General features: G+C 38.3%; 4 protein-coding genes and 1 pseudogene across 4 annotated transcripts; 2 read left to right on the top strand and 3 right to left on the bottom strand.

Moving 5' to 3' along the window:
- Nucleotides 1-1,199: 1,199 nt before the first annotated feature.
- On the bottom strand, nucleotides 1,200-2,263 carry LOC101355922 (olfactory receptor 1009-like). Its single transcript, XM_004389177.2, has one exon. The coding sequence runs from the start codon at nucleotides 2,261-2,263 to the stop codon at nucleotides 1,322-1,324; it is 942 nt and encodes a 313-aa protein (XP_004389234.1). The 3' UTR covers nucleotides 1,200-1,321.
- An 18,465-nt stretch (nucleotides 2,264-20,728) lies between these two features.
- Nucleotides 20,729-21,669, top strand: LOC101358638 (olfactory receptor 1013-like; annotated as a pseudogene).
- A 400-nt stretch (nucleotides 21,670-22,069) lies between these two features.
- LOC101358369 (olfactory receptor 1013-like) lies at nucleotides 22,070-22,960 on the bottom strand. The gene has a single exon (XM_004389239.2). The coding sequence runs from the start codon at nucleotides 22,955-22,957 to the stop codon at nucleotides 22,070-22,072; it is 888 nt and encodes a 295-aa protein (XP_004389296.1). The 5' UTR covers nucleotides 22,958-22,960.
- An 11,957-nt stretch (nucleotides 22,961-34,917) lies between these two features.
- Nucleotides 34,918-35,844, bottom strand: LOC101358113 (olfactory receptor 9G1). The gene is given in 1 exon segment (XM_012559361.2): nucleotides 34,918-35,844. A coding segment is annotated over 1 exon segment (915 nt). The 5' UTR covers nucleotides 35,833-35,844.
- A 24,126-nt stretch (nucleotides 35,845-59,970) lies between these two features.
- Nucleotides 59,971-60,906, top strand: LOC101357854 (putative olfactory receptor 2B8; the record flags this gene model as incomplete). Its single annotated transcript, XM_004389238.2, has 1 exon — nucleotides 59,971-60,906. A coding segment is annotated over one exon (936 nt), but the record flags the coding sequence as incomplete, so codon positions are not given.
- Nucleotides 60,907-72,089: the final 11,183 nt, after the last annotated feature.

The raw sequence follows: 72,089 nt of genomic DNA, 5'->3' as shown, positions 1-72,089 counted from the left end.
GAGTTATTCCCGTAAAAATACGGTGGATCACCAGACCTTCCTTTGAGGCACCTCAGGGTGGACTCGAACCTCCTAAGAAGCCCTTAAAATTCTTAGGACATTTCTGTCTAAAATTGGACAGGACATTATAATGTCAAGTAGGAATGCTGATTCATTTCCTCAGTGAAACACTCTCCTTTTTCTCTTTTCATTCAAAGAAAAGAAGTAAAAAACAGATTGCGAGAGGTAAGACAGAGTTGGGTAGCCTTCCTGGGTCCCTAGGAGGACATTGTGACCCTGACATGTGCACTCACTGTCCATATGCAGTTGGTGGCACCTTACAGGGCTGTACACATGAAGGATGCCTGGTACTCATTATGCCCAGGATTCAGCCTCATCAAGTTGAGCTGTCTGGATGTGCTCCCTTGTGATGCTGGAAATCTACCGACATTATGAGCAAGAAGCAGATCTAGACTAAGGGTCTATATTCAAATAAAGTAGTTCTTCATTCATTCTTGGCTGGGCCATTACTAGAGTTTAGAAGGTACTGTCATACATACAATCAACTCCCAACTAAGTGAAGTTCGGGTAATCCTCTAACATCTCTCAGAAAATGGAGTACTGAGAAAATTTAGGCTTATCTCATTCTATGAGAAGCTCTTGCAGGTATGAAGTGGATTAGACATGAGCACAAATCTCTTTATTGCTGTAAATGGGCCCTTTGGATAATGTTATCTGCCATAGAGTTGAACACAGATCCATCTTCAGTCCCTAGGTACACATAGTCCTTTGCGTCAAGAGCACCTCAAAAAATCTGAATGCAAAGGCAATGGTTTCAAGTTTCAAATATTCTGTTCACTAGGTTACACATAAAAATCCCACTTTTTTTTTTTTTTTTTACAGATTCTCATTGATGGGTGTTAGGTATGACTGCAAAACCAAACATACTGCATTTTGAAACTCCAGTGCCAAGAAGTCATCAGAGAAAGAAGATTTTATTATTGGAAAAATAATAAACTAAAAATTAATAACTGAAATCAAATAGTAAAATAAAGCCTTTTAGAAAATAATTGGAATGTGAGGTGTCTGAGGGGAGAAAATTTAAAAAGACTGTAGATGTGAACTCTAATATCGGTATGTTACAGAGAAAAGGTCACATATAAGATTTAATGAAGCCACATTGATTGACTGACTAAATGAATGAATAATTGGATGGACATTGAATAAAGAGATGCCAACCAACCCCCAAACACTTGCAAGTGGTCTAGACTCTTAGGAAGCCACAGAATTAGTCTAATTGTTTTTTTAGGTTTCTCCTCCAATTTCTTTTCTAGATTGGAATTTAAGCCCTGCAAAACTTCCTCTTAGCTACAGTCCTGTGGATGGCATCTTTAACCTCCTTGTTCCTTAAGCTATAGATAAGTGGGTTCAACATGGGGATCACCGCAGTATAAAACACGGACATTACTTTATTGAGATCCAGGGAGAAACTTGCACTAGGCCGTACATAAATAAAGAAAAGAGTACCATACAGGATGGAGACAGATGTTAGGTGAGAAGAGCAGGTGGAGAAGGCTTTGCGTCTCCCATCAGCAGAGCAGATCCTCAAGATGGTGATGAGGATATAAATGTAGGAAACCAGTATAGTCAAACCACTGAAGACACCCACCACTCCTGCCACGATGAAAACTACCAACTTATTGAGCTTGACGTCAGCACACACAAGGGAAAGCAGGGGGGACATGTCACAGAAGAAATGATTGATGACGTTGGAGCCACAAAAAGGGAGGCGAAATGCATTTATTGTGTGAGTCATGGTGTTCATGAACCCAATGACATAGGGACCAACCACCAGCTGGATACAGAATCTCTGGGACATGACAACTGAATATAATAATGGGTTGCAGATGGCAACATAACGATCATAGGCCATGGATGCCAGGAGAAAACACTCAGCTGCCACGAAGAATCCAAAAAACCACTGCTGCAAAGCACAGCCCAAGAAAGAGATGGCTTTTCTCCTCACAAAGAAATCAGTGAGCATCTTGGGGCTCACTACTGAGGAGAAGCACATGTCCACAAAGGAGAGATGGCTGAGGAAAAAGTACATGGGTGTGTGGAGGTGGGAATCAATCTGTATCAGAACAATAATACTCAAGTTCCCAGTGAGATTGATGATATAGAAACTCAGAAAGAGCAGGAACAGGACGATCTGCAACTGGGGGTTGTAATTCAAGCCTGTAATAATGAACTCCGTGACCCTCGTGTAGTTTTCATTGGCCATTAACAGGTTCTGGTTTCCACTAGAAGGACAGCAAAGAAGTGACAACACATTTGGTAAATGTGACTTCCAAAATGGACACAGAGAAAACATACCAGCACCTAAGAAAGAGTTGGGAATGATGTGAGTTAGTTTACACCCTGTGGCCAATGAAGCAGAAGTGAGGTGCAAAATGGCGCACCTGAAACTATAGCATTTTAAGGCTGTGGAAATCCATCTTTACACAGAAAACAAACATAAAGCCTAGAAAAGAGAACAGGCTTGCTCAAGGTTCCATAACTAATTATCGGTAGAGATGGTTCTAGAACGGAGGAACCATCTATTAGCTAGTAATACCCACTTCAGTGAACTTTATCTAAGACCTGCAATCTACTGGACACACACCTGGTAGAGTGAGGTGGGAGAGTGAGAGTAAGGCAAAGCTGGGGAGTAAACTGACATTTATTAAGAAGTCACTCAGGTTTGGGTCATATGCCGTGCATTTCACGATTACAATCTAAGGTTAAATGTACTGTTTCCAACTGTTCTGCAGTTTACCTCCTCTGACCCTGGGAAAGTTACTTATCTTCATGTGAAATGGAAATAATAATAATAATACCTACCTTGTAGGTTGTTGTGAGGATAAAATGAGATAATTAATGCAAAGCATTCACCAGAGTTTTATCGAGCAACTACGTAAGTGCTCAAAAAATTTTAGTACTTTTATTGCATTATTTAATCCCTCTAAAAAGCCCGCAAACTAAATTTCATTATTTCCTTTTACTTACGGGGAAAATCAAGGCTCAATCAATGTTCTTAAAGCTAGTAACTGGCACTGCTGGGCTTTGAACATGTGTCTCTCAAGCTCCAAACTGACTGTCCGCTTTCCTTTTTCACACTGCAGGAAAGTTTCATGTGCCTTCACAATTATTTTGATCCCACAAATGAAATTCAACATTGATCCCAATATGAGGGCAGGACAATGCATTTTTGGCTTCCTTTACCTAGCACTGAGGTTATAGTCAATGGTCATTAATGGGAAACTCACAGGATAGTAGAAGGTAATGAACTCATATATTATGCTATGGAAACAGTGGAGGGAAGAAATCTTAAAAAGAACCCAAATTCCCCACTTATACATCCTCTATATATCCTTTTGCGACCCACTAAATGAGTGACCTTGGTCACGTCAGTTGATCTCTCTGAATCTTAGTTACTTAATTCATTAAATATGGATAAAACTCTTGTTCTTTGATCTCTGAGAACTCTCATTTACTTAGAATGAGAGGATTGATGTAGAAAGTGCTCAAAACACTAATGATTTACCTTTAAACATTTTTTTAGCACAGGAACATTGGAGTCCAGCATCATACTTAAGCTAGTCACCTTTCCTTCAATTTTCTCATTTGAAATATACATTATTTGACTTTACTGAGTCCTCCTCCAGGACCAGTAATACACAATTGACATTATATTTTTTGCTTCAGGGAAGTTAGAGACAGATGGGGTGGACAGTCTAACTGTTCACCCATTCTATTTTCCTCTTGCTTAATCCCCTTCGACAGCCTCTAATAACACACTGTATCCCAGTCTTCCACTAGACAATTGTCTGAATCTCCTCAATCCTTCCGGTCATTCTTGGGTTTTACTCCTGCTCAAGCCAGCCTTCTACCCCTCTATGCACATTTTAGTTTCTCAGTTTCTCTGCTTTATTCCAGTGCTTAGAATAGAAAACAATGCTCCATATAGGTCAAACAACTCGGAATGGGTGACACAGCTCTTTTGTTCAGGACACTAGCATACCATCAACATAACCTACAATTGCCTTCCCTTAGCGAATATATCACTCAGCTTAGACAGTGATCTGCGTTGAACTTCAGTGCTATCTTTTCCCCTTATCCTGCTGCTCAAGAGTCACTCTCCTATTTTATGTGATTATAGTTTGATCCAGCTGGAGAACCTTAATTTATCTCCACTTAAATTGTATCTTCTTAGATCTTGCTGAATTTTCCAGCAACGATGAGGATTATGCTGGTCCTGGTTGCTCATCAAATACCTAATTTATTTTAATTCCACTTAAAACAATTCATGTCTTCTTAAAATGGTTAAAAATCAGATAGTGAAAAGAGCAGAACATGACTGAAATGTTCTCAACTTACATTCTAATGGGTTCCCTCTTCTTTAAAGGTGGCAAGAAGAACTCAGGTACAAATGAACTACGTTTCTCAGGTTTCATCCCTCCCCTTTACATGGCTACCTTCACATGCAGAATGGGCCAGAATCATATGATTTTAGTCTCTATCTTATCCCCCCAAAATATGGAAGACTCCACTGTAAAACATATTCAGTCTTTGCAATCAGTAAAAGTTCCTTGAACTAGTTGCATCAGTTTTGCTTTGTTGTTGTTATCAAAGATGCCCTGTCCCTAAGGTGTACCAACCATATCTTGGGAATGAGGCCTCTGAGGAAAGGTGCAATTAAATTTTGCATCATACCCTAAGTAAGTCAAATGAGATCTCTTTTTTGGATAACTTTGTGTTTGTTTCTAACTGGATATAGTCTCCACATTCTCTTTAGTTACAGGCTAAGCAAACAACCTCCAGCGGAATCCTTTGTAAACTGAAGCAGTGCAGGAGACGGAGAGCCGCTGGACGAAGTTAGTTCTTCCTGCTCCTCTTTCTTTTGCGTTACTATTCTTGGAGAAAAAGCAGCTAAGGTGGAAAATGGATTTTTCTTAGCTATAGCACTTACCACATGTTGCCAAAGAAAGTAATTTTCCTGGGACCTTGTCCAAAATATGTAGAGTTTAGAATTCGTAAGCAAGGACCAGAAGAAGACAGCTCCTGATGTTGTATTAAGTAATTAAACTTTGTTGTTGTTGTTGCTAGGTGCCATCCAGTCGGTTTGGACTCATAGAGACCCTATGCACAATATAGAACGAAACACTGCCCGCTCCTGCGCCATCCTCACAATCGTTGTTATGCTTGAGCCCTTTGTTGCAGCCACTGTGTTAATCCATCTCACTGAGGGTCTTTCTTTTTCTCGCTGACCCTCTACTTTACCAAGCATGATGTCCTTCTCCAGGGACTGGTCCCTCCTGATAACATACCCAAAGTATGTGAGATGAAGTCTTGCCATCCTTGCATCTAAGGAGCATTTGGGCTGTACTTCTTCCAAGACTTTAGCAGGAGATTATATCTGAAGTGTTAAGACTATGCAAAGGAGCAAATTTCTTGTTGTCAGAAAAATAATGGAAACAGAAATAAAACAGAATGCTTTAAAGCTGTTTCACCTCCAAAACAAATAGCATCATACTGGTGAAAGACAATTAAAAGGGAAACCTAAATTTTGTTTCCAACCTGAGTAAGGGCAGACTACAAGCCCTTTAGCATGCTACACAGCTTCCATGGTCTAGACGGTTTTGGTTTGTGTTTTGTTTGGTTTTTAATTACTTCCTATGCTGGTATATACTTTAAATCTATTTTTTCCATTGACCCTTAATTTTATATTGACTTTATATATAAAAGCATGTTTTATTTCTCCCCTGAAAACCCTTCAGGCATTGTGCCTTTATTTTATTATCAATATTACTAAGAAGATGAGGAATTGTTTGATTTTCTCCCTGCTTTTGCAAAGTAGGTTTTGACTGTCTTGACACCTAAAGAATTATTTCATTAACCTCACTGTTGAAAAACTGCTTCTAAGATTTGTCTAGGTGTGGGCTTCTTCTTATTGATGCTGTCCAAAGCATACAGAACACTTTAGATCTAAATATTTGACTCTTTTTAGCTCAGAAAATATTTTATACTTTGAATATTCCTTCTGTGTGAATTGCTCTGACTTATTCTAAAAATTCAAATAATAAACGTTTTGGGAATATCCCGTTTTTCAAAAGTTCGCTTTTGCCTCTTCGCTTTTACAAAAGACCTATATTAGTATCTGTTTTTCATAACCAAAGAAAATCTAAAGAAGATTTTTGATTTTCCAGAAAAAGGTGAAAAGTGGAAATAGCGTTCAGCATTTGTTTTGCAGACAGCCTTTAAAGAGGCAGCACCCACCCAAGCAGAGAGAGTGACGTCGCCAAACTCTTTTTATCATATCATTCCTGCTTTTACTATACGTTAGTGTTATTTTAGGTTTTATGTGTTATTTGGTATCATTTGATAGGTTATTTTTTTGGGTCTGGGAATGCTCCAATATTTTTTTCCCGTATAAATTAATGTAATTGCTTCTTTTCTTTAGACCAGTTCGGCTTACGAAATTTTTCATAGGAACAGGCTACTCTCGGTTAGCGGGTGAAACCTGTATTCTGTTTTGCATATCGTTATGTTTCTTCTCATTTAATCATGTTTTCCTTTTTCTTTGCATTTTGAAAGAGCTTTTCAAACTAGTGCTATCAAACATGAATTTGATCTTCTACGTGTTACTTCTCTCCTCCTTAAAGCCTCTTAACATGGCTTGTCCGTTACTCACAGTCAGTTTGCCATACTGTGGTGGCTTCCATGTTGCTATGATGCTGGAAGCATTATATTTCACCAGCAGGATCATTCATGGTGGCCAAGTTTAAGTGCAGCTTCTAGGCTGAGACAGACAAGGAAGAAAGGCCTGCCAATCTTTTTCCAAAAATTAGTCAATGAAAAACACAATGAATCACAACAGAATATTGTCTGATATAGTGCTGAAAGATGAGCCCCCTAGGTTGGAAGGCACTAAAATACACAGTGGCTGCAGCAATGGACTCGAGCATACCAGCCATCCTGAAGACAGTACAGGGCCGGGCAGAGTTTCATCCTGTTGTGCATGGCTCAGCCATGAGTAGGAGCTGATTGGACAGCAACTGACAACATGTGGCTTTTAACTCTGCTGTTGCCTTGTAGTTTCCTTAGAATCCTGCTTAATGCTTAAATCTCTCCGATCTCATCATTTTTTAAGAGTGTCGTCTCTTCTCTTCTATGATGTTCCGTTTTTTTTCCACAAACACTTCTGAGATTCTCCTAGAAAATCCAAGTCACTTTTTAATTTTTTTCTGTTTCTTTTGGTACTTTATTTGAAACTTATGTGATTTCTTTAGGTCATTTGGATGATAATCTTTTTCTATTCTACGACAGTGTGAGTTCATAGGTTCAATACTGCTAAAGATTTTTATTTGTATTTTCTTAGACAAAGGGTATTCTATCTCTAGCAAGCATTTGCCATATTAGATAGGGTTTGTTGAGTGCCTTTGACCTTATTTACTATCTTCCTGATGGTTGATCAGAACCCTTTTCTTGAAGAAAAAATTAATGTTTGTTACATGAGAATAATATTTACATTTTCTATATTTTGGAATTTTATTTACTGATTTAAATTAAAAGCTAATATTTTAATTCTTCCTGTTGTACTTATCACAATTAACCTTTTAAAATGTTATGTAAAATTGTTTTGAATTGTTCTTTAGAATATGTGTTTTTAAGATTTCCTTTGAAAGTTCACTTTCTGATGCCATAAAGATCTAACGTCTTCTTTAATTACTTTATGTTAGAGATTTAATTTTCCAGATATTTCTTATCTAGCCATAATGAGACACTTACTTTTGATTGAAGCTACAATATCAAATTCACAATACTAACCCATTTGTCAAAGAAAAGACAGATAATTAGATTTACCTTAAAAATTATTTTCTTAAATTTTTTTTCCCTCTACCTGAACAACTTATATGGGCAGGTAAAAGTTACGAAATGGAAGAAAGGAACAAACCTCACCACAGAACACCTTACCACAGAACATTCCCTTGGCTTAGAAAAAGATTTGAACATTCTTAGGTGAAGTCAAGGGTAAAATTTTTTAAAATATTATTTTGTTAGTTTTATTATAATAATATCATATTTATCTTGAAAACTGTTTCAAACTCAAATGATTAATAGTTAAATCCAAAATGTCTCACACAGTTACAGATCTCTTACTTTACCAACCATCAGTACTGAATTTGAGAGCTAATAAAATAAAAGAAATAGAAAAATAATATAAATTAACAAACTGACAACATATCTTATAATATTGAAATAACGCTAATTGAGAAGATTCCTATCTCAAAAATGCTTCCTTACAGACTTAGGAACCTGTAGACATTACTAACAGTCAACAGTTAGAATCTCAGATGATAAATGTTTAGGAGAATAGTATGTTCTGCAAATATTCCCCAAAGCAAATTAATGAGGATAAATTCTCCATAGTGATAAGTGAATATGTAATAGACATCACTACTCCTTACCAATTTCCTATACCTTCTACATCTCGGCATTACAGAGGATTGCCTTTTCTCACTCCCTTGGATTTAGGCAATGCCATATAACCTACCTGGTGATGCAGTGGTTAAGAACTACAACTGCTAACCAAAATGTTGGCAGTTCGAATCCACCAGTGACTCCTTGGAAACTTCCAGTAGGTTTGGTTTTGGAGCCCTGGTGGTGCAGTGGTTAATAGCTACAGCTGCTTACCAAAAGGTCAGCAGTTCAAATCCATCAGCTGCTCCTTGGAAACCCTATGGGGCAGTTCTACTCTGTGCTATAGGGTCCCTGTGAGTTGGAATTAACTTGACAGCAATAGGTTTTGTTTTTGGTTTTACATAACCTACAATAACCTTAGAAATTTGGACAGAAGTGGCATGTGTCACTGCTGGTGGAAGCAAATAAGAGCCCCTACACTCTTTCCCCTCTTACCCTCAGTAGGAAAATTCCAGAGGGTGGAGCCTTCAACTTCCTGAAGTCTGCAGACATAGAATCCACCAAATGAAACAGAAGTGTACCTTGAATAAGAAATTCATTGATTTATTGTTTAAGGCACTGAGATTTAGGGGTTACTAGTCGTTATGGAATAACCTAGTTTATTCTAACAGATACTGATACTTTGAAAATATTCTGTAAACATTACATAAATCAGAACTGATGGGAAAATATAAAGCCTTTACATCAAAAGTCCATTTTGAAAACACTGATATTAAAGGAATATATTGTTTTAATTACAAGGAAGCTCTGACATGTAAAAGTACGCTGATATTTTATTACAGGTCTGAATAAATGTGCAAAGAGCATCTAAGATTTTAACTTTTAGGGTTCCTCAATGAAATGTCCTGGGAAAATCATCCTGCTATAAAACTAACAATTTAAAATCTTCACTCAAATGTTCATAATTCCCAAACAGCCTATAGTGTCGCAATATTACGTATGAGCTTTCAATCAAAAAACATCAAACATTTGATAAAACAAGAGTCAATGGTTTCATGGAGGAGGTGATGTTTCCAATGTGCTGTGAAGGTAGGATGTGGATATCTGGCAATGGTGGGAAAAATACCAGATGGAGATAAGAGTAAGAACAGGGTGTAATGACAGGACAAAGAAGAGGTCTGATTTATATGGGATACAGGGAATGTGAAGTACAGCGGTAAGGGGTATGAATGGAAAAGTAGATGGAGTCAGGTCATGGCCCAATTAATATGAGGATTTAGGAGTTGTAGGAAGAGATGAAGGATAGACATACTGGACTTGCAGCGTTCTCAAGAGGTGACTTTGTGTAGGATGGTTAGGAATGAAGAATGACTGGAGATGAGGGGAACTAGTAGGGGCTACTGCAATATCAAAGGTGAGAATGACGGTGGCGATTAAACAATAATGACAAAGAGCACTTACTGAGCTCTTGCTATGTTCCAGGCACATAATATGCATTATCTCATTTATTTCCCCTCTGTAAGCACTATTATTAAACCCCCTTTTACATTTGAGGGTACTGAAATGTAAGAGTTTTTAAGTAACTTGCCCAAGACCAAGAAATGTTGGAACTGGAAATGGCCTTAGGGATTATCTGAGCAGAGCCCTTTCTTTGGTAGCTGAGGGAACCAACAACTAGAGTGGGGAAATGATTTGCTGAAGGTCACAGAGCTAGTTAGAAGCACATTCAGGCCTAGAACATGGTCCTCCCGATGTCTACGGCAGTTACTTCTACTGTACTTGATACCAGCTGATAAAAAAAGAAAGAAAGAAAGGGTGGAAGGCAGGGAGGAGAGGAAGGGAGGGAGGAAGAAAGGAAAGAATGAGCAAAAAAAAGGCTCAAATAGCCAGGACTCTGGAAAGGGAATATTAACCATTTTATGTTTAACTCACAACTCCTCCCATAGGACCTTCCATTTAAAAAGAGAAAAACAAAAACAGACAACGTGGTCTTGTGGAAATTTAGACACCTTGATAGGATAGTAAGGGAGTTTTTTTTTTTTTTTTTTTTTTTAAAGGAGTTCAGTATTTCCTGGTACTTTGTGATGAAGCCAAAAAAGGAAAGAAATAGCTCTGATAACTTCAGGAAATAATGACACTTCTTTTCCTCTATTTTGTTCTCTTTTATAACACACTTTTTTAAAGTAACTTCCCTGGACCTTTTCTCTCAGCGATAGTTGATTGATATAAACATTTGAATGGATATAGCTATATAAATTAATGTATATATTACACTTGTTTTTTTTATGTGTGTAAGCTGTATAAATATATATGACACAATAATGGTGCAAATATAATAGGGCAAACATTTTACTAGCTTGTAGCCAATGAACAAAGATCTGAAATGATGAAGTTACAATAGTTTGATATTACAATGCTAAAGTTTAAGATAAAGATGAGAGAGTTGCAACAAAAGGTATGTGGAATTTTATTATCTCCCTTTTACAAATCATGAAAAATAATTTACTGTATATATTTTGAAACGCTTATATTATTTATTGTTAACTGTTATGCTTTTGTATTGAAAAATAATATATATTCGTGATAAACATTGCAATAAGATTTGCAAGCAGTATATGATAAGAACTCAGCTATCATCAGAGACCAGACCTCCAGCTTCCCTAGCTAAAGCAATTTATTAATAGTTCTTTGTGTTTCAATCCAAAAGACTTTTATCTGTCTACAAAGATATATATGAATATATCATTAAATATACCAACCCAAAAAATCAAACACATTGCAGTAGAGTAGATTTTGACTCATAGTGACCCTATAGGACAGGGTAGAAATGCTTCATCGGTTTTCTAAGGCTATAATCTCAAGCTGAAAGAACTGGAAAAAAAAAAAAGAATTCAATTCTCGAGTTGCATTATTGAAGGATTCTACCAGGAAAATATTGAATGACGAAGGAAGCATCAAAAGAAGATGGGAGGAATACACAGAGTCACTATATCAGAAAGAATTGGTCGAAGTTCAACCACTTCAGCAGGTAGCATATGATCAAGAACTGATCGTACTGAAGGAAGAAGTCCAAGCTGCATTGAAGGGATTGGCAAAAACAAGGCTCCAAGAATTGACAGAATACCAACTGAGATGTTTCAACAAACGGATGCAGCACTGGAGGTGCTCACTCATCTATGCCAAGAAATTCGGAGGAGAGCTTCCTGGCCAAAGGACTGGAAGAGATTCATATTTGTGCCCATTCCAAAGAAAGGTGATCTAACAAAATGTGGAATTTATGGATATTATGGATATCACTAATATCACACGCAAGTAGAATTTTGCTGAAGATCATTCAAACATGGTTGCAGCAGCGCATTGACAGGGAACTACCAGATATCAGGCTGGCTTCAGAAACGGGCTTGGAAAGAGGGATAGCATTGCTGATGTCAGATGGATCTTGGCTGAAAGCAGAGAATCCCAGAAAGATGTTTACCTGTGTTTTATTGACTGTGCAAAGGCATTCAACTCTGTTAACCCTAACAAATTATGGGTAACACTTTGAAGAATGAGAATTCCAGAACACTTAATTGTGCTCATGTGGAATTTCTGCATAGATCAAGAGGTATTTGATTGAACAGAACAAGGGGATAGTGTGTGGTTTAAAGTCAGGAAAGGTGTGCATCAAGGTTGTATCTTTTCACCATACTTATTCAATCTGTATGCTGAGTAAATAATCTGAGAAGCTGAACTATATGAAGAAGAAAGGGGCATAAAGATTGGAGGAAGATGCATTAACAACCCGTATTATGTAGACGACACAACCTTGCTTGCTGAAAGTGAAGAGGACTTGAAGCACTTACTGATGAAGATCAAAGACTACAGCCTTCAGTGTGGATTCTACCTCAATATAAAGAAAACAAAAATCCTCACAACTGGACCAACAAGCAACATTATGATAAACTGAGAAATGTTTGAAGTTGTCAATGATTTCATTTTACTTGTACTTGGATCCACAATCAACGTCCATGGAAGCAGCAGTCAAGAAATCAAACGACATAGTGCATTGGGCAAATCTGCTGCCAAAGACCTATTTAAAATGTTAAAAAACGAAGATGTCACTTTGAGGACTAAGGTGTGTCTGTCCCAACCCATGGTATTTTCTATAGCCTCATACGCATTTGAAAGCTGGACAATGAATAAGGAAGACCAAAGAAGAATTGGTGCCTTTGAATTGTGGTATTGGTGAAAAATATTGAATATACCATGGACTGCCAGAAGAATGAACAAATCTGCCTTGGAAAAAGTACAGCCTGAATACTCCTTAGAAATAAGGATTTTGAGACTTCATCTCACGTACCTTGTACATATTATCAGGAGGGAGCAGTCCCTGGAGAAGGACATCATGCTTGGTGTCATGGTTTGAATTATGTCCCCCCAATAATGTGTGTATCAGTTTGGCTGGGCCATGATTCCCAGAATTGTGTGGTTGGCCTCCATTTTGTGATGTAATTTTATGTTAAAGAGGATTAGGGTGGGATTGTAACACCACCCTTACCCAGGTCACATCTCTGATCCAATGTAAAGGGAATTTCCCTAGGGTGTGGCCTGCACCACCTTTTACCTTACAAGAGATAAAAGGAAAGAGAAGCAAGCAGAGAATTGGGGACCTCATACCACCAAGAAAGCAGTGCCAGGAGCAGAGGGTGTCTTTTGGACCCGGGGTCTCTGTGCGGAGAAGCTCCTAGTCTGAGGGAACACTGATGAGAAGGCCGAGACAGAGAAAGCCTTCCCCTGGAGCTGACACCCTGAATTTGGACTTTTAGCCTACTTTAAGGAAATAAACTTCTTTTTGTTAAAACCATCCACTTGTGGTATTTCTTTTACAGCAGCACTAGATAACTAAGACACTTGGTAAAGTAGAAAGGCAGCGAAAAAGAGGAAGACCCTCAGTGAGGTGGGTTGACACAGTGGCTGCAACGATGGGCTCAAGCATAACAATGGTTGTGATCATGGCACAGGACTGGCAGTGTTCCATTCTGTTGTACATAAGATTGCTATGAGTCAGAACCATTTTGACTGCACCTAGCAACAAAAACAACAATCTTTACGGAAGCAGACTGCCACATTTTTTCTCCCACAGAGCGACTGGTGGGTTCAAACTGCAGACCTTTCAGTTAGCAGCCAAGCACTTAATCACTGCATCACCAGGGCTCCATTAAATATACATACCCAGGAAAATGGAATGATGTTGTACTCTGTCTTGCTTTTTTTCAGTATTTAAAAAAAAAGCTCACTTTGAGATGATTTTGAAATAATTAACTGAACAAATATTTATCAAGTGCTACTGTGCTAGGAAGGGGCTCTGGTGGCACAATGGTGAAGCATTCGGTTGCTAACTTAACTGAAAGGTTGGTGGTCGAAACTCACACAGCGGCTCCACGGGAGAAAGATCTGGCCATCTGCTTCTGTAAAGATTACAGCCAAGAAAACTCTATGAGACAGTTCTACTCTGTCACATCGGGTTGCTGAGTCAGAATCCAATCAATGATACTATGCTAGGTGCTATACAGGGGGCTATACTTGGGCTGGGATAGAGTATACTGGTGAACAAAAATAGATATGGAGCTGGCTTTCAGGGGGCTTAGAGTTTAGGGATGTAGTCCTGCTAACTAAAAGGTCGGCAGTTCAAATCCATCAGCCACTCCCTGGAAACTCTATGGGGCAGTTCCACTCTGTCCCAAAGGGTCATTGTGAGGTGGAATGCACTCACTGGCAATGGGTTTTAGAGTTTAGGGAGAAAACAATGTTTCAATCACAAATACATACACATTTTATAGCATAGTAAGTATTACAAAGCAGGGATTTTCGGTCATGGATGCTTTGAAGGAATTGAAATTTATAAAAATATTTAGAGCAACAGAGCCTGGCTCATAGGAAGTGCTTGCTTATGGATCACTTGAATGGGTACACTAAACACGTGTCATTGCTTTTACCCACCACAAGATGCAAAAGTGCGTAGAAAAAATGATGAAAGACGCTAGCTTTCTACTCCACATCTAAACTGAACAAAAACCGAATCCTTTGCTGTCGAGTCCGTTCCGACTCATAGCGACCCTATAGTGATCAAATTCAACTCCTTTGCTACGAGATAATCTCCTTTTAACAGAGTTTTTAAATTTACATTTGTCTAAAAAGGTTATGCTGTAATAGCTTCCTTGCTATTACAATCTTTTACCTAGGACTAGGTTCCCTTCCTGAGGGTTCTTTTGTTCGCTGCCATCTAGTTGGCCCCCTAACTCATGGCAACCCCATGGATAAGAACAAAAGGCTGCCTGAGTAGCTGTGAGCCATAGGATTTTCATTGGCTGATTTTCTGAAGTAGATTGCCAGGCTTTTCTTCCTAGTTTGTCTTAGTCTAAAATCTCCACTGAAACCTATTCCGCATCACAGCGACATGCAAGCCTCCACAGAGAGATGGATGGTGGTTGTGCATGAGGTGCACTTGTGCTGAATGGAATCTGAGTCTCCAGCATGGAAGGCGAGAGTTCTACCACTGAACCACCTTGAGGGTACCTATTGCTGTGGAGTTGATTCCAACTCATAGTGGTCCTACAGGACAGAGTAGAACTGCCCTATAGGATTTCTAAGGCTGTAATCTTTACAGAAGCCGACTGCCACAAATTTATCCCAAGGAGCAGCTAGTGGGTTTGAACTTACATTTCAGTTATCAGCAGAGAACTTAACTGCCATGCCACCAGGGCTTCTTACCTTGAGGGTAGGGACTACGTTTTTCTTTGTTTTTGATTTTTTTTTTTTAACTAATGGCAATCCTAGTTGGATGGAGGACACACACACACACACACACACACACACGTTTGATTTTAAACGAATGACCAAAACTACTTTAATTGGGATAGATCATGTTATAGGTCAAGTTCTTGGGAAGTTTCATCTTTCCTCTAACTAGTGACTTCAAGATCAGTTTCCTTCCAATTTTTGATGCCCTCAGATCCAATATATGGCCACCACGGTTTGGAAAAAATTCTGTATGGAATGTTATGGCCAGAAACAGAAATGATTCCTCCTCACTTCTCCTCATATCCCATTGGCCAGAATGTAATCTCATGGCCTTGGCTTCAATACAAAGGATGCTGGGAAATGTAGTCTTCCTGTGTGCCTAGAAATACTAGATGGGCTTGGTGAGCATCTAGCCTGTTTATGCCACTTAGTAGAGGGTAAGCTCCTGGAGAGAAGGATTTTTTCTTTTTTTTAATTATAAATAAAAGAATAAATTATTGTCCCAGAATATTTGTGTGCATTGATACTATTATTTCACACTTTGAGTCATAATGACTATTATTGAAATTCTTGTGAAAACTAGTAATCCTTCATTCAGGAGGGTCTTCTCCTTTTTCTGACAATGTCTACAATAAAATATCAGTATAGACTTATTGACTCCCTTTCTTTTACAATGTTTCATACTATTTAAATATTGTTTTCCTCCTCTTTGGTTATTTTCAGAATAATAAAATTAAAAATGGTTTTAATGTTTGGCTGACAACTATTTTCAGCAACCGAGTCTAGAAGATCAAAATTCTCTGGAAATATAAACGAAATTTTTTCCACTTTCTCTTTTTTCTCTCAAATTCCTTTGGTAGAATCCATTGTAGGAAGTGTCAGCATTACTCTAAAAGCAAAAATGTGTTGCCGTCGAGTCGATTCTGACCTATAAATAGCCTAGCATTACTCTAGAAAGCTTTTATTTTGAGGAAGGCATACGTATCTGAAGCCTGTAGCCCAAAGGCTGTTAACCATGGACCCTACTAAGAATCCGAAAGAAGCTATGGGCCTTCTTGGAAACATATGCATAGTAACAGAATTCACATGTCACATTTTCAGTGGGAATCTTGGACCCCTTTCAAGCCTATCTATATACTCCCTAGTGATCAAGGGACTCAAAATTAGTAACTCCTGCTCTAGTAAAGGTAGAGAAAGCCATTCAGGTGAAAAAGAGGATGGAGGACTAAGAGCTAAAGAACATAAGACAAACAAGGCACATTGCAAGGAGAGCTGATCATTCTGCTCTACCATTAACTCTCTTCATGGTCTTGGGTGAGTTATGTCAGCTCTCACAATCACACTAGGCAATTGCTTTCATTAGACTCTAAGTAGCACAAGGACAAGGACTGTGTCTGCTTTGTTCATCTGGGCTGTGATTGGATCTAACTCTTCTTTGGGCCTGGAAGCAGAGAGGAGTATTGGGAGTTGAGACGGAGAAGGCACTGGCATCCCTTGCAAGTCAACTGTCTCAGACAAACTCATTAAAATGTTCGTTTCTTTTTATTCATTTATTTTTTTGAGCGACAGTACAACTATTTCCATGTAATATAGGAAAAAGGGCTAATTCCACAGGCAAGAAAGTTTCAAGGGTATTTGGTGATTGAAAGCTCTCATAATCAACTTCTGTATATATTACTTTCCAAATAGCTCAGATCCATCTATTTCTCACCAAATCCATTGCTATTAATCAAGTCCAAGCACCATCAGCCCCCTCTTGGGTTGCTCTAATAGTCATCTGTCTTCACATTTCTGTTTTTCACATTGGAAAGAGAGGTCTTTTTTTTTTTTAATTCAAATTTTGTTTGACCAAATCGTGCATCTGATTAAAACTTTTCAATGGCTCCCCATTGAACTTAAACTGTATTCTAAAATCTGTAACATGGACTACACAGTCCCTGTGCTGTCTGGCCCTGCTCTTTTCACCTGCCTAATTTGTTTTGATGAGTAAATATACTTATGGTCCAATGTAGGATAAAATTTACCCTAACTATAGGACTTTGGGCTAACCATTCAGTTTTCTGTCTCAATTTCACTGCTTGTAAAATGAATCAGTTTTATTAAATGGTTGTCAACATGTTTCATGATTCTTATTCTATAGTATTTTCATTATCATTGCAATTATTATTGTAATTATTATGAGCTGTAAATAATTCTTAAGCATCTACTGTCTGCAGACTATTCTCTTAGGTTAGTCCTTTCTGTTTTTTTTTTAATCTCAAATGCATACATGAAACTCACAAATCAGAAGAGTTTTCGGGTTAATTGAACCAATTATATTCATGATGATCTCTCCCCATATCCTTCCAGAAAGATAAATGAGTGTTGTAATTGGTCACTTGGCATGAGAATAGCACTTGAAGACTCTCTTTGCTTTTAGCAGCATATCCCATAGGGATGCTCGAGCTTATATGTTCTCCCAGTATTGTTACCACCAGGAAGAAGAATCTTGTGGAACGAGTAGAAGGCACTTTGTATTCTAAGGTAATGTGGGAAATTTTAGATTTCAGGTGAAATTCTAATGAAATGACTATTTATATTCATGCCAATAAGCATTGTGTTTAATTAGCCTGGGGAAAAAGGACAATAAATCACAATATGGACAAAATATTAAAAAATTATTAATGTAATAAATCCATATTATAATTATACTTCATGAAACAGAATAAGGTTTTATTTCAAATAATAATTGATGAAGAAAATTAAAGTATCCCCAAATGTCCAAATAAGAGGCCTTATTTCCTCTTTTAGTGAAGCAAGGAATTAGATGTATACTTGGGAGACGCTGTCATTTTCATAAAGCCGCTGCAGCTGCGGCACACTGCTGTCTCTACTGATATCATTCAGGGACAGCATTAGTCCTTAGAGTAGGTCACTATAGAAAACTTAAAATGGGTCAATATTTTCATAACTTCAACATGCTTCATTTTCTATATTAGGTTGTTCCTGGCATAGAAACAACCTCGAGAGAGAAGAGAGTGCAATTATATATCCCTCTGGGATAATACTGTACGTTCATCATTAATATATGATTCAAGAGGTATCTGATTAAGGTATCAAACTAAACTGCACAGAACACAGGTGCATTAAGCCTTGAGAGGAACTGAGAAATCATTAAGAGGTCAGCTCCTTTCTGCATGACCACACCAGAGGCAGCTACTTCTGAAAGAAGCTTCCTGGTGAAGCAAGATATCTGATAGATGGAAAGGAGATGTTTTGTGAGGGGAAAGCTTCTCAAATTCAGTAAGAAATGTAGCTTGCTTTAAATCCATGAAGTAATAGCAAATAAATGTAGTTCAAAAAAACTACCCTTTGTATCTACACATATAAGAATACTATTAAATATATCATGTATTATATTTCCCTCATTCTCTTCATAAGGAAGCTCTGGAGAAATGATTTTTGAAGTTAGTGTCAAGAATGGTAATGTTGCCTGGTTTTTTGATTGTGGGTTTTTTTTTTCTTTTTTTTTTTTTGGTCTTACTGACATGACTAATTGTATATGTGGGCTGTGGAAATTTTGAGTCATATTTGTGGTCCACCCAGAGCACTGAATAGGAGTTTGTGTGTGATCTTGTATAGGTTTTATCTCTGCTTCCATTTCATGTACTGTTCTTATTTTTGCTTTTCACTTCTTCTTAAAATATGGTACTTACCTATATGCTATGTCTCATTGTAAGCTACCCTGAATGCTTTTTAAGTATACTTATATTTATTTTATACTTTAATAACTGTAGAGGAGAAAAAGAGAGGCTAGAGGAGAATCGTCTCTTGAAATTTTAATTCCCAATTTGATCTTTGTAAACAAACTCAGCAATTTCCCAGCTTGTGCAAAATCTCCACAATAAGAAAGGAATACTTAAAACTCTGGAAGTCATATTATGTATATATTTGGAAATCTCGGGGATTTAAAGCAAGTATATCTGAGGGAGTATTTGAGATGAGGAAATTATGAAATTTTAGAGAATGCAATTCCCAGTTTTAACATCGTGTTTAAGGTGCTTGATAACATGTGATCTTATTTGAATCCCTAAAGTCCCACTGAACTAAGAAAGACAGGTCAGAAAGTAGAGTTCTGTAGGGAATAATTTTAATTAAACAGAGATCAAACCTATGTCTCTATTCTGGATCCTAAGCTGTTTCCAGAGGTATGTTTTTTTTTAAAACTGATCTTAGCATGGACAACTTTGAAATACGAAGGGAATTGAATGTGACTTATTCCAACCCTCTTTTGTTTGTTATGAACAGCTTCTGCTTTAATGACAATTATGGCATTAACGTGTTTTAAAAATTGAAAATTATATATTTCTACCACTCTAGTGACTTGACTTGACGGCAGCTAAGAACAACAACCACCGTGGTGGAAAGAAATTGTCTCTCATCAACTAGATTAAGTTCCTAGAGAACGTTTTTTACTTTTCCAGCTCAATTTTAAGTCCATGGCCTTGCATAATGGCCAGAGTAAGATTTTTTTCCCCTAGCATAAGAGATTTTCAAGTCATGGACCTATTAGCAAAAATTTAACATCATTTGCCAATCCAGAATCCTGACAACTGTGATTTAGCTCTCCTTTGATTGTGGTAGGTAGCAGCAGAGGTCCTCTGGGCTGTAACACAGAAGCTGAGGTGGCACTTCCCCCATTGTGGGCTATAGTCCAATCTCCTACTTCTACTTCTAAGCACTTTCAGAGGCTAGGTTCCACAACTCCCCAAAACCATTTGTTTAGCCAGTTTTTAAAAACTCTTAATTCTATAGAAAATGCAACCAACATTATGAACATAATTATCCTTCAACTAGTATCTTCACTTCTCTTTAGAGTATATTTGGGGATCATACAAGTAACTATGTCTCAAATTCCAGTTATCTAAGTAAATCTAGTCTTTTGTCCAACAATTATGGAATTTCTACTCTCTGACAAACTTTGGGCTTGGTTTTGGGGATAAAAAGATAAATGTAATATGGTTATTGCCATCAAGAACATTACAGTTTAGTGAACTTCCAAAGATATTTCAAAATTCAGCTAGAATTATAAGATGAAACTCCTCTTTGAAATTCTCTGGAAAAAGACAAAGGACTCAAAGACATGAAAAGCTATCAGAGCATTCTTTCAAACTTTCATTTTTAGGTCCTTCACATGGTCTTCAGTCACCCCTAAGTGAGATCAGAAGAGTAAGCTATTCAAAACATTCCCCAAAAGGGAGAAAACTTAGGTTAAAAACATAAGGTGATACACACTATGTTAGGTACGTAATTACTGAGCTCTTAAGACCATGTCGTAGAACTGGTTTCCAAGCTATGCAAAAAGGAGTACCACTCAGGTCAGTAGGAACACATCTCACAAAGAATAATATATGTGCATCAGTTGGTTTACATTAATTAAAATGGCAAATTATGAGGCGGGGTATGCTGATACCTTAATTCATGACTTATTAATCCTTTCACAGAAAGGGACCACTAAAGCCCAAAGGCAATGGAAGAGAAAAATTTCACCAAAGTGAAGGAGTTCATACTTACAGGGTTTACAGCTGACTCTAGGTTGCAGAGGGTGCTCTTTTTCATCTTCCTCGTTATTTATGTCATCAGTGTCTTAGGGAACATTACTCTGATTTCGCTGATCTGTGGTGATTCACAGCTCCACACACCCATGTATTTCTTCACTGGGAACCTGTCGTTCTTGGATCTCTGGTATTCTTCTGTCTATGCTCCCAAGATTCTAATGACCTGCATCTCTGAGGACAAAAGCATCTCATTTGCTGGCTGCCTAGCTCAGTTCTTCTTCTCTGCTGGACTGGCATGTAGCAAGCGTTAACTGTTAGCTGCCATGGCTTATGACCGCTAGGTGGCCATCTTCAATCCCCTGTTTTATTCCCAAGCCATGTCCCCAAGGTTACGTACCAGTCATGTTGCAGCTTCATACCTTAGTGGCTTTATTAACTCAACCATCATCACCAGTGAAACATTTACCCTGAGCTTCTGTGGCAACAATATCATTGATGATTTCTTCTGTGATCTTCCTCCACTTGTGAAGTTGGCATGTGCTGTGAAAGAGAGCTACCAGGCTGTGCTATACTTCATACTTGCCTCCAACGTCATTATGTCCACCATACTCATTCTTGCCTCCTACCTCTTCATCGTTCCTGCCATATTGAAGATCCACTCTGCCCAAGGTCACCTCAAGGCCTTCTCCACTTGTGGCTCTCACCTGACAGCATTCACCTTGTACTATGGCTCCATTCTCTTCGTTTACTCCCAGCCAAGCACTAGCTATGCCCTAGAACGAGATAAATTGGTGTCAGTATTCTATACTGTGGTGATTCCAATGTTGAACCCCTTGATCTATATAGCTTAAGAAATAAAGATGTGAAAGATGCCCTGAAGAAAATGTTAGAGCAAAGTTTTCTTAACTAAAAATACTTGGTAAGCTATGACTGTTGTTTTTTTTTTAACAGATTATTTTCATATCATTGTTATCAGACTGTAGTCTTAGAAGTAAATTAAAGAAGCCAGCAAAGAAAAAAAATAAATAATTGGTAATGCTGAAGCACCAGTTTGTATTTGTTTTTTTAAGTCATGTGCTAATGTATTTCAATGTATTTTTTTTCCACAGATGGGGCTGGGGCTTTTGGAACAACTGCTTTCTGCTATCTCAGAACAGAGTCCATTAAATTGCTGGGATTCTGAGAAGATTAAAAGAAAAGCTGATTTTTCACTTCCACTTGAAATTTGGTAAGTTCCCTGTTCATAATATTTTAATCTATAATGTGAATAATACAGCTGGTTGTTGAATCATCGTCCAGATTAGATGGATTCAATGCTTATTCCTCAGACTGTGGATCATGGGATTCAACATGGGGAAGACCACAGTATAAAACGTAGAAACCATTTTGTCCCTCTCAGGGGAATAGCTGGAGCTTGGGCGAGAGTAGATGTAGGGAATGGAGCCATAATATAAGGTGACAGAGATCAAGTGGGAGGAGCAGGTAAAGAAGGCTTTGAGGCGGCCCTGGGTGGAGCGGATCTTCAAGATGGCAGCAATGATGAAGAGGTAGGAGGCTAGTATGAGCACAATGTGGGTGATGACACTGGAAGCCATGAGGAAATACAGCACCGCCTGGTAGCTCTCTTTCACATCACATGCCAACTTCACCAGTGGTCGGACATCACAGAAAAAGTTGTCAAAGACATTGTCATCACAAAAATCTAATGTGAATGTGTTGCTGGTGAGTATTACTGCATTGACAAAACCTCCAGTATAGGAATATATAACCAAATAGATGCACTGTCTTTTTGATATGACCTGAGCATAAAGCAAGGGGTTGGAGATGGCCACATAGTGGTCATAAGCCATGGTAGCCAACAAGTAACACTCACTATATCCCAGTCCAGCAGAGAAAAAGAACTGAGCTACACAGCCAGCAAAGGAGATGCTTTTACCCTCACAGATGCGGGTCACTAGGATCTTTGGGGTGTAGACAGAGGGATACCAGAAATCCAGGAACGACAGGTTACCATTGAAAAAATACATGGGAGTGTAGAGCTGGGAGTCATTACAGATCAGCGTCTTGAGAGTGGTATTTCCCACGAGGGTCACAGAGTACACGCTAAGGAACACCACAAATAGGATCAACTGCATCACAGGGTCTGTTGTGAAGCCCACCAGAATGTACTCAGTCACAGTGTGATTGCCCTTTTCCATGGCTAAAGGAACCTCACCTACAAAAGGAGTTTAATTTCCTCAACTCATATCAAACGAAGGCATTCTATCTGTCAGGTACATGTGATGTGGTGAAGACTAAAGGTGTTAGAATGAGGAGCTCTGAGCAGGAATCCTGACTTGAGAAAGTGGTGGGAGTTCTCTGAGTCTCAATATATTCATTTCAGTAAAATGCAGTACAGCCATAGTGCTGCTGGGGGTCTAGTCATTCTTTTAAAAAAAAAAATTTTTTTTTTTTGAGCCCCAGATGCTGTTCTAGGCATAGTGTCCTTTTTTGTTATTGAGATTTTGTTCTATAGGAAGGGACAGATAATAATTTTTTTAAACAAGTATATAAAGATTTGTAGATAATCTTAAATGTTATTAAAAAGGTAAATGGGATGACAGGATAAAAACAAACAAGGAAAGGAGTTAACTGAATTTAAACACCCAGGGAAACCCTCCCTTCTCTCACTTCCCAGATTGAAATGGACAAGTTGTTCAGATCCCATGAGAGGTAGGAAGTCCTCACTGTTTACAGAATGATGACCTTCGCCTCTTCTGCAGATATGGAGAAAGTTTTCCCCTCAGCTACCCCAGAGGCACCTTTGGTACCATTATCATAAAACCCAAGAGTGAGGACCCGATTGAGAAGCCAGGTGACATTTCAGAGTGGAGATAAACGACGGCATCCATCTGATTATGTCAAGTAAATCAAATGTGATGTCATTTTGGGTCTTTCGGGGTTGAAAAGCCTGAAATTTAGCATTATTCTACAGTATCAAACATTAGCTTTTAGCATTATTCTACAGTAACAAACATTTTTTAATGCCTTCTTTATACTCCTGAAATGAAATCTATAGATCATTTAACCTACTTACAAACATATGTATGTATGTGTAAGGAAATATCCTAAGTCTAATATAAAGTTGGGTAAAAGAAAAACAGTTTATTATATAATTATGAAATAGTAATAATTATAATATAGGAATTATTTAAAGCAATGTCAATTTAAATATGTAAATACTGGAATACTTAATGTTACAGATACACACATATGTAGAATTCTTATGAATATATCCAGGATTCAAATATTAGAATTGGCATTTACATTGGTGACATGATTTTTCTTACAAGTGGAACAATTCTGGATAAAGTCCCCCTTAAAAAAAAAAAAATGACAATCTTTTCTCAATTTCGAATTCCTAAGCCAGTTGGTATATATTAAAACCTTGCAAAATACACTTAGTGTATAAGTAACATTTTTTTCCGAAATAGTGAATATTTCCTGGTAAAATTCCTAACAAAACAAATTAAAATCTATTAATTTTCACAGTCAGTGTATATCTAGAAAAAATCGTATTTATTAAAACTTGACAAAATATGCATGGTGTGTACTTTTAAAGTGGAATAGATTTCAGATTCATTATTGTAAAGAGCTTCACATGCACAAACGTTTACCAAGACTGTGTATAAGGAATGGGACATTTTTCTTTGTATTTAACTGTCCCATGAGTGTAGGACATCTTTCATCTTTGTCTCTTAGATACTAAACAGCCAGGAGGCGCTTCAATCTTTGTGACACTCAAAAATCTGAACACAGATTTCAAAAATGTTCCTTAAGGGATTTTACTACTTTGTTAACAACATCTCCACTAATTTGCAAACTGCTGTGTAACTCTTCATAACATTCTTCTAGGAACTACGTGAAAGAATAGCAGATAACTGGAGAAAATCATTGAGTGGTCAAATTCTCTGTAGTGATATAGTGCTCCATCCACCTTTTCACGGGTCCACTGTGTCACTGGGGTCAGGAGGAGATAGGAGCTCAGTAGGGTGTAAATGGATTTCCTGCGAGGCAGACAGAGTTAAGTGCTCCACTATTAGCTGAAAGGCGGGTGGTTCAAACAAACCCCGAGGCACCTCAGAAGACAGGCCTGGCCATCTGCTACTGAAAGGTAACAGCCTTGCAAACCCTGTGGAGCAGTTCTACTCTGCAGTACACAGGGCATCATGAGTTGGAATCGCCTACATGGCAACTACCAACAACAAGGGTATAAACTCCATAAGAGGAGGGATTTTTGTCTGTTTTTTTCATTACTATATCCATAGGGCCTAGAATAGTGTCTGGCGTATGACAGATACATAATCAATATTTGCTGAAGGAATTAATAAATGAATGAGCGAGTGGACCACCCTGATTCTAAAGAGAAGCAGTCAACAGAATCTCTTTTCTGAGTGGTCTTGTAATGATGTGATTTTACCCTAAAAACACCAGGAGAATTTTGCAGTACCAGCATGTATTTCCTGTCATCAGTAATTCCTGGCATTTGTGTTCTCTGGAGACACATATAAGAAGAAGCAAAGAAACCTGTCTACAAAACACTCAGCCTGACGAATTATCAGATCATTTTCCCGAAAAAGTGTGTTTGTGAAGAAGGTGGTTTTCAGGTTAGCAACAGATTGTCATTATACACCATGATGGAGGTAAAGCATATCTCAAAAATCAGAGATGGCTGGGGGTATCGTGGAAAAAACATTTGACTTTTAAGTAAATAACATAAATTCAAGTTCTGTCTTCATGACATAGACTGTGGGACCTTGGAGAAATTACTAATTAACATAGTGAAGACTCAATTTTTTTTTTCGTATTATAATGCAGAGATAATTTATCTCTCCCTAGGATTGTTATGAATACACAAAACAACAACAGGGTTGTTGAGGTAATCGACTGGACAGCAACCACCACCACCAACAGGGTTGTTGTAAAGATTAAAGGAGATAATCCATGTAAGGGCTGAGCACAGTGCCTGACAGGTGGTAAACAGTCAAGCAAACAGTGGTTCTCAAATTCAGTGCAGGTAAGAACTACTTGGACTACATCCCAGAGATTCCAGTTAAGCAAGTTATGAGTGAAACCCAGGAGCCTGCTTTCTCTCAAGCAGCCCAAGTGTTTCTGATGCAAGTTTTTTGTAGATCACTCTGAGAAATGCTGAAATGACTATCTGTTATAATATTAATGTTATTACCATTGTTATTATTTATGATTTCAGCAGTCCTGGATATATTACAATGTTGTGAATAATCGAGGATATAAGGAAAGTAAAGATTTGCACAGTGTTAAACATATAACAAGATGAGCCATGAATAGATTTCAGTGTGATGTCAATGATTTCAATCACTCTAATCATGAGTTGAGCAAACAGTTAATGTACTGCTAACTGAAAGGTTGGAGATTTGAGTCTACCCAGAGGTGCCTCAGAAGAAAGGCCTGGTAATCTACTTCTGAAAAATAAGCTATTGAAAATCCTACTGAGCACAGTTCTACTCTGACAAACATGGTGGTCACCAAAATTTGGAGCCAACTCAAGGGCCACTGGTAAAAATTTTAGAAAACTTATTTAATTTCCCCAATCCTCATTTTTCTTATCTATTAATGGGAATAATAATAAGTTCCTCTTATGGTTGTAGGAAAACTTAAAGAAGATGTTGTATATAGAGTGCTTAGTAAATGATTTGACATGTAAAACATATCTATCATATGTAAGTAATAATGATACACAGATGTAAAATAGTGTTTTTTTTTCATGTAAAATATTACATGGGTAAAATTTGTATCCAATACTTCTATTATGTTCCCTGATACATGCTCTCTCTTCTAATCTTGCATCTTTCTATTCTCTGCTCTCTCACAACCACCCTTTGCCCCACAGTCCTCTCAGTGCCCTCTGTCAGTTTGTCATACTGTGGTGACTTGAGTTTAACCATGATGCTAGAAACTATGCCACTGGTGATTCAAATACCAGCAAGATCAACCATGGTGGACAGGTTTCAGTGCAGCTTCCAGACTAAGACAGACTAGGAAGAAAGGCCTAGTGATCTGCTTTTGAAAATTAGCTGATGAAAACTTTATGGATCACAACAGGACATCATGTTTGGTGAAGATGAGGGCCAGTGAGGGCCAGGGAGCCTTTTAACGAAATGGATTGGTGCAATAGCTACTACTATGGACTTGAACATGTTGGTGATTATGAGGATACTGGAGGACCCGGCAACACTGTATTCTATTACACATAATGTCACTATGAATCAGAGTTGACTCCATGGCAACTAACAACAGCAACAACCCCTAAGTGACCTAATCGTCCATCATGAAGCCCGGTGTGGTGCTCTGTCCTTTGCTTCCCTCATCCTTCCATTCAAGTTCTCTGCTCTGAGCTCCTTTCCTTTAGAGATGGTATTCTCGTCTGTTCTGTTTCAGACCCTTTTGAGACTCTTAGGAAAGCCATATAATTACTCTCACAAGGGAAAAGACAAAACACAAGAAAACAAAAAACCCCATAACTCACCCTGGCATACAAAAACAAAATAAAGCAAACTTTTTTTGGTGTTTCCCCTAAAACCCACCTATGGTCAGCAGGTGAGAGCCTGACTTGAAGAGCTGAGTAACCTGTTATCGGAACCAGAAGATGATGCCTACCTGACAGTCTGTGCTAACCAGCTAACGTGTGTATTCTACTGCTGTGGTTGTTGTCAGGTGCCCTTGAGTTGGTTCTGACTCATTGTGACCCTACGTACAACAGAACAAAACACTGCCTGGTCCAGCGCCATTCCCACAATCGTTCTTATGCTTGAGCCCATTGTCGCAGCCACTGAGTCAATCCGTCTCTTTGATGGTCTTCTTCTTTTTTAGTTTATTTTACTAATCAGGCTGTGTTTGTATTTTAAGCTAAAACAGCATTGTCTACCCAAAATCATTAAAATACAGATTTTTCCCTTTGGAAGGAAGCCTCTGTTGCCTGGAAGTCTTCTTAAATGCACCATGTTTAGAGAAATATCAAACTGAAAGAAATTTAAACTTCTCTTTTGACTTTTAGAGCCCTACTCTCTGCTCCAGTTACTCATGAGATATTCACAAGGACTTTTGACTAAGTGAATCCTAATGGTTTTTTGTTTGCTAATTTAATTTTTGTCTCCCTTGTCCTTCCTGGTAATGCTAGTTCCCCTTTTTACGCCACCATCAGCAAGAAATAATACATCTCTTCTTGTGTCTTCAGCAGTTTCAGAGATGGCAATTGGATGTTTGTGATTTTTAAAGAAGACCTTTCCTTAGCCATTATCATGTCTTAGTATGCAAATGGTGATTGGACTGGTTGTTAGAAACGAATAAAATCTCCCATCTACCTCTGTGATTCCTCATGTCCATTCAACTAGCTCCTCACCCTCTCTGGCTTCCCATCTCCTTTCCTGATTTTAAGACATGCAATATTTCCTTGTTCTGTTCGAACGACTGCCTCTTGAACTATGTACAGGCTCCTCATGAGCACAGTTAAGTGTTCTGGGATTCCCATTCTTTGCAATGTTATCCATGATTTGTTATGATCCACACAGTCAAATGCCTTTGCATAGTCAATAAAATACAGGCAAACATCTTTCTGGTATTCTCTTTCAACCAAGATTCATCTGACATCAGCAATGATATTCTCATTCCACACCATCTTCTGAATCTGGCTTGAATTTCTGGCAGCTCCCTGTTAATGTACTGGTGCAACGGTTTTTGAATTATCTGCAGCAATATTTTACTTTTGTGTAGTATGAATGATATAGGTAGATAATTTCTGCATTCTGTTGGATCACTTTTCTTTGGAATGGACATAATAATGGATTCATTCCAGTTGATTGGCCAGGTAGCTTTCTTCCAGTTTTCTTGACACAGACGATTGAGCACATCCAGCTGCATCCATTTGTTGAAACTTCTCAGTTGGTATTCTGTCAATTCCTGGAGCCTTGTTTTTCACCAATTTCTTCAGTGTAGATTAGATATCTTCCTTCAATATCATTGGTTCTTCATCATATGCTACCTCCTGAAATGGTTGAAAGTCGACCAATTCTTTTTGGTACAATGACTCTCTGTATTCCTTCCATCTTCTTTTGATGTTTCCTGCATCGCTCAATATTTTGCCCACAGAATCCTTCAATATTGCAACTCAAGGCTTGAAATTTTTCTTCAGTTCTTTCAGCTTGAGAAGTGCTGAGTGTGTTCTTCCTTTTTGTTTTTCTTACTCCAGGTTCTTGCAAGTTTCATTATGATACTTCACTTTGTATTCTGAAGCCACTCTTTGAAATCTTCTGTTCAACTCTTTTACTACATCATTTATTCCCTTTGCTTCAGCTCCTCTTCTGAAATTCATTTTGGTCTTTTCCTTCTTTCCTATCTTTTTAACGACCTTTTGCTTTCTTCATGTATGATGTACTTGATGTCAGCACACAACGTGTCTGGTCTTCAGTCATTAGTGTACAGTGCGTCAAATCTATTCTTGATATGGTCTTTAAATTCAAGTAGGATATACCAAAGATTGTGCTTTGGCTCTCGTGGACTTGTTTTTATTTTCTTCAGCTTTAGCTAGAACTTGTATATGAGCAATTGACGGTCTGTTCCCCAGTGGGCCCCTCGCCTTTTTTGACTGATGTATATTGAGCTTCTTCAATGTCTCTTTCTACAGCAGAAGTCGATTTGATTCCTGTGTCTTTCATCTGGTGAGGTCCATATGTATAGTCACCATTAATGTGTTGAAAAAGGTATTTTCAATGAATAAGTTATTGGTCTTGCAAAATTCTGTCATGTGATCTCTGGTGGTGTTTCTTTCACCAAGTCTGTATTTTCCAACTACCAATCAGTCTTCTTTTTCTTTTTTTTCCAACTTTCACATTTCAATCAATAGTATTTATTAATGCATCTTGAGTGCATATTTGATCAATTTCAGACTGCAGAAGTTGGTAAAAATCTTCAATTTTCAATCTTCAGTCTTTGGCATTAGTGGTTAGTGGGTATATTTGAATAATGATAGTATTAACTGGGCTTCATTGCAGACTTATGGATATTATCCTATCACTGACAGGATTATACTTTAGGATAGATCTTGTAATGTTCTTTTGACCATGAATGTGACACTATTCCTCTTCAACTTGTCTTTCCTAGCATGGTAGACCATACGATTTTCTGATTCAAAATGGCCAATATCAGTCTATTTCAGCTGACTAGTGCCTAGGACATTCATCTTTATGTGTTCCATTTCAGTTTTGATGACTTCCAATTTTCCTATATTCGTACTTCATACATTCCATGTTCCAATTATTAATGGATGTTTTCAACTGTTTCTTCTCATTTTGAGTCATGCCACATGAGCAAATGAAGGTCTCGAAAGCTTTACTCCACCCATGTCATTAAGGCTGACTCTACTATGAGGAGGCAGCTCTTCTCCATTGTATTTTTAGTGCTTTCCAACTGGATGGGCTCTTCCGGCACTATGTCAGACAGTGAGTGTTCCATTGTTATTCATAAGGTTTTCATTAGCCTTTTTTTTTTTTTAGAAGTAGTAACCTGATCCTTTTTCCTATCTGTCTTTATCTGCAAGGTCCACTGAAACCTACCCATCATGGGTGACCCTGCTGGTTTTTGAAATACCAGTGGCATAGTATCCAGCATCATAGCAACACGCAAGCCACCACAATATCACAAACTGACAGATGAATGGCTTAGTTAACCTTGGTAGGCATTACATGGAAAGATAAGGGAACTTACTGGAAAGAAGTGAGATTCTGAGATATAGGATGAGGGCTTTTGGGCAGAGAAGGACAAGTGTGATTTGTCTCCTTTCTCTTTTATGTGTCCAAAATGCTAACAACAGAGGCTACCATTGTGCTTCTGACATAACATCATTTTTTGGGAGAATTAGTGAGTCACCTGGTTGGCAGGTTAATTAGATTAGACCATTCCTATTAATCCAAAGTGACAGTGGGATGATTTTCCTCTTAGGAATAGTCACATTTTTTAGGATGAATTTGCCTTACATGCCCATTTCCCTGCCAGATTTTACTGCCAGTATCTCTATATTTATCTTCATAGAATGACTATTCATGCAGATTATATACCACCGAAAGCTATTTATGACCAAGAAATTCATTAAATATAAAAAAAAATGGCAACAATTGCCTTCTATCCACAGAATTTGCTGTTTTTGTTAGGTGTCATCGAGTTCGTTCCAACTTGTCATGACCCTCTATGTATAACAGAACAAAATGTTGCTCCATCCTGTGTCATTCTCACAATTATAAGTATGTTTGAGCCCATATTTGCAGCCACTGTGCCAATCCATCTCCTTGAGGGGCTTCCTTTTTTCCACTGACCCTTTAGTTTACCAAGTATGATGCCCTTCTCCAGGATTGGTCCCTCCTGATAACATGTCCAAAGTAAACAAGACGAAGTCTTGCCATCTTCACTTCTAAGGAAGTGTTCTCTAAGATATGTGATATGCTTTAAAACAGCAGCCACTATATGATGTCATCCTTCTTCTATTAAGAATGTACATGCATGTGAACTAAGGGAATGCAGTGGCCATGGCTCCTATGGTGACCAAGAAGTAAGTCTTGCAGTCCTTCAAGTATAGAGTGTAATTGACCAAGGGCTTTAGCTGTTGAACTCTGAAATCCATTTCCTATATATGCACCAAGGCTGCTCCCAAACAATGACTTAGCATGGCAGGGCTACTAAGGCAGACCTGGCCCTATTAGACTCTGGACTATTTTGGTTGGCTCAAGAACTTCCTCCTGACCTTGGTCTACTTCCATTAGACTGCACATGGTCTAGGATTTTTTCACCCATCCTTCCTTACCTCTCCTCTTCCCTTGAAGTCAGACTTGTATCATGATCTGATGTCATTCCTTGCCTTTTCTGACTTCCTCTCTATTTTCTCTTGTACAGGGGTTTCACCTAATAAAATCCTAGCACATTTAATTACATCTTGGTGTTTTCTCCTCAGAGGACTCAGATTAAAACAGTCTGTTTTACTATTGCCCAAAATCACCCACTATACTTTTATTTCCTGCCCCTGGTGGACAGTGGATTTGGAAGTCTGTGTGCCCAAGGAGGAATGCTTCCCCAAAGGAACATCCTCATTGTTCTGATCAACTGAAATAGGATTCTTACCCTTGGTTGTTTTGGGATACTCACTCAGTGATATAACAATGGTCACTCTACTGGACCAAATGATTGCTCCCAATCTCCAGACAAAAATTATCTGTGCTACAAAATGGAGTCAAGAAGAACTATCTTTGGGATGCAGGGAATTAGCTGTTTATCTCTTAGTGCTCCTTTAACACATTTAGAAAAAATGTGGCCACCCAATAAAGACATGAGACCAAAGTCTCAGATCTCACTAGAATGAAAGTTTGAGACAACTTACCAGTAAATTTTCCTGTTCAGCTGAGATTTTGGGAGGGAGTAAATGGATCAGAATCATGAAAGAAGGCAGGTAGAGAGTGGTTTGTATTTGTAATCATAGTAATAGGTAGTTATAATAGTGGTTAGAGTTTCAACAATCTCAACTATTAGATTCTTACTACTTTACTGCCTTTTTTAGACACAAAGTTGACTGTTAATATAGGAATCTATAGAATATAACTTTGGGAATACTACAAGGCCTACTATCCAGGAATGCCTCTGCGCAGGTTTTGTTCTGTGAAAGACACCAAGACTTTTCATTTTCTATACAGAACATTAAGTTCAAGAGCTTTTTTTTGCATTCAGAGAACACCCATAATTAATTTATGTAGGGAAGAGTTAACATAGTAGACCAGTTATCCTTTGAAAGTTCTGCTTACAAGATTGGCTTTGGCAAGTGTCTCGGAATCTGGATTTTGAAAGAGCTCCCACCATTCACAGAAATAATATAGTTCAATATGCTTAAGCTGTTCATACAATGTGGTTCATGCTGAACACTGGCTTTTCTTCTGAGAGTCTGGAGTTTTGGTATGTGCTAAGCAGAGGCTGTGTATATGAACAGTTCTCAATCATAATCTAAGTTTTTAAAGAACTTCCCTGGTTGACAACATTTCTGATGTTTCACAAGGTGTTGCTCAGGGAATTTGGTGCATCCTTTGTGACTCCACTAGGAGAGGACTCTTGGAAGCTTGCACCTGGTTTCCTCTGGCCCATTCCATGTGCCTTTTCCCTTTGCTGATTTTGTTTGTTATCCTTTTGCTGAAATAAATAATAGCTGTGAGTTTGACTATATGCTGAGCCCTGTGAATTCTTCCAGTGAATCATCAAGCCTGAGTGGTGCCTTGAGTATCCCTAACACAGTTGTATTGTGTTTAATGTTTAATTTACTTAACTCATATATCTAAAAGACACACATGGAAAACATTTTCTGTTGAGAAGTTGAACATCATCACTTATAATCTGTGTAATCAAATTCCTTTAGGAATTTATACTACTGTTACAAATTAGTCTGACAGATTCTTTAGCATACTTCAAAACACCAATAACAGATGAAACATTCCCAATGCAGTGATTAAAAATTTACTGCTAAACTTCCATTTTTATATATTCTGAAACATCAAGGGCACATGTTTAATTAAATCTTTAGGTTAGATTTCTTTGTCTTCCTAAGATAATTACTGTCCTTACTTTATTTTCTTCCTATAGTTTTAGTAATATTATTTAAACGTGATTATGCAGTTGAGATAACCTCTCCAAATACAATATAATATGAACATAGTGTTTCTGGTGTTTCCCTCTGGAACGATATATTTTCTGGTTTCAACTCTTTGGCATCAAATAACCAATTTTCTTCCACTGTAACACAACAACTTGATCTGTTAATGTTATTTTAAAATAATGTGTATTTTATAGGAATTTTATTATCTTTAGTGGGAAATAGAGAGATCTTATCTCTTAGAAAATATCGGGCTGAGTTGGCAGAAATAGCTATCTTTTTTAGAACATTGTCTAAGTAAAGCATCTTGCAATTGCACTGTTAAATTCAGTTTCAATTTGGGTTGTGTGTGACAACTGGTACTAATTATATCCTTTCTACCTGCATTCCAGATTAATTTGTATGATTGCCAGTGTTGATAGGTCCATCCTGTTCTGCATGCGGCTTCTACTTTTTTCTGGAAGTATTTAGTTAGCTGGCAGTTTCTTGTATTTTCTTCTTTACTGCTTATTGTAATAGAAACAAAGACATATTTATGCTTTATAAACAAATATTAATGTTGTCTCACTTAAAAAAAATCAATCGAAAATAAATGTAACGCATCGTATTTACCGTTTTCTTATAACACTACTTTATGTATTCTGTTTATAGACTTTTTTCTTTTGAGTAATGTGCACTTATAGGCTTTCATTTATTAGGTTGTTTTACTTCATTATAGTTACTATTTTTTATTATAATAATTGTATTTTGATGTTAATAATGTCACAATTTGATTGGTAGACGTCTTAGTAAGAGGCTCCCTAGGATTTATAATGATTCACAAACATCATATCAGTGGGGTCTTGACTGATTTTTCTTTATGCAAGAGACAAGCAGATTAGTGAGATCATGCCTTCAGAGCCTAGTTCACACTGAGGTGATTCATGTGTGCTGCTGGGTCTTTGTGCTAACGCTTCTGGAAAAAAAGTTGATGTAAAAATGTTAAAGTAATTCTGTAAAGGAAATAGAAAGCGATGAGTGTAGTCTAATTATGAGTCATAGGAAAATATTAAAAATTAATTCAGCATATTTTTTCCTTTATCTAGGAAATAACTATGTAGATACTATAATATGTGGATCAGCCTGCCAAAAATCTTCCTGTGCTGATGGGAATGGGATATTTTGTTACTTTTCTTTATGAACGTAGAAGAGAGTTTTTGTTTGTTTCTAATCCATGGTTTTGGTTGTTTCTAATTGATGGAATTCAGTCAAAATCCTTATGCTTTATATTCAAAATTTATTTCCTAAATTGCCTTAATTTTCTTATCTTAGATCCCTTGAACTGTGTTGTGTCAAGGTTCGAAAAACTCTTTAACTTGAATATAAGTTTCTTTCATCATGATGGAGCACAATGGCAGCTCTGCTTGAGATACAAATAACCTGATCAAAATTTGTTTCTGCATCTCCTTAGAATGAGAGAATCTTGATTTATTTAAAGAGTTTATTCAGAGCCTCTTTCACATCCTTATTCCTCAGGCTGTAGATCATAGGATTCAACATGGGGAAAACCACCATGTAAAAGGTGGAAACTATTTTGTCCCTGTCCATGGAATAGCTAGATGGAGGGCGACAGTAGATGTAGAGTATGGAGCCGTAGTATAAGGTGACAGAAATCAAGTGGGAGGAGCAGGTAGAGTAGGCTTTGAGGTGGCCCTGAGTGGAGCGGATCCTCAAGATGGTGGTAATGATGAAGAGGTAGGAGGCGAGTATGAGTGCAGCGGGGGTGATAACATTGGAGCCCAGGAAGAAATACAGTAGAGTCTGGTAGCCATCTTTTCTGCCTCAAGCCAGCTTTACCAGAGGAAGTCAATGACAGAAGAAGTCATCAATGACATTGTCAGCACAGAAGTTCAAGGCAAAAGTTCTTTTGGTGATGACGGAGGAGTTAATAAATCCACCAAGATATGAGGCTGCTACCAAAAATGCACATAGCTTTATGGACATTGCCTGAGAATAAAGCAGTGGTTTTGAGATGGCCACATAGTGATCATAAGCCATGGCGGCCAACAAGTAACACTCACTATACGCCAGCCCAGCAGAGAAGAACTGAGCTACACAGCCACCAAAGGAGATGCTTTTGTCCTCAGAGATGCAGGTCACTACAATCTTCGGGGTGTAGACAGAGGAATACCAGAGATCCAGGAATGAAAGATTGCCAGTGAAAACATACATGGGCATGTGAAGCCGAGAGTCATTACAGATCAATGTTATGAGTGTGGTATTTCCCACCAGGGTCACAGAGTACACGCCAAGGAACACCATAAATAGAATCAACTGCATCACAGGGTCCGTTGTGAAGCCCACCAGGATGAACTCAGTCACGGTGTGATTGCTCTTGTCCATTGATATAATCTCACCTAAGAGGAGAGAAAATGATGGTTCAGCTTAAAGGGCTTTGCTGAGTAAATAGAAAATACGCTAAATAATTGACATCACATCCTCGGTAAATCTAGGATCCAACCAATGATGGTTAAGTGCTCGTGTTAGAAAGATTTTTTCAACTTGCAAGAATCATTCATTTTAAAATTAGGTATTCAAATTCCAAATTTCTAAAATCAGTTAATTATTTTTCCCCATTAGGAATGACTGTTAAACTAAATGAAAGACAGACTTATAATTCCTGTTGTGCAGTGGTCCTCTTCATAATTGTGTGGTTTTTTGGCTTAAAGTGTAGCTTGTTTGCATCTGAAACACTGGACTTAATACCTTTTTTAAAAACATTTTTAAACAGAATCAGATATTTTTCTTGTGGTGTTTACATATATTGGTGTTTACATATATTGACTACTATATAATTATATCTCCTAATGACATCTATAGGTATAAGAAAGGAGGATATTATAAGGGGAAAAAAAAGAGGTTAGAGCACATGAGCACATGGTAACATACAAAGTTTTTAGAAAAATATATACACAGAAAAATGATATATAATAATGGGATGATAAAGCACACAGGATCAACTGTATTTTATACATAGCCTATAATAAACATATAAAACAATACTTTAAAAAACTAATTTTAAATTTAAGCAAATTCATTGTCTAGTACTAAAATCTTACACATTTAAAATTTTTATTATTTTAATTTTTATTATTAAGGATCAATAATAAGGCAAAAAATAAATGTGTCTTGGACTATGACTACGAGACTCACGAGTCCATCTGACACAGAAATCTTCCTATCCTATTCAAGATTATCTGCGCAAAGAACTATAAATATTTAATGAAATGTGTACACAGGAATATGCATAGCAACTGTACATCTATAATCCACTAAGTAACAATTCTAGTAACACTAACTTCCTACCAATCAAAGTGATTTTGTAGTTAAATAAACATACATCCCAGTGAATATGATTGCTATGATTTGTATACCCATCCTTTTGGAACCTAGGAAAACATTCAGTCCATATCAGACTTTCAATATTAGTGTTAATAAATTGAGTCTTTTCTAAGTAAAATATAGAACAATAGAAGATTGTTCCAGTTAGGCTTTTTCTCCTATTACTCCCCTAAACATGACGTTATCAAGGTCCAAGGAACTCAAATGACTACAGCCAAAGCTCCGTCCTCATCTGCAGCATTTAACAGTTTATCACTCCTGCCAGCCCTGAACACTCTTTTCACTTGATTCCCAGGTCATCATACTTGACCGGTTTTTCTTCTGTTTCTCTGTTTGTTTGTTCTTGGTGTTACTGCCCCAACTTTGAACTTCTGAGTGCCCCCAGAATCGACCTTCGGAGGTCTTCTCTCTTCCATCCACAATCACTCCCTGTTGATCCTATCTGGTCTGATGACTTACAATACTTTCTATATGTGAATGAACCTTATTTTTAAATTCAGTGGCGCCTCTAGGGTTGCTGTCACTCAGCGCAGTAACTTCATGGTGTCACTCTCCCTCTCCGCACCCCCCCCTTGTACCTTCTCCAGTACCAGACCAAACAGAATCCGGACCAAGAAACCCCGCCCGTCCCCAGGCCCTGCCTCAGGGACCGCTGCGGAGCCCAGCAGAGCTCTGGAGCCCATGCCTGTGGGCTTTCCACGTCCTCCAGCCTCGCGCACCAACCTGCCGAGCGCAGCTCTCCAGCTCCCCCTCGCTGCCCACCCGCCCCGCGCCAGCAGCGTCCCTCCGGCCGTCAGTCCGCCAGGGATCCTTGCGCCCGGCCAAGCAGGAACGCGCGGCTGTGGCTGCCCGCGTCGCCGTCGCCTCCGCGCGCTGAGAGCCCAGGCCGCCCAGCGTACGGCAGCTAGTAGGGTCCGGCCCTCAAGCTCGTTGGGGTCTTGGCAGGGGACAGAGTGGGATACGGGCTGCCAACAATAGGAACTTTCCGTTGGCTCAGAACTCAGGAAGCAACAGTGAGAAATCATGGGAACTCGGCTCCCGCTCTCTCCGGACGGCCCCCGAGGGCACGCAGTGACTCTGCTGGGGGACCGCGGGGGACCGGAGCTGGGACGCCACCGCTGCGCCTGGCTCGCTGCAGCGTCCTCGCACTTGGATGGCAGCCCTGCAGCTCCAGACGCCCCACAGAGCCCTGCGCCGCCTCCAGCCACGATCCCCGAGAAGAGGTGGTGGCGGAACTCGGGCCGTGTTCCTCAGTTCCAGCCCAGGCAGAGCGCCCAGTGCCCCCGCTCGCCCGGGCGCCCGTTCGCCCCGACACCGCTGTCTGCCAGACCTGGCTCACTGTCCCGTCGGGTCCTTACCTGCCGCTCTCTGCACGACGCGCAGCTCCGTGCCCGGGAGTGAGGCGGCGCCTGCGGCCAGGGTCAAGCAGAGCGCAAGGGTGCGTGCAGGGGCGTTCACGGAGCGGTAGGGGCCGCTGCGTCCTCAGGTGGCGCGCGCGGGTTTGGTGCCCCCAAGGCCTGCAAGGGCAGGGCAGGAGGAAGGCTCGCTCCGGAGTCTGCACAAAAATTTTATAGATAGTCATTTTGGTGTCACTTCTCTGACAGTGTTACTCTGCACCTCCCTAGTGACGTCACTGTACATCTCCTGACCGTTTCTCTTCCAGAATTCCAGACTCACTCATGGATCCAAATGCCTACTTAATGTCTCTTACTGGATTTCCACTGGGCATCTCAAGCAAAACCGAGTTCTGGACAATCTTTCTCAAACCCATTTCTCTCTCAGTCTTCCCCACAACAGTAAATGCCACTATACCAAGTTAGGGGAAATCATTTAACGTCATTCTTGACTTCGCTCCATTTTTCACACCATATCTGAAAAATCAGCAAAACACCCCTTAGCTCTTCTCTCTCTGCATATATATATTCAGAACCTGGGGCGGCAGGCAGTGTTTCTTAGCTCCATTTTTTTTTTCCAGCCTAGACTAAGTCATTATTATCTCCAACTTGTATTATTAGAGAACCCTCCTAATGCTCTTCCTGCTTCCATTCTTACCCCACTTGACTCTATTCTCAACAGGGCAGCCAGAGAGTTTCTGTTAAAATGCCAGTTAGATCATTCTATTCCTCTGGTCCAAACTCTCCAGTGACTTCTCAACTTATTTAGAGTAAAATTCAAAGTCCTTACAAAGGTGGACACGCTCTACATGATCTGAACCTCCTTACTTCTCCACTCCTGACTCCTGCTAATCTTCTCTTCACTGTTTCCTCCATTCCTGGAATATAAGCAATATGTTCCGGGTCTTTGTAGTTGTTCTTTCCTGCGGTGGAAAGTCTTTCCCCCCAGGTATCTTCATAACTAGCTCCCTCACATTTTTTCAGGTGTTCCCTGACTACCATATTGCAGTCTACTTCCCTGACATTTCTTATATCTCTTTCCTAGTATTCTCCCTAGCACAGTTCATTATCTCATATTACATATATATATATCACTTATTTATTCAACCTATTTTCTTTCTCCTTCACTAAAATATGCTCTTTACCATCTGCTTTTTTCCACTTTTTTTAAAATTGTAAAAATGTAGATAACACATTTGCCAATTCAACATTTTCATGTGTACAATTTAGTGACACCAACTATATCAATCATGTCATGTAACGATCACTAATACCGTTGTCAAATTTTCCATCACCACGAGCAGGAACTCAATGCTTCCTAAGCAGTAACTTCCCCTTTCCTCCTCCATCTCACCCCTGGTACCCACTATTACACTCTGATTTGCCTATTCTAGATACATCTATCAGAACCCTGGTGGTGCAGCAGTTAAGAGCTTGGCTGCTAACCAAAAGGTCCGCAGTTCGAATCCACCAGCTGCTCCTTGTTTAATGTTTATCTCAGGTCGATTTGTAGGTTTATTATGAGATTGTGTGGGCTGCTTATTTTAAATAAATCACTTAATTAAAAATGAGAACAATTTTATGGTTGGACAAAATCTTTGAAAACATGGGATCCATAAGAACTGAAGGTTTTCTTGTGGAAAAAATCAAAAATGCCTGGAGTCAGTCTCAATCTTAATCCCTTCTGAGTTAATATTTTCTAATTCTCATAATGATCTCAGAATTTGATAATTTATAAAAATAAGATATAAATTTTGTGACTACTCTGAGCCAAGCACAGTACTTACTGCTTCACAAGCATCATATTTATTCCTCACAACATAAATCCTGGATAGGTTTACAGATTCATAGAAATCATTTTACAGATGACCAAACTGAGATTTAAGAAGTAGCTGTTAGTACAATTAGTAAGTGGTGTTGTCGTATTCCAGAGACCTGGCAGTTAACCACTCAGTCACCTCCTTTCATATTTCATTTTAGGTTAGTAAGTGCTAGTGGTCTCCATGGATCTCTCTCTTTTTGGTTACAATACTTTAACTTAAAACCAACAGGATATGCTAAGAGATGCAGATGTTGTCACAGGTAAGTACCTGATACATGTAGAGTCAGAAAATGTTTCCAAGCACTGCCCTTGAGTCTGTTCTCAACAGGGCAATGAGAATGTTCCTATTACAATGCCAATCTGCTGGTTGATTCCGGTGTCTCTTACATTTATAGCCAACCCTGACTATGAGCATAGAAACATTCAACTTCATTCCACCCAGGATCAGGCCACTTACCTGCAACTCTCATAGTTACAACCAATGAAGGCCAACACTGTGTTGTAGGAAACTTATACCATCTCTGGCTCCCCAGGGTATTTGATTCTTTAAGTACCTCAGGGGTTCATAACTTTGAAAGTGTTTGAAAAGGCAATTAAAAAAAATGTGATCACTTTATTTGGAGAATCTTGTTCCATGCAAAAAAAGAGAATGAAATAAAAAAATAATGATGATAATTGCAATATGTTAAGAACCTACTCTGTGCCAATGCCTTCCTGGGACTTTATTTACTTGTGAAATAATTCTAGGAAGTATGCATTTCAGTTCCCATTATAGTCTAGAGAATAGATCTAGAGCAGTTACTTAACTTGCCTAAGGTAACTCAGAAATAAGTGCAGTAAAAATTTGAACTTAAGACAATCTGATTATAGAATCATGGTCTTTCCCCATACCAAACTTCAGAGAAGAATGATCTTTAAGTGTCTATAGAGCTATAACTATATTCTTTAGATGTGGACTTCACCTATCTTGAATATCTATATAGATAGATTTTGCAACAAATATATTCACTCGAATTCTCATCCACTCATTATCCAATTTGGAAGTAACATATTGACTAATGTGTCAAAAGCAACTTGTCCAGTTTCTCTTTCATTTATCATAATAATATTTACTGAGCACTTAGTATGCACCAGGCACTCTGCCAAAAAAGTGCTTGAAAACTGTCATCTTATTTTAAGCTGCACAATAATCTTTGAAGGAAATGAAATTATTATTACCGTCTTACCAATGAGTTATCTGTGACATAGAAATGGTTGGATGTACGTTGTTTAAGGTCACAAAAGCAGAGGCTATCAGTCAGCATGCAAGACAAATTCTCCCAGTTCTCCTAATCCCTCCTCAAACCAGAATATTTGTCTAGTATTTACTATGTTCAAGACACTCTGCCAGGTGCTATGAACAAGAGACAAAACTAAGGATTTGACCCTGCCACAAGAAGGGTGTAGTTTTTTGGGAGAAAACAAATCTCAGTAAAGAACTGCAGTAGGTTATGATAGAATTAATTGTACATGATAATGGGGGACAGGTGAGAGTGGAGATTGCTGGGGCAATGAGGGAAGTGTGTGTGCTATGAGAGGTTTTACACAATAGGAGGAAACACACATCTATTCTTGAAGAATAAATGGACAGTTGCCATGTGGTAGGAGGGCATTTCTGGGAAAAGAAACCACAGCAATCGAAACATAGAAGCAGGGAATGGAACGGAAGGTGGAGAAATGTTTGGAAGTTTGACAGAGCTATCTGGAATAGAGTGTGTTTGTGGGAACGGTAGGAAAGAAGTAAAATGAGTTCACAGAGAACTTTTAATGCCACACTCAGAACACTCTTGGAGATAATGGTTTAACCTGAGCCAATATTAAAATTCTTGCAACTTCAGATGCTAAGGTGAAGCTTGGTTGTGTTAGGGAGGCAATTCCAGCACCGCTCAAATCGATACATGCATAGCCAGTCTCAGCAATGAGTGCATCAACAGTCTACTCCACCCAAATCCCAGGATCAGAACATTTATCTACAATGTTTACATCTCTACAATGGAACTCTAGACTGCAGATCCTAGAAACGTAATGTCATCACTGGATGCACCCTGTATGTCATATTTATAAAGCACCTGAGCATTTCATGGCCTAGATTACCTCTGGGAAACACAATTAGAGAATAAATGTATTGATTGAATAAGTTAGCCTTGATTCCTAACAAAATTAGTAATAATGAAATGGAGGTAGAGAAGGAGGAAGAAAGAAAGGAAAGATATGTCCTGAAGCCAGGCACTCTACTAGAAAATTTACATACATTATTTCCACTCTTCATAACAATTATGAGGTAGATACTATTTTTATCATTCCCATTTTATAATTATGGGATTGGACACTTAAAAAGATAGGCTGGGAGTAAGGAGCAGAGATAGGATTTGCACTCACATTTATATGAAACTAAAACCCATTCTCTGTACAATTGGCCATGCTACTATGAGGGTGTAAAAGTCTAGGAGTTCTAGTCAGATAAACCCATCTCTTTTCAGTGAAATGAATGAATTGACAATTTAGACAAAAAGAAAATGGCCCTGCTTTGATCTGCATGGATCAAAATTACAAGCCAGTTCCTGCCAGTTTCATGAACTCAACAGCCTTTCCTCATGTGACCGCAATGGGATCATTTCTGCTGATCTCCAGAACAATCCTTTACAAGTTTCCCAATTACTCCTAACACAAGCATTTATGGAGCTTTTCCTGTGCACCAAGTATGGTGCTTAGTACTTGATATGGGTTATTTCATTTAATTTTTCACAGCCCTACAGGGTCGCTATGGGTTGGAATTGGATTTGGTTTCATGGGGAGGGAACTACCATAAAAGGGGCTTTTTGTTTAAGTTAACAATCGTATAGCATGGTGGAGTGGTATTTAATGTTATCATTAATAAAATAAAGTGCTCATAAAGAAAAAAATATTGCTGGAAAATAATTTTTTAGTAAGTATTGTTTAAATGATGGGTTTTAGAAAACCATTAAAAACTAAGTACTAGAGAAGGTTGACCTTATTTTATGTCTCACATTATCCCATGAGGCCACTCTATTTTACAAATGAGAAAATGGAATGCCTCCTGGAGAAGCAGAGTGACTCCTGCGACTCACAATGCAAATCAGTGGGCAGAGCTGGTTCTAGAACTCTGTGCCTCTGACTCCACATTTTATTCTCTTCCTACTATAACAAATTCCACCTTAGATTCCCCCTGCTGTGACATAAATCCTCTCTTCGAAAAGTTTTTTTTATTAGTCATATCTTGAAGAGAAGGGGCAAATAACCTCAGACCTCCTGACTCTCATATCCTAACGCACCATGTCCTCCAGTAAAGATGGTTGGTAACCTAGTGAGAGGGGAGCATAGGTAGAAATAGATAGCTTTCCAGTGAAGTTTGGGACGTTTATATCTCAGGGAATCCTTTGCCTGAAATGTCTGCATTTTCCCACACAAAATCCACACACATGTGCATGCAAACTGTTGATTTGGAGACAGCAATGATACTGACCTCTTGTATCTTTGTCACTTCTACTCTAAAGGATGTTCACATTCAAACTCTTTGTGCTTGCTGTTCATCCTGTCCTCACTGCACATTATTTTATTCCATGAAATTTATTTTTCCTCACAAATATGCCACCTTCTTATTGAGATCTTCCCTGATCACCCGCTTTAAAGTTGCTCCCCACACCCCATACTCCCTATTATCCTTCACTGCTTTGTTTTTCTTCAGAGCACTTATCTGGCTCACCTTATAATTGACTGATTTACTTCATTTGCTGTCTTCCCCACCCACTTGAATGTGACTTCAAGGAGAGCATGTTGTTTGTTTTTTCTCACTGCTCAATGTCAATGCTTAAAACAGTATTTGGCACAGAGTAGGCACAAATGTTTGCTGAATGAATGAATGGATGAATGGACTGCTCTAATTATAAAGAAGTGTCTTAACCAAATCCACATTCTGATCTGCTTTAATAATAGCATTTAACTCCTAAAGGAATTGTTTATTATTCCACATGACTTGCTGGATCTAGAAATCTCTGACAAACCTGTGCTGTTCGCAAGCAGGTGTAAGAAAAACCTGGCAACTAGTCACATAATCACAGTCTGGCCACTGGACTATAGAGACATTTTCCAAATGTTTCCAAATAGAGTGTAGTTTTTAATGGCTAGTCTTTTTGTGTTGATTGTATGGTTTTATTTTCTATGCCTTCCTTTAAAGTAAATTGCTCTTTCTCACCACTAATAGTAGGACATGCTAGGTCTCCGTTTTCACTCTCAGCAATTTCAGAAATTACCATAGAATGGTGATGACATATGAAAAAGAGGCCTTGTAGCTTCTGTCATGTGACAGTATGTAAATAGCTGTTGAGTTACTGTGAGAATAAAACAAAATATCTATGCCACCAGTAATGACTGAATCAAGCAATTTACCTAAAATTTGCAGCAACACCATCATTCCAACATTCAAATCAGCTGGTTCCCAAATCTTTTATAATACTTATTGAATCCCAAGGGTTTTAGAATCATGGAATTCCTTATGGTTTTATTGCTTGGGGGAATGTCTAACAAGGTAACTAAATAAAACTGTGTATTGCCAAAGCTAGGTCAATCTTATTTAATAAGACTCAGAAAGGTTTTGTTTGGAGACAGACGATTCCCAAACGATGTATGTACTCAGTCATAATTTTCCTTCATATTCCATATTGAGTTTTTCTGAATTCCAAATGAAAACATAATATTATATTTGTATATATATTTTTACACATGTACCCAGATACATACATTTGAATATTAGTAAACACATAGATAAGATAGATATGGTTATTTCTGTGGTGTGCGGGATATCTTGCATTTGCCCCTCCAGATCCACTCTCACTCTTTTCCATCCTGCTCTCTGCTCCAGGATACCAACCTACAGGAACTGTATCAATTAATTTTGGCCAGTGGAGGGAGGAATTAAGAGGAGAGAAATGACTGAGGTCACAGTACTTATTTCTGGGCTAATTTCTTTTTCTGCAGGCTCTATGAGGGCCTCAGTTAATCCTTCTTTTAATATAATTTGTTTAATGCTTAATTTACTAAACTTATAAAGTAAACTTAAACTAAAACTCCTTTAGATCCTACACGTTTACTATTGATTAATTACATTTCCTTGGGAATGCATGCTATAATTAAATAGTCAGTACAGGAAGAGGTGGAACAAGATGGTGAAGTGCGTGGATGCTCCCATCTACTCCCCCAGCAACTAACTCACTGAACAACAAATAAAAACTCCAGACAGCAGCTGAGGAACTGGAAAATTGCGCGAGTCCAGAAGTGGTAGAAAGGGGGAATGGGATCAGCACAGAAACTGAGAGATACAGTTTGCTAACATTGGGAGTACATGTTGATTTTGGGACAGGATAGGGTGACACCCCAAGCAAGGAACACAGAAAGGGAGCTTATCTGAGGAAGCTCTAACCAAATTTTTTCAGGGCGACACAAATTGACCACAGGAGTTTGAAGGCCACGCAAGAGGAAGGTGGCAAAGGAAGACTTTACAGCTGCATAAATACTGTTGAATCTCACTGAGGCCCAACACTGATGGGCACTAAGACTTGGAAGAGCTGCAAGGGCAACGTGGCAAGAGGAACAATCCAGACTGATAGACAAGCAGGAGTTGACTCCCAGAGGGGCACCATGGGTAGTAGTTATGCCAGTGCATGGATGTTGGTGAGGGAAAGACTAAAAAAATCCTCACCATCACCATAGTAAAGTCAATCCCCACCAAGCACACTGGTGCTGAGGCGGCCACGGACCCCCTCCACCCCCCTCCTCCTGTGCATGCACGTTGAATCCCAGAGACCAAGCATACAGATTTCTTGAAACAATTGGGAGGAGATGGAAGGAGGACTTAAGAGTATAAGAGAGCCATCTAATGGTTCACAGGAGAAGATATCAATCCTGCTGTCGCTGAGACATTCTAACAGGTAACCTGAGGGGGTGAGGCATATTGACTCCTGGGGTTCCCTGGCTAGCATAACCCTGATACCTAAATAAGACAAAAACATCACAAAAAAAGAAAACTACAGACCAATATCCCTTATGAACATAGATGCAAAAATTTTCAACAAAATTCTAGCCAAGAGATTATAGCAACATATCAAAAAAATCATACATCATGATCAAAGGGGAATCATACAAGGATTACAATGCTGGTTTCACATTAGAAAATCAACCAGTGTAATCCCTCACATAAATAAAACAAAGGAAAAGAACATGATTACATCAATCAGTGCAGAGACGGCATTTGATAAAATTCAACATCCTTTACTGATAAAAACTATAGGAATATAAGGGAAATTCCTCAACATAATTAAGAACATACATGAAAAACCAACAGCCAACATCATACTCAACAGAGAAAGGCTCAGAATCTTCCCTCTTAGAATGGTAATGAGACAAGGATGCCCATTATCACCACCCTTTTCAACATTGTACTAAAAGTCCTAGCCAGAGCAATAAGACAAGAAAGAGAAATAAAATGTATCCGAATTGGAAAGAAAGAAGTAAAACTATTTCTATTTGTAGATGACATGATCCTGTCTATAGAAGACCCTAAAGATTCCACAAGAAAACTGCTGGAACTAATAGAAGAATTTAGCAACGTTGCAGTATACAAGATCAACACACAAAAATCAGTTTGGTTCCTCTACACTAACAAAGACTACTCTGAAAAAGAAATCAAGAGATCAGTACCGTTTAAAATAGCCCCCAAATCAATAAAATACCTAGGGATTAATCTAACCAGGGACATGAAAGACTTATACAATGAGAATGATAAAACACTGCTTCAAGAGACTAGAAGAGACCTACAAAAATGGAAAGACGTCCTGGGTTCCTGGATAAAAACCAAAACCAAAACTATTGCTGTCTAGTTGATTCCAACTCATGGTGACCCCATAGGACAGAGTAGAACTGCCCCATAGGGTTTCCAACCTTTTGGTTAGCAGCTAAACACTTAAACCACCGTGCCACAGGGATTCCATTGATAGGAAGGCTTAATACAGTGATAATGTCAATACTACCTAAAGCCATCTACAGATTCAATGCAATCCCAATACAGATCTCTGCAACATTCTTTACTGAAATGGAAAAACTACTGACCAACTTCATATGGAAAGGAAAAAAACCCCGAATAGTCAAAGCAATATTGAAGGTAAAGAACAGCAGGAGACCTCACACTCCCTGATATCAAAACATACTATACAATCACTGTAATCAAAACAGCCTGATACTGGTTCAAAGATAAGACACATTGACCAGCGGAACAGAATTGAGAACTCAGAAGTAAATCCAAACACCTATGGACAACTGATTTTCAACAGGGGTCAGGAACAGGGGGCAGAGACAGTCTCTTTAATAAATTGTTGTTGTTGTTAACCAAACCCAAACCAAACCTGTTGCTGTTGAGTTGATTCCAACTCGTAGTGACCCGGTGCCATCAAGTAGGTTTCAATACATAGCTACCCTATGTACAAAAGAATGAAACAGTGCCCGGTCCTGGGCCATTCACTTGATCATTGTTATGCTTGAGCCCATTGTTGGAGTTACTGTGTCAATCCATCTCATTGAGGGTTTTCCTCTTTTTCACTGACCTCTACCAAGCATGATGTCCTTCACCAGGGACTGGTCCATCCTGATCACATGTCCAAAGTATGTGAGAGGAAGTCTCGTCATTCTTGCTTCTAATGAGAGTTCTGGCTGTACTTCAATAAATGGTGCTGGTAAAACTGGATATCCACCTGCAGAAAATTGAAACAGGATCCATACCTCACATCAAACACAAAAACTAACTCAAAATGGATTAAAAACCTAAATGTCAAACCTAAAACTATAAAATTCCCGGGAGAAAACTATGGACCTAATCTGTAAAAACAGACTAACAAGCACTACAACAAATGCATGAATAGAAGAGGACAAAATAGACAAATGAGATCTCTTAAAAATTATAAACTTCTGCTCATTGAAAGACATTATCAAAAGAATAAAAGGAGAACCTACAGACTGGGAAAAAATCTTTGGAAAAGATATATCAGATAAGGGTCTAATCTCCAAAGTTTATAGAAAACTTCAACAACTCCACAAAAAAGAGACAAACAACCCAATTATAAAATCAGCTAAAGATGTAAACAGAACCTTCACCAAAGAAGACATCCAAGCAGCCAACAAACACATGAAAAGATGCTCATGATCATTAGCCATGAGAGAGATGCAAATCAAAACTACAATGAGATACCATCTCACTCCTACTAAAACGGCACTGATTAAAAAAACAGAAAAAAAGAAATGTTGGCAAGGATGTGGGGAGATTGGAACACTCATTCATTGTTGGTGGGACTGTAAGATGGTACAACCACTATGGAAAATGGTTTGGCGCTTCCTCAAAAATTTTATAAACCAGCAATCCCATTTTTAAGGATATATCCTGTTGTTGTTAGGTCCTGTCGAGTTGATTCTGACTCATAGTCACCTTATGATTATGAATATACCCTAGAGACCTAAAACTACTGGCAAGACCACATAAATGCACTCCTATGTTCATTTCAGGTTTATTTGTAATAGCGAAGCAATAGAAACAACAAAGTGCCCATCAACAGAGGAATGGATAAGCAAATTGTGGTTCATACACCTGACGGAATATTACACAACCATAAAGGACAATGACGAGTCTGCGAAGTACGTTATAAAATAGGTGGACCTGGGGGGCATAACTCTAAATGAAATAAGTCAAGCATATAAGGACAAATATTGTATGATCCCTCTTTCATAAGAAGGCAAGAACAGACACATACAGAGAGCCCAACGTTCATTGGTGGTTACCAAGGAGGTGTGAAGGGATAAGTACACTTTAGAATTTAGAGACGTGTTTCTTTTGGTGATGGGAAAGGTGGCTCTGAGTGTGGAAGTAGTGAGCACAGCACAACCATAGTAAAGACAAGTGTTTGCACACAGATAGAAATATATAGATACAATTTAAGAGAACGCTGACAAATTGTGACAGATGTAACCAATGTCAATGAAAAATTTAAGTGGAAATTTGTAAAAAAATTCGTTGGAGGATACACAACTTTGCAATAATAGTAATAACAACTTAAAAATACGTGTTTGATTACACAGATATGTAAATCAAAAACCTGTTGCCGTCGAGTTGATTCTGACTTATAGGACCCTTAAAGGATAGGGTAGAACTGCCCCATAGAGTTTCCGAGGCTGCAAATCTTTACAGAAGCAGACTGCCACATTTTTCTTCCGTGGAGTCACTGGCGGGTTCAAACAGTCCACCTTTCAGTTATCAGCCCAGTGCTTAACTATTGCACCACCAGGGCTTCTACATGGATATATCCAAACCAAAAACAAATCTTGTGCTGTCAGGTCAATTCCAACTATAGTAACCTTATAGGACAGAGTAGAACTGCCCCATAGGGTTTCCAAGGAGCAGCTGGTGTATTAAAACTGCTGACCTTTGGTTAGCAGCCTAGCTGTTAACCTCTGTGCCACCAGGGCTCCACATATAAGTATGCATAAAGATATACAGGAAGGCACATATGAATAACTGTAGGCATATGTATATACATGTATCTGTGTGCTGCATATATTTTCAAGTATAAAATAAAGCACATAGAGGGCATAGTTATGAATACTTCCTAGATACAACTAAACACCTCACAGAAGTGGTCCACTGTGTTTGAGGGCTCAGGACCATAGTCTAGTGGAACAACTCAGTCAATTGGCATAACATAGTCCATAAAGACAATGTTCTGCATCCTCATTTGGTGAGTAGTGTCTGTGGTCTTAAAAGCTGTGAGAAGCCATCTAAGGTACAACTATTGGTCTCTATTCGTCCAGAGCTAAAGAGAGAGAAACCCAAAGACTCACAGAAGAAACTAGTCTACAGAACCAATAGTCTACATGAACAATGACATCACCTACCTTGAGACCAGAAGAACTAGATAGTGTCCAGCTACCACTACTGACCATTCTGATCAGATATCCAATAGATGGCCCCGGATGTTGTCGTTGTTGTTAGGTGCCCATGAGTCGATTTTAACTCATAGCAACCCTATGTACAACTGAACGAAACACTGCCCAGTCCTGCACTATCCTCATAATTGTTGTCATGTTTGAGCCTATTGTTGCAGCCACTGTGTCAATACATCTTATTGAAGGTCTTCCTCTTTTTCACTGGTCCTCTACTTTGCCAATTGTGATGTCCTTCTTTAGGGACTGGTACCTCCTGATAATATGTCCAAAGTATGTGAGATGAAGTCTGGCCATCCTTGCTTCTAATGAGCATTCTGACTGTACTTCTTCCAAGACAAATTTGTTCTTTCTTCTGGAAGTTCATGGTATATTCAATATTCTTTGCCAACACCATAATTCAAAGGCATCAACTCTTCTTTGGTCTTCTTTATTCATTGTCCAGCTTTCACATGCATATGAAGGGATTGAAAACACCACGGCTTGGGTCAGGAGCCCCTTAGAACTTAAAGTGACATCTTTGCTTTATAGCTCTTTAAAGAGATCTCAAATGTGAGAAAAATGTACAACAAAACTCAAATTCCTAAAAAAAAATGCCACAGTTACTGGACAAGTAGAGACTAGATGAACCCATGACACTATCGCCCTGAGATACTCTTTAAACTTGGAACTCAACCACTCCCAGAGGTCATCTATGATGGTTAAGATTGTGTGTCAACTTGGCTGGGCCATGATTCTCAGTGTTTTAATGTAATCACTCCCATCATTGAATATACTGTGAGTAGCCAATCAGATGAAAGGGAGTCTCCTTGGGGGTGTGGCCCGCATCTGTATATAAGCAGATGTTCTGGCTTTTTGCTCTCTCTGGATCCTGTGGCTGCTTCCTGTCATCTCATCTCCCGTTCTTGGGACTTGAACTGTCAGCTTATCTGCCGAACCTGGGATTCATCGATCTGCACAGCCTGTGAGCAGGAGCCCTGCTCTCCGATCTGCCGATCTTGGGCTTGCCAGCTTCTGCAGCTGTGTGACTTGGGAGAGGTCTCTACCTTGATCCACGAACTTGGGACATTCTAGCCTCTACAATCGCGTGAGCTGTTTCGTTGATATAATCTCTCTCTCTCTGTATATATATATTTATACACTTTACTGGTTTTGCTTCTCTAGAGAACCCAGCCTAAGACATCATCTTTTAGCGAAATAACAGATTGTCCCATAAAATAATATCACCCTTGAGAACTGTGCTCCTCAAAATAATCATCTGGATGAAATCAAATAGTAAACATTTACCCTAGACCAAAGATGAGAAGGCAAGGGGAGACAGAGAAGTTAGATTAATGGAAAAAGAACAATCAAAATGGAAATAATGAGAAAGCTTATATATTGTGAAGAATTTAACCAATGTCACTGAATGATAGATATCCCAGAAAAACCAAACTTGTTTCTGTTGAGTCAATTCTGACTCATAGCGACCCTATAGGACAGAGTAGAACTGCCCCATAGGGTTTCCAAGGAGCAACTGGTGGACTTGAACTGCTGACCTTTTGGTTAGCAGCCGAACTCTTAACGACTGCACCACGCAGGCTCCAAGGGGTAGCACAGTGGTTAAGAGCTATGGCTGCTAACCAAAAGGTCAGCAATTCAAGTCCACCAATTGCTCCTTGGAAGCCCTATGGGGCAGTTCCACTCAGTCACATATGGTTGCTACGAGTCAGAATTGACTCAACAGCACACAACAGTGACAACATTTGGAGAAGGGAATAGTTCTTTTCCTAAAGGAGACGAAACAGGAACATGTCAAGTGGTTAATTTCTTTTTTATAATTAAACACTAAATGTCAATATGAAATTTTATGTCCAACATTTTAAACACAAGTTTTATATTTTTTGCAATCTATCTTGAAAACGATTTACTTTCATTCTCTCTTCGCCAACATTAAAGAAGCCATATTTATGTTATTATTATATTAATTTAACACATAGGCATTATTGAAAAATAATTTAAACTTGTAATAACTTTATTCTAATTTGTATATTTACCCAGACTGTTAATTTTTTAGATCTGTTTTTTAATTTAATATAAAGAGAATCAAACAGTATGTACTGTTTTATTTCTGTTTTCTTTCATACAAGATCATGTTTGTGAGATTCATTTCTAGTATTGCATGTTGTTATGATTTGTTTATGCTCATTGTTGTCTAATATTCCATTTTAGGATATACCACAATGTATTTATTTACTTTACTTTTGATGATCATTTGGCTAGTTTCCAGTTAGTAACTATTATGAAAAGTACATCTATTTTTGTGTATGTCTTTTGGTGAACATACACATGCATTTCTGTTGAGTACATATTTGGGAGTATAATAAGTGGCCATTTGGCTTTAGTAATATTGCTAAATATTAGCAATCTCTTCAGCAGAGTACTTGGATTCTAGCTGCTCTATATTCATGCCAATATTATTTTTTGGTCTTTTTATTTTAACCATTCTGGTGGGTGTGTATAGGTATTGCACTGTTGTTTCAAGATCATCTAATTTTGCTATCACCTCTTTTCATGCACTCCCACATTCTCTATCCCTATTCCTGTTTAGGGGCCTTCTTTCTTGTACATACTTACTGGTCTGTATGTTTCTTATACATACCAGGGTTGTGCACTAGGGACCTCTTCCCCCATATCTTCACTGCTTACCTGTTTCTCAGTATTTGGGTCTCAACTCAAATATTACCTTCTTAGAAATATCTTTTTGACCACCCAACATAAAGAAACTCTTTCTCTCTGTATTTGATTTGATTTGATTCATGAAACCTATCCATATTCAACTTTACTTGTTTACTGTCTAATTAGTTCCATTAGAATTTATGCTGTTACAGGTCAGTTTGAGGACTAAGGTGAACCTGACCTAAGCCATGGTTATTTTCAATCCCCTCATATGCATGCGAAAGCTTGACAATGAATAAGGAAGACTGGAAAAGAATTTATGCCTTTGAATTATGGTATTGGCGAAGAATATTGAATATACCATGGACTGCCAGAAGAACGAACAAGTCTGTCTTGGAAGAAGTACAGCCTGAATGCTCCTTAAAAGCAAGGATGGCGAGACTTCATCTCACATACTTTGGACATATTATCAGGAGGGACCTGTCCCTGGAGAAGGACATCATGCTTGGTGAAGCAGAGGGTCAGCAAAAGAGAGAGGCACTCAGTGAGATGTATTGACACAGTGGCTGCAACAATGGGCTCAAGCATAGCAACAATTGTGGAGATGGTGCAGCAGGACTGGGCAATGTTTCATTCTGTCCCTATGAGTCAGAATTGACTTGTTGGCATCTGAAAACAACAGTACATTTACTTGCCGCTACTGAATCCACAGCTCCTAGAAGAGTCACTAACACATAGTAGGTCTTCAGTAAATAATTATTGACTGACCGACTTATAGGACTTGTTTGGGCCAATTAAATACCAAAGCCTGCATTCTGTACATGGTCCCAGAAACTGAGCAATGCCTACCAGGCAGAACAACAATCAAGCTCTGCTCATGGCCTGCCATGGATCACAATGTCTTATGATTCCGTATTGCTTCAAGGAAACTTGGACTGATCTTGGCCCTGGAGAATCCTTTCATGTGTGAAATTGACACTTGCTTTTAATTTTTGCTTATGATCTTCATAAGCCTAGATAAAACATCTGTCCCATGTGGATTTCAGTCTCCACAGCTGTAAAATAGGGTGCAGTTCTGTCTCGCAGAGTTGTGGAGCTCAAACTTCAAAATATATGTTAATGGATGGTATGTCTGCTATGTATTGTTATTTCCACTGCATGCTGAGTAGTTCCCATTGCAGTTCCAGAGTCAATGCTCTCTGAAGGGAGCCAAGCTAGACAAGGAGCGAATCTGGGAAACTCCAGCTTTATCTAAGCACGATGGAGTTGGACACCTGAGAGGTCTTAGCTAGACATGGTAATTTTAGACTATGTCTACTCACAGCTTCTGAATGTTGGAATATAGTAGAAAAAAAAGTGGAAGTGGCAACTTGGAATTCCATAAGAGGATAAATATTTTGGGGTTTGACTAAATCCATAAACATATTTTTTCCAGTGAAAAATATTGGAAAATAAAGTTTCAAAGGCTCACCTGGGGAGCTCTTTAAAAATACCTATGCATGAGTCCCATGCTCAAAGATTTTAATTGAGTTTCCAGGGAAGGAATTAGGTATTGATATTAAAAACAAACAAATAAACAAAGTGACATCAAAAACAACAACCTATAGGGTACTCAGCATTTGAGAATCACTAGATTAAATTATCTGATTACGTGGAAAGGCTACTTGGCTTACCTGGTTCCTTGTTAATGGAGGGGCTTAATTAACATTATTTTATTTTATTTTTTTATCCACTTCCCTTTGTCCTTCCCTCCCTACCTCCTCCTTTCTCTCCCTTGGGATCCATAAGGAGGGACAATGTAGCAGCGTAGATACTTTTATGCCATTTTAAAGATGAATAAAATGAGGCTCACAAAGGCGAAGGGACATGATGTTTGAGGTAACAAGTGCTACAGACTTCCAGTGCTGGCCTTCCTATCACCTTAATAAATGATATGTATTTAGCTGTGATGCAGTAGGGGATGGGTCCAGAGAGTGCGCTGTGAGCAGGGGAAGAGAACTAAATTGGCTATGTGGATAATTAAGAATATACTAGAATCATAACCATCTCTACTTTCCAGTTAATTCCAAAAAATGGTTCTCTTTGTGTACACATGAAATGGTCCCTGAGCCTGAATTTTATGTTTTGCTGTTCTTATGACAAATATACGCATTTCCAACATCACCAGTGTTGGGTAATACATCAGAATGAAGTCCCACTGGTTACCCTGAAAGTCTTGCCATATTTAAACTGTGGAAAATGTTCATGTGAGCAGGGAGGGGGAGCAACTGACAAACCATCCAGGAATTCCTCAGAACTGATAATTAAATTTTAATTATTGGTGTGGGACATTATCCCTCAAGAACTGATCGGTCTAAAGTCCTAAAACGAGAAAACTCAGATGATTTAGGGACTGCACTGGGTATGCATTTATCTTCCTCATTTTTTTTTTTTTAATCTATAAAAGGACTGAGTTGGATTATAGCAATATCTCCATGGAAGTTGAATTTTTGCTCATGAATATAATATCTACTTTGTCTTTTATGGGCTCTTATCTGCATGCATACATGGAGAGGAGAGGGATGAAGCAGACTATTTCCACACATCGCTATGGTCTTAGGTATGTTTTGGCTGTTGTGCCTGCATTCACAGTAGCCTAATGAGATGTAAAAAAAAGTAATAATAATAAAAAAAAATTAGCTGTTATTTAACTGAAGGACGCTTTGGAGGTAGGCAGCCTTGAACATAAATTATGACTCTGCTAAATCCTTGGACTTTGAGAAAGATGCATAACCTCTCTGATCTTTTATTTACCCATCTTTAAAATGGGTGTAAATATATTTTGGAGTTGTTGTGAAGATGTAATTTACTATCTGCAAATTACCCTGTAAAATGCTTGTCATGTAATAGAGAGTCATAATAGGCAGCAATTAATATCTTTTTTTGGTAATTCTTTTCTTTTTCATCCAGAGAGCTTTTGTTGGTTAAAAAAAGGGGGTTATTAGCCTCTACTTAAAATCAAAATTTGTTAACTTTTGTTGTGATGCTTCCCAGCATAGTAATTCTTATCTTAGGATGTGGCTTTCCCTGCTTTCAAGTTCTCCTCCTTCTCTTCCAAGCTTTCATTAAAATCAGTTCCCAATTATTTGCTTAAGAGGATTTGTGTAACAAATCTACCCCAAATGGTAAATTATCATCTACTGTGTCATTGGCAAGCGCTGTAAGTGGTGCTTTTATTTTAACAATTGATAATCCTTTTCCAGCCATGATTTTCATAACTTATTGATAGATTCATGAGAAGGATATTATTGGGCTGCTTGGTAGTCCTCACTAAGGCTCTTAATTAGGTGGTGAATAGGATTATGATGCTATCTTTATTTCTCTTAGTCCTTAAACTTTTTGGTCCTTAAAATTGAGTTTTTAACAATAAATTGCCTTCATTGGTGATAACCAATGAAAAGACATCAGAAATGTTGGGAATGACAAATACACATGGGATTGTATGAGTTTGTGTAGGCTTTAAGTGCCTCTAAAAAATATGTCAAATACTACCAATAAGATTATGTCTTACAGTCTTTCTTCCACTATTAGAGATCAAATATATTTCTAGCAAATTGCATAAACCTGGTGTCTTTATAATGTTAACTGTAATTTCTTAAGTTCTTACTATATGTCAAACATTATGATAAATATTAGATGCACTTTCTAATATAGCCACCAAAAATAATCCTAAGAATTAAGTACTAATATAATTTCTTTTTTATATACAAGAAGAGTGTGGCTTAAAAAGTTCAGAAACTTGCCAAGTGACCCAGTAGAGAAGTGGTGGAGTCAGAATTCATATCCAGGTTGTCCTTGTCCAGATATTATGCTCTTAACCACTGCAATTACCACCTTGTAAATTTATCCCTGGGAAATGAAGTATTACCCAAAGACCAACATTATCACTGCTATCTATCAAATCTATCTACCAAACATAATAAACAAATTAATTACGCTTTGGTGAAAACAATTCTTCATTTCCACCAGTGGTTTAAACTATAAAGGTTAAGGAGTGAGTTTTTGAAAATCCTGAATTTAAAAGGAATATTAGACTTTTCCAGTTCGATGTAAGAGATATTTTCAGGTTTCTTTCTTTGACCTGAAAAAGGAGAGATGAGTCCGGTATCCATGTAATACACCAAACCTCTAACATGCTGTGTCTACATGATGCCAAAATAACCTGAGCCTGAGTACAATATAAAACTTCTTTTAACTGAATTAGATGACTTTTTGAGCACTAGACCATGCTGTTCAGAAAAAGAAACTATTAGGGACTTTGCTTTTCTATACACGTTGACTAAAATGGCTACTGTGGAAGTAAATTTATTCTTAATCTGAGCACAAGACTTAATCAACAATAGTAGGAAGTAGGAAGGGTTCATTTGAATTTCATCAATATTTAGTAGTGTTTATTATCTATTGTCGTTGTTGTTGTGGGCTGTCAAATCAATTCTGACTCCGTGATTCTACAGCACAGAGTAGAACTGCCCTATAGGGTTTCCTAGACTGTAATCTTCACAGGAGAAGATCATCAGGCCTTTTCTCATGAGAAGCCACTGGTGGGTTTAAACCACCAACTTTTGGTGGGCAGTTGAGCACTTAACCATTCCTTAATTATGTACTAGGAATTGGATAAACAAACAAAATGATAGGATCCCTAGAAATCCGAAGTCAATTGAGGAGATATACTAATAAACAAACTTTTATTCATGCACAGAAGTATGTAAGTATGAAAATAAGATATGTTCAAAGGACAGAAATGGTTTAGCAGTGGAGATTCTGATGAACTCTGTCTGGGGGAAAAAAAAATTAGGGAGATTTTCGAAGAGGGTGTCATGTATACCTAGAAATTAAAAGACTGAATAGGAGTTTTCCAGGGAGACAAATTGAAAGAAGGCATTTGGCAATGGTAGCTTTTGCCTTGTGAGATAAGATGGAGGGCGTGCTGTTATCGAGTGACTGCTTGCTTCATGAAGATATCTGTATAAAATTCACAGGGGATTACAAAACATCCAGGGTTTTTGCAACTGCCTCTTTAATTTGGTGAATTTGCTTCATACTGAGGGGGTTATATTTATGGGTTCAAGACACCAACTTATTCCAAAAGTGTCTTTGTAATTCCTAGTCTTATTAAGCAGAAACAACTCTCTGTGTTCTGGTAGGAATGGAAACAGATTTAAATTCTGAAAAACTGTACAACTGAATGGGCTCTAGCTGGCCCTCAGCATTTGTGCCCATAAAGTGACTGACAATGCCCCTTGAGGCAACTGTGTATTCACAGGAGTATGCTTTTCATTAAATCTTCAAAATATAAACAGTGTTTAGAAGTTGATCTAAAATATTTGCATTCCTTGATGCACACAAAATTGCACATATACATGCGTGCACGTGGAGCTGAGACTATTTCTGGCACGGTCTTATTACTTTATAGAAATACTGTATACATATGTGTTGTAGGTGTTTGCACATATATTCAATATTTCCTTAAGTGATCTTGGAAAAGTCATTTAATGTCTTGAAGCCTTAGTCTATCATTCAATGTGATAATGATGATTTCTGCTCTGCTCACTTAACAAGGTTTCAACAAAGATCAAATCTCATTAAGATAATGGCCAACTGAGAAACTGTAGATGTCATTTGTTATTATAACCATTCCTAAAAATCATCAAAATACTTCTTATTTACAGCTGAACTTCCTAACTGCTGTTTGGAGGACCTGGATGGAAATATTGTAACCTCTCCTGTCCACTCTATTGCCTGCTACTCTTGATGGAAACAGGGCTGTGACTTGACTTCTCTCTTCTCTTCCCAGCTCCAGCTTTCTCTTATCTCCGGGCTTCATATTTTAGAGAATTCAGTTTACCAATTCACAGAATTGTTTTATTTAAAAAGCTCTGATTTAAATCAAAACACGAGAAAACCCTCTAAAACATATTACATGCTGATCAATTGTTCATGACCTTCAATTTCTTGTTGTTTTTTTCCTTTGTTGCAACTTTCCACTGGACTGGAAGCTCTAAGAGACTATAGAGAAGTCGGTTATGTTTACCAGTGTATATCCAGAAACTTGTAGATACCATATTGGCAAAAAGTTATTTTGAAAGCAAGAAAGGAAGAAAAAGTGAAAAAAAAAGGACCACCAAAAGGAATGAATGAATACATGGTTGAATGAATAGCAGCTTCTTGCTATTGTAACTGTGCCTGCCTCTAGGATTCTTCATTATCTCTTGTCTAAGTGGCCTCTTTAAATCTGCTAAGGCCAAGAAATCATTTAAACAAGCGTACTAATATTGTGTGTAAACCAAGAGTAAACAGACACAGAATTGGGGCTAAGGAGCTCTCAGTGAATAGACATGGTAACTTCAAGTTGTACAAATCCTCCCTATTGATAATATTTCTCTGAAATGGGCATTCTTAAATAAGTGAATTCTGTCCAGAGAATTGCAACGTTATTATATGCTATTAGCGTTATTAATATTTTCTATTTATAGATTGCTTGTGTGTAGACATTGTCTTAAATGCTTTGTACTATTTCGTTTAATCACAAAAAACCCTCCCACAAAATTGCTTCTATCCTTATTCTTATTTTGTACTTAATGACACCATCCTAGATACCATAGTATGGAAGTGATGAAGCTGGTAGAATATGTAATCATTGTGTTCTGTGACTGTTTTTGCTGTTGGTGTGCATAGCCTTTGATCCTTAGGATACTTAAGCACTAGAAAGTTGTATCAGGATGATGCAGAAGCAGCACAGGCTGCTGCTCCTGCCTTTCCTTATAGGCTGGTGGGGTAGTGCATGAAGCAATGCTGTTCACTACTTGGTTAGGGGTAGAACAAAACCAGAATCATGTATTTCTGAAGTAGGAGAGCTGTGAGTAAGGCTTTGAAGAATCAATAAGGTTTGGAAATACCCTGAACAGACGAAAGAGTATTTCACTTGAGAAAAGGCAAAAATATCTGTTTAACTCCAGTCAGTATTTGGGTCTAATATTCTTATCTCCTCCAGAGAAAATTGCTTCCAAAGGCAGAAGGAAAACTTACCATTCGTATTAAAACTCATACTCAAGACATGATATCAGATCAAGAATTCTCCTTGCTCTCTTACTGATGTTTTGAGTTTCCAGCTCTGTGACAGATTAGGCATTTGATTTTGTCTTCATGTGAGTGGATGGTACTTGGAGAGGAAGGTACCACCTGACCTGAAATATAAATATGATAAAAACAAACTTCACTGTGACAGAATTTGTGTTCCTGGGGCTCTCATCTCAGCCAAAGGTACAGCTCATTCTTTTCATTATGTTCTTAGTCTTCTATTTATTAACGGTGGCTGGGAATATTATCATCATCACGATTATCCAGCTAGAACCTCTTCTCCAAACCCCCATGTACTTCTTCCTCACCAATTTATCTTTTCTGGACACCTGCTACACATCCACCAGTGTCCCACAAATGCTGTCCAACATGGCGGGGAAGAAGAAGACCATCCCATTCTCTGGCTGTGCTACTCAGATGTACTTCTCCCTCTCCTTTGGAATGATTGAATGTGTTCTCCTGGGTGTCATGGCTTATGACAGATATGCAGCCATTTGCCATCCTCTTCATTATACTGTCATTATGGACCGAAGCACCTGTGTCCAACTGGCAGCCATTTCTTGGTCCAGCAGCTTCCTGAGTTCCATGGTTGTCAGTGTCCTCACCTTGAGTCTGCCTTACTGTGGGCCCAATATCCTGAATCACTTTTTCTGTGAAGTACCTTCTGTCCTGAGCTTGGCCTGCACTGACACCTCACTTACTGAGTTGGTCATTTTTGTCTTCAGTATCATTATCCTCTTCATTCCTTTCCTCCTCATCGTTGTTTCCTATGTCAGAATCCTTCAATCTGTCCTGAGGATGCGATCAGCCTCTGGGAGGCACAAGGCACTGTCCACATGTGCTTCCCATCTGACAGTGGTGGCCTTATTCTATGGAACCGGCATCTTCGCGTACATGAGACCTCAATCAAAGTCCTCCCGGGCAGGGGGCAAGATCATCGCAGTGTTTTATACAGTAATCACACCCATGCTCAACCCCTTGATCTATAGCCTCAGGAACCAAGATGTAAAAGAAGCTTTCAGGAGAGCTATTGCAAAACAGAGGACCTGAGAGCTGCTAATGGGAAGCTAAGGTGATTGAATTCTGACTATGAAGTGACAGAGTAAAAAATAGCTGGAATAAAAGACACAGGTAAATCCTGATGTAATATCAGAAGGACAGAAATATTTCTCCCAAGGACCCAGTGCAGCTTTGAAGTGTCAAAACCACCCCCTTCATTGAGTGACAGCTATTTTCTTTGTCACTGAGAAAACTTGGTATCTAATGTCATAGACTATCTGAAAGTAGTTCTTTGAAATTATATCAGTAAGATAAAATATCCCACTCCTACCTGGAGGATCTAAGTCACTTTGTCATAGAGAAGCAGTCTGAATTTCCAGTCTAGGTGCAAAGTTTTAGATAAGGGAATTTTGAATGCAACATTCTACATCTATCTTAATTTTGTAGTTTCCAATGAAACAGGACCCTATGTTGGCTTTGTGGTTAGACCTGATGTTGACCCCTTTCCATATAGCTCTGCTTTGCAACGAACATATCCTAATACAGCTTCATTTACATTTCACCTAAATTCTACCTTTCCCCAAATTCTATGAAAACTCTGTTTCTTCCTTGGTTTGGTGAGACACTCCGTGGTTCTCTGGTATGTGATCTCCCTCTTTGCAATAGATCAATAAATATGATTTTATTTGTTTCTGGGTGGTCTTAGGTGATTGTATGGACAAGAGGATAGCAATGATCAGAAGCAAATGATTCCATCATAAGTTAATGAATTGATTTATTCATTCATTCACCAAATATTATTGAATGACTATGTAATAAAAAAACAAAACCTAACCTGTTGCTGTCAAGTAGATTCCAACTCATAGTAACCCTATAGGACAAAGCAGAACTGCCCCATACGGTTTCCAAGGAGCACCTGGTGGATTTAAACTGCTGACCTTTTAGTTAGACAATAGAAATGTTTTCTTTCCTCAAACATACACACACACATATATATACAGACACACATATATACAAAATATATTTATAATATACATGAAGATGCATGCATAAAATATTTATAATGTACACATAAATATACACACATACGTTGACAAATTGCCATAAATACCACAAGGAAATAATCATCAAGGTGCTGTGACAGACAATAATAGGTAGAGTGTCCTCTGTGAAGACACATACATACACATACAGTTATATACATATATACACATATATGTGTATGTGTGTGCATGTATAGATTGATTGAAAGTAAATTGGTTAATGTCACAAATTTGTGAAAACAAGTGTTTTCTGCGATTTGGAACTTTTCATCCAGGAGTATATAAAAGGAATTATTTGAATGTAAAGAAAATTAAGAGAATAGTCAAATGTAGTTTAGAATTAATATACTTAGGGTGAGAGCTTAAATAAGGTCTATGATTGATATAGCATTAATTTAGAGATAAATTGCCTCTAAAATTCTTTCTCACATGTTGATGTCACAGTTTAGAATTAACAAAAAAGAATGTAACTCACCTTTCAGAGTTATCCAACCACTAAAATTCAACTATGTCTTCTACCTAAAATAAAGGCAGCACACAATCCGGCAATGGTGTAGCTCTGCTGAGATAAAGTAGCCATCAACAGTTTAAAATTGATTCAGAAAATAAAAGGCAAAATCACTAACCAAACAGTCAAATTCATTACACAATAGTTTTTATTTTGTATATTTGCCTTGATATACAAATTACGTGATACATTTTATACTTTCCTTAATATATAAATTAGGGTTAGAAACATATACTTAGGACTAATTTTCTTCTGAGAAATTTATTTAAACCAAAGATAACATTTCAAATTCTTCCAAATAATACCTAATACCAAAAAACAAAACAAAAAAAAGCTTAGTTGGCTAAATATAAATCAGAAATATAATATTAAAATAGTTTTTAAAAAGATAACGAAAAATACTTCAAGGTACATACAAATAGAAAGTTGATTTTTGGCTCAAGAAAATTATCATCCATCCTGCCTCTCAAAGTCAAAAAATGGGTAAAATAATTAAAAGTGAATACAAAATTGTAAAACATGTAGAATAACTGGAAGTGAAGTTTTTTCTTAAAACAATTTATCATTTAGGCCAATTGCTTGACCTGATTAGTTCATTTTTTGATCAGTCTGTTTTTTATCTGTAACCTTGGTTTTGGGTGAACAAAGAAAAATAATACAAACTAAATGGCCCAGGCCTTTTCCTAGGCCTCATCTAGACCTCTTCAGGCATGTATTCTCTTCTTTTCAATGTTTTATTTTATTTCTTTTTTATTTTTACTTAAAAGGAAAATGTTATATTGAAGACATTTAGCTGGTAATTATATACACTACACGTTATAATCATTGCTAGAACAACAACAAACAATTGCATGACTAACACACAAAAAAATGATTAACCTCTTACAACATCAAATATCCAATTGGAATGATTTTCTTCCTACATTTGTTTGGGGCTCTGGCAACATGGAAACAACACAGCTAGCTACGAAATACAATAACCGGTAGTTTGACTTTCATTTTAAAATAAAAGTAATATCTAGAGTAAAAAAATCATTAGAGAATAAACTATTGTCATAAACTACATCTTCTCAGTGCCTGATTGATCAGTATTATTGTATCTTTTAAGAACTTCATATAGAGTGAGAAGAAGAAAATCGCAATTTCAAAATTATAATTATTTGTGTCAAGTCAGGAGAAGTCATTTATTTTCTACGGACCTCAGCTCCTTTATTTATAAAATGAGACAGTTGTTGGCTTATCTCTAAGTATTTGGCAAGGATACAGAAGCAGAAAAATTCAAGAGTCATTCAAGAAATAGTTTTACAGTTGAATCCGGTGGATGAAGAGGAATGGGGTGAAGTGAGTGCGGTGAAATAATATCAGAACAGTGGTTTGGGGAAGATGGTCCAGAATGCCAAGCAAAGACTTCGGCAATTTTATAGCTCCTGAGTTATAGACGGAGCCCTAGTGGTACAGTGGTTAAGCATTTGGCTACTAACCACAAGGTTAACAGTTCAAATCTACCAGCCGCTTCTTGGAAACCTTATCCGGAAGTTCTACTCTGTCCTATAGGATCGCTATGAGTCAGAATCGACTCAACAGCAAAGGGTTTGATTTTTTTTTTTTTTTTTGAGATATAGAAGAGGGGTAATATTGAGGCATATAAGAAATTTTGGTGGTGGTGGTGATTTCGAGTCAATTCCAACTCACGGTGACCCCATGTGACAGAGTAGAACTTCCCCACAGGGTTTCTCAGGCCGTAGTCTTTACAGAAGCGGATCACTAGGACTTTCTTCTACAGAGTCACTGGGTGGGTTCCAACTACTACCTTTCGGTTAGCGGCCTTTGCTTAAACATTGTGCCACCAGGGCTCCTTTAAGAACTCTTAAACAAAAAGCTTAACCCACTGTCGTGGAGTTTATTCCAACCCCTAGCAACCCTTGGGCCTTAATAATTCCAGGTACCGTCTCCAAGGCAGAGATTGAAGGTAACTGTTTCAGCTTGAATTCCTCCCTTGGTAGAAGACTAGACATGATGCTAAATATAACCTTTTCACTCAAGTTCCCTTAAATAAAGTACACCATCTAATGCAACTAAACCCTGGTTAGACTATACTCAGAGTTATCAGCCTAATGGCTGTGTTGCTGCAGTAATTGGTGGGCTGATGGATATGTGACAGGATTTCAACAGGCAAAGAGGCATCATCTCAGCTATAACCCATAATTGACAAACTCCCTATTCCCTAAGGGATAAGTTCCCATGTTCTTAAATTGGCAACAGAGAGATCATTGATCTACCTTCCAGCTTTACCTCTAAATCCTTCTCTTGGGGACTCAGCCAAGCTGGCCCATGGACATGTCCATGGTTTCCAGCCTCTTTGCCTTTCATCTCCTTCTCATCTTAATTTCTAGCCCATGCTTCAAAGATAATTCAGATGCCTCATCCTTCATAAAGCTTTCCCTGGTTTTCCAAGGGGTATTGCTATTTTTCTAGCGTGCATTCCCACAGCACCTTGTCTGTGATTCTCTTTTGGCATGTTTTTCTTTTTTTGTGACACAAGCTGTCTTAGTCATTTAGTGCTGCTCTACCAGAAATACCACAGGTGAATGGCTTTAAAAAAGAGAACTTTGTTCCCTCACAGTCTAGTAGGTTACAAGTCCAAATTCGGGCATCAGCTCCAGGGGAGAGCTTTCTCTCTCTCTCTATTGGCTCTGGAGGAAGGTCCTTGTCATCAATCTTTGCTGGTCGAGGAGCTTTTCAGGCACAGGGACCCCGGCTCCAAAGGATATGCTATGCTCCCGGTGCTGCTTTCTTGGTGGTAAGAGGTCCCCAACTCTCTGCTTGCTTCCCTTTCCTTTTATCTCTTGTAAGATAAAAGGTAGCACAGGTCACACCCCCGGGAAACTCCCTTGCATTGGATCAGGGATGTGACCTTAGTAAGGGTGTTATAATCCCACCGTAATCCCCTCTAACATAAAATTACAATAACAAAATGGAAGACAACCATACAATACTATTCAATCCATGACATTCTACCCTTTGGCCCCCCAAAATTCCCATCCTTTGTATATGTCAGACACATTCACCCCATCATATCATAGCAAACGTCTTAAATCAACTCCAAGTCCAAAATCCAAAAATTCCTCTTTATCTGTGAAATCTAGAATACAATTATCTACTTCCAAAGTACAATGGCAGAACAGGCAGAAGCTAGACATTTCCATTACAAATAGGAAAACCTGGAGAGAAAAAATGCATACCAGGCACCAGGTAAGTCATCAGAACACATTACATTAGCCCTCAAGGCTTGAAAATAATCTTTTGTTCTCTGAGACCATTTACACAATGGTCCTGCCCTCCAGACTCTAGATATTGGCCATGCTCTCTGGATTCTGAGTGGAGGCCCCTTGACCCTGAGCTTCAGCTCCACCTTCGAGGCCCACTGGGACAGCAACTCTGCTCCCTAGGCTTTAGGCACACCATTCTCCTAGTCCATCTGAGTGGTGACTCCACCCTTAGAAACACCAGAGGCCATGGCTCCACCCTTTGAGACCCCAGAGGTCATGGCCATACGTTTTGAGACTGAGGCAGCTTGGCTTCCTGTGTTCTTCCTCTCTTCAGCTTCTGCTTCCTGGTTCCTTGGCCTCTTGGCCCTCGGGCCTCATGCCCACATCTGCCCTCCTGGGGCAAGTGTTGCAAAGCACTGTAGCTGCACCGATAAGTGCCGGGAGGCACCCTACTCTGCCAGTAAACTTAGGCCAGAAGGCACTCAGCTATCTTGCTCCATGGGTCAGCAAACCTAGGTCCACTAATAAGTGCCCAGAAGCACCCCACTCTGCCAGGAAGCCTCCTGCGCAAAGGCGCTTGGCTCTCGCTCTGTGGGTCAGCTCTAGTGCTATCTGGCACTCATCTCCTGGTCCTGCTGCTGCTGGTTCTCTGCCACTGTTGCTTCTCTGCTGCTACCAGTCCTCTGCTGCTGCTGGTCCTCTATTCACAGTTTCAAAACCACTTCCACATTTTAGGTATCTGTTAGAACAGCACCCTGCTCTCTCAGTACCAAATTCTGTCTTAGTCATCTAGTGCTCCTATAATAGAAATACCACAAGTGGATGGCTTTAACAAAGAGAACTTTCTTCTCTCACAGTCTAGTAGGCTATAAACCCAAATTCAGGACATCAGTTCTGGAGGAAGTCTTTCTCTCCCTGTCAGCTCTGGAGGAAGGTCCTTGCCATCAATCTTCGCCTGGTCAAGAAGCTTCTCAGGCACGGGGACGATCCTTAAAATTCCTCCCAGTAATAAGATTCTATGAGAAGTAAGGTGACACAAATGACTTTGGTGAAGGTGATGGTTCTGTCTTCTTCAGGAGTACTGGCAAAACAGAAAATGTTTGCCCATTCCTGAAGCCCACTTTTCAGAAAAATATTAAACAGGACTTTTAAAACAAAAAAATTAATACATGTGAAGAATGCACGTTTTGGTTCAATGAAGTATATGAGACCAGACAGGCATCTCCTGTCCAAAGGCAGGATGAGAAGGCAGGAAGGGACAAGTATTGGGCGAATGGACCCAGGGAACCCAGGGTGGAAAGGGGAGCTTGCTGTCACACTGTGAGGATTGCAAACAATACACACAAAACAATGTGTGTATAAACTTTTGAATGAGAATTAACTTGAGTCGTAAACTTTCACCTGAAGCCCAATTAAAAAATATATATATTTGCTTCTTGGGGATAACAAAGTGGTGCCTCTGCAATGATGCTGGTGTTCTGAAATCGCTTACCACATTATTCCAGATGCTTGACCCATCTAAGCAATTACCTGAGCAAAGAAGAGTAGTTATGAGTGTTTCTTACTTCTTCCTAAAGCAAAGCATATATAAATGTGGAAAATGAATAAAGGTTAGTTCTCATTGCAGGTAGACATAATGAAAAAGCACAAAGTGAAAGATTTAGAAATCTCAAAGTATAACATATGACACACACATATACAGGAAGTGACTACTTGGAGCAGAGGGGAGCTATATAAGAAAAGGAAGTGGATAATAATAATTTTTAAAAAGTCTGTAGTTACTGAGTGTTTACTATCTGCCAGGCTCTCAATGAATATTTTACATGCATTACATAATTTCATTATCACAACAACTCTATGAAATAGGTATCGTTATTACCTTCATCTTATACCTAAAACCAAACCCACAAACCAACAATCCAAGGCTAGATATTAAGTAACTTCACCAAAGTCAACAGCCAGTAAGTAGCAGAGCTGGATCTGTCCGACTCTAGTGCTCATTCCACTTTACTGGCTTCTGTGTGTATGTAACTTGATGGAGGTTAAATCTCTCTTATTTTTGTGCCTTCCCTTCTTTTATTGTCTTGCATGTCACGCACGGACATAGAACCAGTCCTTGGGTTTTCCTGATCTTTGGAAGCACCCTGGGGGTCAGGCATAGGCAAAAAAAGAGAAAGATACAGCAGTGGGCAAAAAAGCGAAGTGATTTAGAACTAAGTAGCATCCCCTACCTACACCTGGAAGGAGAAGTCAGACTATAACAGCATTAATTGATTTACTGCTTAGAAAAGAAGAGAAAGGGGAGAAGTCATGGAATATGTCGTTCATGGAAATGTGGACATTCATAAAAATTTATATTGAATTCTAGGTGGATGGGAGTAGTGCCCCATCTTTTAATTTTCACATAGAATATAATCAACCATAACAAAGACGGAGCTCTAAGAATAAATAATGAATACCATATATTGGCCCAAAAGTTTTAGTTTACAGAGTACTTGCATCTACTCCTTTTAAACTCATTCTTAACGTACTGTGAAAGTGTGCATAGTTTCACACATTAGGTCAATTAGGAAACAGAACAAAAAGACAGGCCACAGCCTGGGAGGAATTATTTGAAAAGCATATTTCTGATAAAAGACTTGTGCACATAATATACAAAGAACTCTCAAAACTCAGTAATAAGAAAACACACAACTCACTAAGAATGGGTCAAAGATTTGAAGTGGTACTTAACTAAAGAGGATATGAATGGAAAATAAGCACATGAAACAGTGTTTAACAGCATCAGTTATTGGTGAAATGTAAATTAAAACCACAATGAAATATTACTACACAACTATTAGAGTGGCTAAAATAAAATAAAAAGACTGACTATACCAAGTGTTGACAAGAAGTGGAGGAATTAGAAATTTAATCACCAACAGTGAGAATGTAAATTAGTGCAAGCATTTTGGAAAACAGTTTGGCAGTTTTTTACAAAAGCAAACGTACACCTACCTACCTTATGATCCAGCCATTCCACTCCTAGGTATTTATCCCCCTAAAAAGAAATCATATGTCCACATAAAGACCTGTATACAAATGTTCATAGCAGCTTTATTTGTAATAGTCAGAAAAACTAGAAACAACTGAAATGTCCACCCATAGGTGACTGGATGAATAAATTGTGAAGTATTCATGCAATGTAATTCTAATCAGAACTAAAACGAAGGAACTATTGATACACACCACGTGATAGAGAAATCTCAAAATAATCATGCTGAGTGAATCATTTTATGATTCCATCTATAAATCATTTGATCATTCCATCTATAAAACTCTGAAAAATGAAATCAAGTTAATAGTGACAGGAAGCAGACCAGTTGTTGCCTGGAGAGGGTAGATGTAGGGAGAATTTACAAATGGGAACAAAAAACATCTAGGGTAATGGATATGATCGCTATCTTGATTGTGGTAATGGTTCATGGGTATTTACATACATGAAAACACATAAAATTGTACACTTTAAGTATGTACAACTTATGATGTGCTCATTATATTTCAATAAAGCTGTTAAAAAGAAAAACAGAGTACGTGCCCCTACTCCAGTTCAGCTCATCGTCACTAGAGGTGGATGCATACATCATTTCATAGGTTAGGTCAATGAAGAAACAGACTCAGTAGGTTGAGGGGACTTGTCAAGACACACAATGAATTAGTTGCAGAATCTGCCATTGAATCTGGGATTGCCGATTTCCCTTATGGTGTTCGATTGATTTCTTTTTCCCCTACTGTCTCGCATAAAAATTTGAAAGTGATCCATCAGGACGAAAACAAAACAAAACACCTGCCATAGTCCTTCAATTTGTCAGCCTGCTCTTCCACTTTAGTAGGAGAGAACATAATCCTATAGTTAAAACTGGAAGGACTCAGTCCAACCTCATAATTTTATAGCTGAGGAAACAAACCTGGACATCAGTCTTAGAAATGCAGGGAGACACCAGACTGCAATAGTGAGAGGAGTATTGGATGCCTAGTAAGAAAATGGCCCTAGGAATCAGGAGTCAGATCCACAATGTTGTATGCTAGCCAATTCATTTCAGTTTGCACTCTAGTTTTCCCAATTGGAAAATGTTACAGAAAAATCATTTTACCTCCCTTTTAAATTCAAGATGCTAATGGGAGAGAAGATGCTTCATCAGTAATAAAGCATCTCACCTGTTCTTTGTTATGGCAATATACAGGCTTTACCACTTATTAGCTATTGATTTAGAGCACATTACTTTCTTGGAACCTTAGTTTCTCATGTGTTAAATGGGGTTAACAATGCTTGACTAAGGCAAAAGAAAATAGTCACAGTTTCCTCTTTAGTCTCCTGTAGCTAAACTTCAGCCCATCTGACTATTGAAGAAATGGTAGAACTAAGAGTAGATAAACAAACTCCATAGTTAACAATAAACTCAAATATTTAATGAAAGATGCAGCCTGACTATATCTGAGGTTTCTTTGAATCACCTGTTTTTACAAGCTGATATGAAAAGAATACTGAAGCAAGAGCTTGGGGATCCAGGATATAGTCCTGTTTCTGCCACTAACTTATTGTTTGATCTCGTTGATGCATTGGATGTAGCTTCCTTATCTGTGAAATGAATGGAGTGGGAAATACAGAACCTTCCAGTTCTAGCATTCTCTGAATCTGTACTAAGCAGAACCAAATCTCAAAGGAGTAATGGCAAGTGTAATGCTCGATTCCCAAAAGGTCAAATCTCTGTTTTTCCTTGTCCCCAGTACCTGACTAGTTTTCTACTTACTGGAGAAAGGTTGAAAGTCTTTCCTTCTCCTGATGAATTATACTGAACAAATATTCTGAGAAGAGTCCACAGTGAGTCACTCTGATAGCTGTTTCTGAGCTACTTGCTCATTCAACCCTTGTTCCTGTGTGTGTGTGTGTGGGGGGGGTATTTAAATCTCAGTCACAAAAAATCCCCAGAATAAATATGATGAAATGCTTTCTGTGCTCAAAGGAGACTCAAAGATATGTGAACTGTCATCCCATAAGGGATCGTACTCTCTCTTCCTTCATCCTTGAGGATAAAAGAAAGAGACACAAGGGAATTTCTTGAAGACACTCTAGTTGTAATGACTGAATCAGTCATAAACAATGCTTCGACTGTTTTGCCCAAAGCTTCCTATGAGGTGTGATTTTGGGGTCACCTAGAATGGTCTTCTTGCTGATGCCTGAAAGTCCCTCTAAAGAGGACATTATTTGACATGTCTCATGGAGGGACCATATTTTAAAATGCATCTTAATCTGGCATAAAGGACACACGTCAGAAATTTAAAACCATGTAAAAAATTAATGAGATTTGATCATGTCTGAAATAGTTTGGTGGACGGAGGAAGGGCACTTTCACATGTGTGATCCAATTAAATCTTCTGATGATAATATTATTGACTGGTTTCAAATGAAAGGAATGAGACTTTAGTTTACAGAGATAAAGTCAGTGATACAATTAGTAACTGAGTGAGCGAGTGAGTGAGTATTTACTTAACTTTCCCAGGACCGCACAACCTCACAGTGTTAGAGATAGAATAAAAGTGCTCATTTGAGTAGGAAGCTCATACTTTTTCTCCTATAATAAGCTACCTCTTCTGATAAGAAGGTTAAGAAGACTGCCACTCACGGGACAAAAATCCTTATTCTTAAAAGGAATCTAAAGCAGTTTACCTAGACATCTTGTTTTAATACAATGACTCGTATTTGTCAGGGAAACTGGATAAAAAAAGATATAATTCAAATATTAAAATAAAAATAGGATTAAGTTAGTAAAAACTGCATGTTTTAAAATTATTTAGAATTGCAAGAGATGACATACAAATTTGTTCCAACTTTCTTTTGGATAAAGAAAAAGGAAAATGACATCAGTTGTAATATCCTTTCTGCCCACATATACACACACACAAAAAAATCACAATTTGAAAATGCTATTTGACGTAAGAGAAATTTCCCATAGAGTTAAGAGCTCATTACATAATGTAGTGGAAGATATCCTCAACTACTTCCCTAGAGAAGATAGAATCAAGAGATTCATTTAGTTTTACTCTCATTAATATTCTTCAGTGTACATTGGTAGGCATAAAAGAAACACATTTTTATTATAGATCCTTATTCTTCTAAACAAATAGCAGTTCAGATTTAGAAATAAAGTGTAGTGGATACAGAGGTAAGAATTATGTAGACGGAGGTAAGAAGTGTGTGTGTGTGTGTGTTATTTAATAGCTGCATTAAAGGCAAATTTGTTATATTAAAAATGCATGCAAAAAAGTATACTGTCTTCATATGTAAAATGTGTTTACGTGTAAAATGCAGTTAGATTCAAGGCTTAGATTAATCTATCATCTACATAAATAACTGGCAAGATGCTTGTAAGTTCC

The sequence above is a fragment of the Trichechus manatus genome, unplaced genomic scaffold (assembly GCF_000243295.1).
Source record: "Trichechus manatus latirostris isolate Lorelei unplaced genomic scaffold, TriManLat1.0 scaffold00236, whole genome shotgun sequence".
In the NCBI taxonomy this organism is placed as follows: Eukaryota; Metazoa; Chordata; class Mammalia; order Sirenia; family Trichechidae; genus Trichechus; species Trichechus manatus.
The sequence above is the reverse complement of the archived record's forward strand: the minus strand, read 5'-3'. Positions and strand labels throughout refer to the sequence as shown.

Coding starts and splice junctions, on each gene's coding strand:
- LOC101355922 (XM_004389177.2), bottom strand. CDS start 2,263: ATGGCCAATGAAAACTACACGAGGGTCACGGAGTTCATTATTACAGGC.
- LOC101358369 (XM_004389239.2), bottom strand. CDS start 22,957: ATGGAAAAGGGCAATCACACTGTGACTGAGTACATTCTGGTGGGCTTC.